The sequence below is a fragment of the Dreissena polymorpha genome, chromosome 6 (assembly GCF_020536995.1).
Source record: "Dreissena polymorpha isolate Duluth1 chromosome 6, UMN_Dpol_1.0, whole genome shotgun sequence".
Classification (NCBI taxonomy): Eukaryota; Metazoa; Mollusca; class Bivalvia; order Myida; family Dreissenidae; genus Dreissena; species Dreissena polymorpha.
This window is the reverse complement of record NC_068360.1, coordinates 65,308,120-65,380,208: the sequence shown is the minus strand read 5'-3', so window position 1 is coordinate 65,380,208 and position 72,089 is coordinate 65,308,120. Positions and strand designations below refer to the sequence as shown.

Sequence of the window (72,089 nt, the reverse complement as noted above, 5' to 3'; positions counted from 1 at the left end):
ATCTCGATTGAGCATGATATTGACATAGCCCACAGGCTTGGAAAATTCATTCCTTACAAAAATCGGCCTTTAAAGGGATCTTTTCACGGTTTGGTAAATTGACAAAATCGAAAAAAGTTGTTTCAGATTCGCAAATTTTCGTTTTAGTTATGATATTTGTGAGGAAACAGTATTACTAAACATTTACCATCGTCCAACATTATATGTATCTTTTGAAGATTTGAAAACCTAAAAATTATAAAGCGTTGCAACGCGAAACGATTGAATAATTTGGAGAGTTCTGTTGTTGTCGTTTAAATTTACGAAACTACGAAGATTGCTTATATAATGTATAAAATACTTAACTGATTAAACCTGGCGGAATAGCCGAGAGGGCTAATACGTTTTAACTTCAGACTAATTCCAGGACCCCGGGGGTCACTGGTTCGAGCCCTGGTACCGGCTACTTTTTTTTCCCTTTTTTTTAAATTTTATTCTTGATTTTTTACTGGAGCTTTTAAGATCCAATGTTTACATTTATCAATATAAAGTATTTAATGACAAACTTCAAAATATGCCAAAATCTGTGAAATGGCCCCTTTAATAGTGAGATTCGTTAGACGCCAAATAAAAATTGACATCCTTCGTAAAGCAAACTTATTCAAAGGGTCCGGCATTTTCGTGAACGAGGACCTCACGAGACTAAATGCCGAAGTGCTAGCGTCCGTGCGCTTAAAGCAGCCCAGTGCCGCTGAAAAGACATAGTCATTTGAAGGGAAAATTTTCGCTTTGTTCAAAGGAAATCAACATGCTACCCAAGTTAAATTCTCTGATTTCAAGAACTGGCTTGAAAAACCGTGACCCAAAAAATCGTACTCAAATTGTGTTGAAACCCTAGTGCAACAAACCGAGTATCAACAAACAAGTCATGAAGCGTTTGTTGCAACCTTTTGTCAGCTGTTATGAATAGATAAACTATGCCCTCTTTATTAATTGCAATCCATCAGGCTACGCACAAGCCTTTTAGTTCTTCTTTAGACAGTTATCTCCCTTGTTAACAAATATGTCATGAATATATGTGTAAACACGCAATCTCCCAATCTCCACGCAGAGTTGTCGTTCCTTGCTCTCACATACAACTCTGCGAAAGGCAATCTCCACGCAGAGTTGTCGTTCCTTGCTCTCACATACAACTCTGCATAAGGCTCAGCACGCCATTTTGTCTACCAAATAGCTAAAACCGAACAAACGCATGCAATGTATATTTGAGTGGATATTTAAGATCGCATGCATTTAATTAAGAAATATGACTTTTAAATGTACGATAAATCGTGAAAAAACTTGTGAGTTTCTTTGGAACTATTTTATTGTCCATTTACACAGATGTAATCATTCCACGCACTTCACAAATGTAAACAATTGTACATATTTTTTATTGAGTGACGTTAGGCATTGCTTCGACGTATTTATGTATGTTGGTTTCTTAACATAAGAAAAACATATCAAGTTTATAATAATTAATTAAGCCTGATATAAGATATCATGGTATGAGATGGTTTTCTTTAATGCAGTTAATGCAATGTAACCGTCGTGCAAGAGAGTGTTTAGTATACTGTAACCTCAATGATGAACGCTTGGAATGATCATGACATGAATGAGACGCTTTCATAACAATAGTCCGTTCTGAGCCCAACACAGAGGTGAATGTAATGTGACCGTCGTGCAAGAGATTGTGCGAAAGGCTCAGCACGCCATTTTGTCTATAAAATAGCTAAAACCGAACAAACGCATTCAATGTATATTTGATTGGATATTTACGATCGCATGCATTAAATTAAGAAATATGACTTTTAAATGTACGATAAATCGTGCAAATACTTGCGAGTTTTAATGCAACTCTTTGGAACTATTGTATTGCCCATTTATGCAGATGGGATCATTCCACGCACTTTACATATGTAAATAATTGAACATAATGTTTATTTAGTGACGTTAGGAATTGCTTCGACGTGTGTATGTATGTTGGTTTCTTAACAACAAAAAAACCATATCAATTTTATAATAATGAATTAAGACTGATATAAGATATCATGGTATGAGATGGTTTTCTTTAATGCAGTGAATGCAATGTAACCGTCGTGCAAGAGATTGTTTAGTATACTGTAACCTCAATGATGAATGCTTGGTATGATCATGACATGAATGAGACGCTTTCAAAACAATAGTCCGTTCTGAGCCCAACACAGAGGTGAGTGTAATGTAACCGTCGTGCAAGAGATTGGCAATCTCCACGCAGAGTTGTCGTTCCTTGCTCTCACATACAACTCTGCGAAATGCTCAGCTTGCCATTTTGTCTATGAAATAGATAAAACCAAACAAACGCATTCAATGTATATTTGATTAGATATTTAAGATCGCATGCATTAAATTAAGAAATATGACTTTTAAATGTACGATAAATCGTGCAAAAACTTGCGAGTTTTAATGCAACTCTTTGGAACTAATTTATTGCCCATTTACGCAGATGGAATCATTCCACGCACTTCACAAATGTAAACAATTGAACATTTTTTTTGAGTGACGTTAGGAATTGCTTCGACGTGTGTATGCATGTTGGTTTCTTAACATAAAACATATCAATTTTATAATAATGAATTAAGACTGATATAAAATATCATGGTATAAGATGGTTTTCTTTAATGCAGTGAATGCAATGTAACCGTCGTGCAAGAGATTGTTTAGTATTCTGCAACCTCAATGATGAACGCTTGGAATGATCATGACATAAATGAGACGCTTTCATAACAATAGTCCGTTCTGAGCCCAACACAGAGGTGAATGTAATGTAACCGTTGCGCAAGAGATTGGTAAACACGGTGTCATTCATAATGTAACGCTTAATACAACTCTTTTAGCGGAACGTTTTTTTGTATTTTTTAACAAAAACAAAAATGTTTTTTTTATTTCAGTAAAGATATATTCGCTCTAACAAAACCTTTTTTATTCACTTTTCAATAATTTGAACTCATAATTACAATTTCGTATAGGGTCTTTTCGTAATTAAGAAGTTGTCTCCCATTCGGGTAGGTATCACGAATATCCCGGGTAAAAAGCGGTTCGTCTAAAATGAGAATATGACTCATATCCGCGGATTGACCGAAAAGTGCGGTTATGGACGAATACAGGCAATATCGACACGTTTTCTGCAATGTTTAATAAAAAATACACAATATGTGTTTAATATGTTAGTATTGTCTCAAAATATAACAATTTAATAGACATTCTCATTTTTCCAACTCTAAATTCATATCCGCGAACATGACGAAGTGCCAGAAGATTGTTTTAGGGCTACACACCACAAACAATATAACCATGCCGACACCACATATGTGTTGTTGTATAAGTTAACCAATGTTTATAAAATATGCTGAATGTATTATTATTCTTGATGTCGTCTCAAAACTTTAGTATTTAGATATACAATATGCTTTAGAAAATAGTAAAGTATTTTGGGCCGATTATCGCCAGACCACAAGTATTTAATGATGTTACTTTTCCCTGGTTATATTTTTATTTGAAATCAAAATGTTTATTTAAATAAACTGAATGTTATGAATGCAGTAAATATTGTCTGAAATGTCACTGTTTCAAGTGGCATTTTTCATTTGAAAATAGCTCTAAATGATGATTTCAAATGCGCGAATATGATAAAATCGACGAATGTGGTTTATCCAAGAAAGGATCTATATTTGTAGTGCTATATTAACTTTATGCAAGGTAAAAATGTCTGATATTTGATTGTTACTATTTATTTTATGGTTTCCGGTGGTTTATTGAGAAATACTAGTGAATGAAAACTGATAATTTCAATGTTTCAAACAGTGAAAATTAACAGTGAAAATTATCGATAATTTTCACTTTTTACTGTGAAATGACGTCATTTTTTGACGAAATGACGTCATTATCCCACCGAAAATCTTTAGTTAAACTCTTAAACAATGTGTCACGATTTTCGTAATTCCGTCTTGACAGAATTGTCGTTCGTGCGGGTAGGTATAACTACTTCCGGTGTTAAGGAAAACAATGGGGAAATACTACTGTTCCATCGTTAAATGCCATAATTTAAGCGGTTTAATCGATACATTTTCAAAAAAATAACATTACATAAATTGCCTTAAGACTCATGTACAAGAAAAGCTTGGATGATAGCAATTAGCCGGAACAATTGGTTTCCAACGGCGTATACTTGCGTCTGTTCCGACCACTTTCGAGACGGAATCGGTCAGAACTATGTTTACCGAAACAGAATTCCTACTGAAAATTTACCTCAGCGCAAAGATAAAAACCAAAACATGAAAGAAAGTAGCGTATATTTAGACAGCCACTTCCAGAAAATATCCCTGTCACCTCTGCCCTACATTTTCATTCGTAAGTACCAGACAGGTAGCATGTTTTGTTGTCATAATCCAAATTGTCCTTATCATGCTCAAAGGGTTAATAAAAATATACGTTTCCCCTATAGTTTCATCCATTCCTATGAAATCAGCCACCAAATGTAAGACATCTTTGGATAAACATGAGGTATTTATCTTATTTTTGTCATACAAAGTTTAACATGATATTAAAAGGGTAAAATAAAACACAATAGATCTAGTCATATTTTGATAATGTATTTCTTTTATTCTATATAATTTTACATACAAAATACATTTAAGCATTATGCATATAAACCAACAAATTCATGAACATTTCAATACTTATAATGAATAATATGTCCGACACATTAAATGAACAAGAGCTGTCAGAGGACAGCGCGCTCGACTATTGGAGTGCTAAACAGTATAACGTAAGCCATCATGGAGAGGGGGTATAATTTGGGTGTGTGGTCATTTAATAGATGTTTTTTCAACAAAAAAATGAATTGTTTTTTTGGGGGGTCAGGGATTCTGGGGTTGAGCGTGGGGGATGGTTTGGGTGGAGTCCATAGTGGTATGTCAGGTAAGTTTTGTTTTGTCAAAGTATGATTCAAATGTGATCATAAATAAAGACGTTATGGCAATTTACGCAAAATTTATTAATTTGACCTTGCAAGTCAAGGTCATTCAAAGGTCAAGGTCAAAATCAACTTGCCAGGTACAGCAACATCATGATAGCAAGAAAGTATTTGGAGTTTGAAAGCAATAGCCTTGATATTTTAGAAGTAAAGTGGATCTAAACACAAAATTTAACAAATTATTCAAAGTTACAAAGACAAAAAAGGGCCACAATTCCGTTAAAAAGCCAACCAGAGTTATGCAACTTGCCCTGTACAGTCCCCTTACGATAGGTAGCGAGTTTTCTAAGCCTTAAAGCAATAGCCATGATACTTTAGGAGTAAAATGGGCCAAAACACAAAACTTAACCAAATGTTCAATTATCTAAGTATAGAAGGGGCCATAAGTCTGTCAAAATGCTTGATACAGTTGTCTGCTGTTGTTTATAGATTGGGGTCATGTTGGTAAAGAAGTATGCAAAATATGATAGCAATATGTCAAAGGGCATAGGAAAGAAAACGTTTTGACCTGTTAATTAAGTTTACCTCAATTTAACAGTAACAAATGCCCATAATATCACTTTAAAATCGATAATCCAACGAATCCAACAAATGTCCTCTATATATTATAGTTTATTAGTACACACAAATATGCACGTCATTTTATTTATTCAAATGAACAAAGGCTATCGTAGTGCTACATTTAAATGTTTCAAGAATGATAATAACCATTATAGTTGCGCTGTTATAGAAAAGCAATGCATGTCCCGCTAAAATTTTAGATTTTTCGTTAATATTATGTTTTATAAGTGAATGTAACAGCTGTAATATTAATCTTAAACATATAGGCTTTTAATTTTTCGGGATATTGGATATGAACTGTTGAAATATTAAGAAAAAATCTAAAAATTTTGCTGGACATGAATTGCTTTGCAATAACAGCGCAACTATAATGGTTATAATCAATCTTGAAACATTTAAATGTAGCACTACGATATTCTTTGTTCATTTGAATAAATAAAGTAACGTGCATATTTTTACGTACCAATAAACTATAATATATAGTTACAATAAAATATAAGATATTTTCCTTGCATATTTAATACATATTGTGTATTTTTCATTGAACATTGAAATTAACATTGCAGAAAAAGTGTCGATATTGCTTATATTCGTCCATATCCGCACTTTTCGGTCATATCCGCGGATATGAGTCATATACGCATTTTAGACGGACCGCTTTTTACCCGGGATACTCGTGATACCTACCCGAATGGGAGACAACTTCTTAATTACCAATTATCAAACGTTTAAATAATAATAATAATAACACTTTCTGCTGCCTGTATTGGCCTACTGTTGGAATAATTTTGTCAGAAAAAGCAACTTTAACCCTGGATATATCTTCTATATGCTTGTATCTATTACATGTCTGATTGAAACAGGTATGCTTGTTAATCCTCTTTGCTTTTCATGACCTATTTGACTAACTAATGTTCATGTACATGAATGTGTTTGTGTTCATATCTCATATTTTTGCTTGTATATATTGTCTGCTTATTTGTCAATATCTTATTTTTGCTCGTTTAGATCGTCTGTTTGTTTGTTAAATGTAGTGTGCTTATTAACCCACTTTGTCATCCCAGACACTATTGACAAAGATTACTTACTAGTTAATATCCATGTACTCAACTTGAGTGCGGAATCTGATCATGTTATTTTCAGCAGATTTAAGATAGGCTCATATATTTTAAAATGCACATAATGTGACAGGAGCTTCAACACTCATATTAATTTGTGTAAAATTGTGAACATTAATATGCACATAAAAAACAAGCTTTTGCCTTGTCAGTAATATGAACTTGAAAATAAAAAAAACTGATATGACAATACTGCATGTTACCAATATATAACGATCTCTCCATCCAATACAAGTTATGTTTACGTTCAAACGTTCTGTCTATGTTAATGCCTCTTCATGTTGATGGTATAAAATAGTGTTACCACTTGAGTACTATTGATCTTGTAAATAAACAATTCTTCTTCAGTGTGTGTTAAATATTGAGAATGGTATTTTGTATGCATAAACACAAATAAATACTTAAATTTATGAGGCATGGTTACTTTTGGATTGTACATCCAAACCTTTTCTAATGCATGTAACAAGCAATACAATTTAACTGCTTAAATAAAGACAAATAAACATAATTCTATAAACACATGCCTATGCAAATGTAATTTACTCTTTAATACAAATTTTATGTCTCTGTACAAGCTGAACAGTATAATACAAATTTGGTTATTGTTAATCTTTTTTCAAAATACTGATCTTTCAGTATTACCACTTACTTAAAAATTTATGCACTTAGGTACCTTCAATGCCAATTAGTACATTTACATTTTTACTCTGAAAATTAAACATGTTTTGAAGGTACAAGAAGTGATGAACATAACATCATCAGCTTTTTTTTCATTTAACACTTATAGTTAGGCCTTTCGTGCCATACATTTATAAACCTTGCTTCATTTTCGCTTTCATATGAAGCTTTTTTCAAGTGTTAAGTAAAATTAAGATGCTGAATACAATAATTCTATCTGATTCAATATCGTTGCCTCCTTAGTAATGATCTATTTTTCTGAATCTTATTAGTTACAACATAACATGCTTAACACATTGTAGTTTGTGTTTTTCTAATGCTTATTAGAAATAGCATTACGCGCTTGATAATGTTTGCTTGTTTAGACTGTCTGCTTATTTGTTTATACCTATTTCTGCTTGTTTAGATTATCTGTTTGTTTATTAAATGGTTTGTGCTTATTAACCCACTTGTGTAATCATGTACACTTGAAAAAAAATACTCACGTATATTTATGTACTTGAATTTAGAATCTTGTCAGCAGCTTTAAGATAAGTGCATATATTTTAAAATGCATATAATGTGACATGAGCATTAACACTCAAACAAAATTGTATAAAATTGTGAACTTAAATATGTACATTAAAAACGAGCTTTGGCCTTTCTAGTACATGTTGAACAGTATATTAAAAATATGGTTATTGTGAATCTTATTTGAATACTATATCTTTCAGTATTACCACTTACTTAAAAATGTATGCACTTAGGTATCTTCAATGCCAATTATTAGATTAAAATTTTTACTGTGAACATTTAAAATGTTTTGAAGGTACTAGAAGTGATGAACATAAGATCAACTGCCTGTTTTCATTTAACACTAAGAGTTTAGCCTTTCTTGCTCTACATTTGTAAACCTTGCTTCATTTTCGCTTTCTTATGAAGAATTTTTCTAGTGTTAAGTGAAATTAAGATGTTGAATGCAATAACACTATCTAAATCAATATAATTGCCTCCTTAGTAATGATCCTTATTCTTATTCTAATTAGTAACAACAAAACATGCTTAACACATTTTAGTTTATGTTTTCTAATGCTTATTAGAAATAGCATTACTTGCTTGACATTTTTAGTTTGTGTGTATTTGTTTTGGCTTCTCCTTATATATATATTCAAGTTAACAAGGAAAAATACCAATTGTATTTGTTTACATATACAAAATACAAAATATAAATCTTGTTTAATATATCTTTGAACTAAGACAACAAATAATATATACTAGAATAAATGCAGTTATTAAAGCTTCACATATTACTCAAAACTGATCAGTATTCTATCATATATACAGTTGTTTGCGTGAAATATCATCTAGAAATAGTAATTTACAAAAACATTTACTGATTTGTATATGTTATTTTACCCGTCTCGTTTTTTTAATCCAAAAAATACTCTAAAATGGTCTCTTATTTTTTCATTATATTTTTGTTGTTTCGTTTCGCGTTATTCTTTCCTTTTTTCCATTCTGTACCTCTGTGGTGATACTATGCATGCAATTGTTACTTTGTATTATGCTCATTGTATTGCTTATCTATGAGTGAGCCTAAAATCGTATCGGTTAACTGCAGAGGCATCCAGGGGAAAAAGAAACGGTTACAGGTTTTCCAATATCTGAAAGAAACAAAATGTGATATTTACTGCATTCAAGATACTCATTTGATTAATGATCAAATTAAATCAGTTTACTCCGAATGGGGATCAGAATGCTTCTTAAGTTATGGCTCTTCTAATTCGCGCGGTGTAGCAATACTGTTGTCAAAAAATCTTGATTATAAAATACATAATGTACAAGGTGACGAATTCGGTAACTATATCTTTTTGGACCTGAATATTGGAGAAACAAGGCTCAAACTGGCATCTATATACGGACCGAACTCCGACAGTCCCGATTTTTTTACAAATATTTTTGATATTATTGATAAGATGGGAAATGATTCTTACTTAATTTGCGGCGACTTTAATTTGGTGCTAGACCCGAAAATAGATTATCATAACTATAGAGCAATAAATAATAAAAAATGCCAGAGATTGTTTATTGAAAAATATGGATGATCGTGTTCTTACTGATCCCTTTAGGATTTTATATCCTAATTGTAGGCGATATACATGGAGAAGAACAAATCCAATACAACTCGCCAGGCTTGATTTTTATCAAGTATCTTCATTTTTGTTACCCTTTGTTCATGACGTTAATATAATGCCAAGTTACCAATCAGATCATTCAATTGTAATTTTGAAATTAAAATTTAACGATTTTAAACACGGAAAGGGTTTGTGGAAACATAATAACATGCTTCTAAGTGACATCAATTACATAAACACAATAAATGATACAATAAACGAAATAAAAACAATATATGTCACCTGTATACAATCAGGATAATATTGATACAATACCAGACCAAGAAATACAGTTTTTAATAAACGACCAACTTTTTTTAGATTCAGTTTTAATGGAAATAAGAGGTAAAGCTATTTCATATTGTTCTTATAAAACTAAATCACGTAACAATTGCGAAAAAGAAATAAAAGTAGAAATTGAACAATACGAGAAATTGTTAACAGAGAGTAACGTTCAAATTATTGATGAATTAAAAAACGAACTTACAAAAATCCAAGAAGAGAAATTAAAAGGAGCCATTATAAGATCGCGGGCTGAATGGATACAATTTGGAGAAAAAACATCAAAACTTTTTTGTAACCTTGAAAAATATAACTATACAACAAAAACTATCACTAGCTTAACAACTGATGACGGTCTTGTTTTAGATAAGCAGATTGATATATTGAATGAAACCGCTTTGTTCTATAAAAAAATGTATCAAAATACTGATAGCACCAATACTGATGCTGATTTTAATAGTTTAATAAAAGATATTGACATGCCGAAACTATCGAACGAAGAGTCAAAAGAATTAGAAGGGCCAATAACACTAAGTGAAGCTTCTTATGTCTTAAAAAACCTGGCGAACAACAAAAGCCCTGAGTCTTCGGATTTTACTATTGATTTCTACAAAGTATTTTTGCCAAAACTGGGCACATTTGTCTGTAGAGCGTTAAACCACACTTTTTAAAGCGGCACTTTGTCTATAACTCAACGTCAAGGAATAATTACGTGCATACCCAAGGGTGATAAACCCAGACAACTTTTAAAAAACTGGCGTCCAATAACCTTGTTAAACACTGTTTATAAAATTGGTTCTGGAAGAATTGCTAATAGATTAAAAAATATATCAACAAACTCATTGATAATGATCAAACTGGTTTTATTAAAGGCAGGTGCATAAGTGAAAATACTCGACTAATCTATGACATTTTGCATTAGACTGAGGAAAATAATATTCCCGGTTTACTCCTTCTAATAGATTTTGAAAAGGCATTCGATTCCTTGTCATGGACGTTCGTCAACAAAACACTCTCCTCATTTAATTTTGGTCCTGACACTGGAAAATGGTTTCATGTTTTATATAAGGATGGCATCTCAGCCGTAACGCAATGCGGGTCGTTATCTGAGTTTTTCCATATACAACGTGGCTGTCGTCAGGGTGATCCCCTCAGTTGCTATATTTTTATTTTATGTTCCGAAATCTTGTCTCTTAGAGTCAGGGCAAATCCGAAAATAAAAGGAATAAAAATCAATATTACTGAATATAAGCTATCGAAATTTGCTGATGACACCTCTATTCTCCTGGATGGCTCTGCAGAATCCCTTCATGAAACCTTAAAAGAATTGTCGCTTTTCACATTGTGCTCTGGTTGAAAGGTAAACTTCGACAAAACAAAAGTGGTTTGGATAGGAAAAAATAAATTTAGAAGTGAAAGTATCAAAACTTGATGGAAGTTAATATGGAACCAGCAGACTTTCGATATGCTTGGATAAACTTTTCATGTTGATCTCAACAAAATGACCAGCCTTAATTACATTGATAAAGTGTCTAGAGTTAAAGAACTTCTAAAAAGCTGGTCAAGGAGAATATTAACTCCAATTGGTAGGATACAAGTAATAAAAACCATTGTTTTGCCAGTCCTTACCCACTTGTTTGTTTCACTGCCCAATCCACCACATAGAATGTTGATAGAACTTAATGATCTTTTTTTTAACTTTGTGTGGAATGGGATTTCGAAAATTAACAAAAATATACTTAAAAAATATTCTGAAGGGGGGCTTAATATGATTGACATCTTTTCCTTAATAATTGCTCTGAAATGTTCCTGGATACGACGATTCATTACGGGAAATAGTAAATGGATAAACATTGCAAAACTGATAATAGATAACCAAAAACTTTACAATTGTGGTGTTCACTATCCGGAAAACCTAATACATAAAACAAGCAATACTTTTTGGAAAGACAATCTAAAATCATTTGCTGATTTTCGCAAAGCGAAATCATTAAATATAAAATTTATATTACAAACCCATTTTTTTTATAATCCAGATATAACGATAGGTAATAAAAGTGTTTTCTTCAAAACATGGTTTGAAAATGGTGTACATTTTATTTGAGATTTGATAAAACAAACAAGAAGGATTCGAATTGTACGGCTATGAAGATCTGTGTAAAAAATACAATTTCTATCCAAGCCACTTGCATTATATTGGTATTGCTAATGTAGTAATAAAGTACTTGAAGAAATACGGTTTGTTTGAGAAAACCCCCGCTCTAAATACGATTGAGGATTTAAACAATCGTGACCTCACTCTGGGCTTAACCCTTTACCAATCAGAAACGCACTTTAATTCAATTTAAGTCCCTTAGAAAATCAAATTAAATTGAAGTCCTTTCTTACTAAATTCAAGTTTTAAAAGGTTCATTTCCAACCCTAAGATACTGATGAGTAGCAAACAGCAAAAGATCTGAACAGACCGTAAGTTACAAAAGCTGTTTTGATTTAACTTTTGAGTGGGAAAGAGTTAATGTGTGTACATTAAGTGTCGTCCCAGATAAGCCAGTTAAGTCTGCAAAGGCTTATCACGCACGAAACTTTCCACCTACACTGAATGTTTGCTAGTAAGAGACTTCCTTAATTAAATTACACCATTACAAAGACCACAAAAAGGAGAGTGGTCATTCCATATTAGTCTGTGCGGCCTGCAATCATGCCCAGTCCTATTTGTCAAAATGAGGCTCTTATATACTATCATTCTGCATAAAGCAATGTGAATCGAAACAAGACTTTATATAGCTGGCTTGTTACACAGAGTCCATTATATAGTGTCACATCAATCTGAAACGACATGACGTCATTTAAAGTTGTTTAATGTCAAAAAGAACCATTTCGCGATTGTCAACAAAACAAAGCATACGTATATAAATAATAAGTTGCCTACCATGTCAAAACATGTGTGTAGAAACCGATAGTAAACGGCTCGAGATGATTTATGTCATCACAATAAGAAAATAATCATCTTTTTTAAATACTCAATTAAGGCGTGGATTAGATGATGTCAATAAAGAAATAAAAGCTAAGTGGTATCATTGGTTCATACGTTTAGACTCAGTACTCATCGCATAATACCATCCTATCCTCTTATATGAACATGTCATCCAGTTTATCAGTTGTGCCATTCGATGAACTGAATGAAGATGTATATTGAATGTAGAGCGCTACATGGCTATCGTGATATGACTTTAATTCGCAGAGTTTGACAAACTTTAAATATTACTTTTCAAAGTTAATCTTTATAAGATTGAAATCTTAAACAAACAATGTAACTGTGTGTGTCATACAATTCAATCATTTAGTAATCTCTTGCCGTATCAGTGTTATGCGATTGTTAGTTCCCTTCACAACTACGCTCCCGATAGCGGAAAACAACAAAATACAACAACGTACTTTTTGGTACTGACGAGCACATCGCTGATAAAAACTATGTGATATAGTCGAAATATTCGAGTAAGCAAATATTGCTCTGAGTTATGGAATTTATTGACTCAAATGATTAATCCAGAGCAAGAGAACAACCTTCATAATGCATTTTTTGGTAAGTCGTTGGTATGACCGACTGACTGATACCATGTATTACTATTCCATAGTAATCAAACATACATAAAAGCATGAATACAATAAAAACTTTGCCACCGTTGTAAAATCATACAATGTAGTCTACTACAACGCCAGGCATACTGCATGCTGGCACGAGTCCCTCCTCGTAGGCAACTATTAAGGCAGCCGTGCCTATCAACGTAGACTGCTACATCACCAGGCATACTGTATGCCTACACGAGTCCCTCCTCGTTAGCAACTGTTAACTCAGCCACGCATACCGTGTCTTCTGAAGACCGAATCCCACAGTGGGATAAATTATATGTTAATGGAATACATGTATATATTGAATTCGTTAAATACATACTCAATGTGAGTAAACGCATGACCTGTTGTAAAAAACACAATCCTAAATATTAGCTCGTTCCAGGGAAAAAAGCATGTAGATTAAACATTTAAACAACAACACTTGCAATGTTGCTCTTACGATTATTCAAATACAAATTAAAACAAGCAAATTTGTTGAATTGATATCCCCAGCCAATATTCTTCTCGACACAAAAGTGTTATATTTGACACTCAAAAAATATTTTTTTCAAGATACAAAGGGCCATAACTCCGCTATTAAAAGATGGTGTACAATGATATTTGGCGTGCATCATCCTCTTATCCATATATATACCCATGCCAAGTCCCAATGAAATCCACCAAAGCACTTCCAAGATATGGCTCCGGACGGACGGACGGAAAGACGGACGGACGGACTACGCCAAAACAATATCCCTCCGCCTATGACGGGGGTAATTAACGTGTGTATCGATCAGTCAATCCCAACGCTGAATGACAGAACAGAATAACTCGGCCACGAGGAAAACACTATCTTACAGAGCCACCTATCGAATCTACATTGACAAGGGAAAATCATCCGATGTACCGAGGATTAAATACAAATAACATTTGATTTAACATATCGACTATTTAGGCTCAAGCATTAGGCCACATTCTCACAGAACAAGGCTCGTATATACTATGTTATCACTCCATAATATACCCTCGAAGAATTGGCGTCTGGCAAGCTTGTTTTTATAAATATTATGTTACTGCTAAAGACTATATATATCAATTATATTATCTTATTGACTGAATCATTGAAGTTGACCCAATCCAATTAAATCAACACATTATATTATTGGACTTCATTTAATATGCATATCTCTTTATAATTATTTTGCAATCATCTACAGACACAATAATTAAAAGTCTTAATTTTTACATAAAATTCAGTTTCAAACTAAAACAATTGTTTTTTTTCCAACACCGTATATTATTTGTTTATGAAAGTAGAAAAAAATCAGTTTATTGCATCAATTTTTTCACCAACGTCAAAGAATTGTTATTATTTTCATACTTGTTTTGTTATTCTGAAATAAGTAAAATAATAACTATTAGTAAACAAGTATAAATATTGACTGGAAGAAAGACTGACAGCATTATTGCTGAATCAATGCATAGGCATAGTTTTCAATATTGTGATAACTATTTCAAGTCATTAAGATAACAACACTTTTTTTCCTTCTTTATAAACTACCGGAAAATGGCATTTTCCCAATAGGAAAAAAAACTAAAAATTTCCCTAATGCTCTCAAAAAAAAGTATTATCCATTATTATTATAATTTATATATATATAAATAAAATGCTCTATGGCTTCCAACTATAATATTGACAACTTAACTTAAGTATCAATTTTAAAGAATTTGTTGGCAACAGAATAAATACACCAATTTTCCCAATAATGACTAGAATTTTCCCAAATTCAGATATTTCGCGCTTTTTCTCCCATTGGGCTGGTACGGGTAGATTTTGGAAACTGGGCAACAAAAATGGCTGCATAATGAAGGGAAATAAGCAACAAGATAAACTTGAATTATATATAGTAAGTGTTCATGTGTATTGCAGTTTAAATATAAGAGCCATACTTATAAAAAACGAAGTTTAATACATGTGCCTAAAGTGTTGTCCCATATGAGCCTGTACAGTCATATCAGGCTTATAAGAGCCGACAACGTTTCCCCAAGATTGGATTTTCATTAAGAAGGGTCATCTTTGAACTAAAAATTTGATCAAAGCGGAAAGTGTCGTTACTGATAATTGATCCAAACTTACTTAGCATCTTCTCTTAGCTAAACTTAGAATCCCCTAATAAAAACTTAGTCTCTCCTAATTGAAACACATTATCTTTACAATTACAAATCCATGAACACTGCGCAAAACTATTTTGCTTTATGAAAACTTCCAACAACAAAAAGTGCCATTCAAAGGTCAATTACTACAGGAAACCTGAAAACAAGTAACATTGGTATAAACACGTTTAAATGCAAACATTCTGCAACTTTTAGCGTCTAAAAATCATTTCACGATGTCATCTTGTTTCGTTTTAGTGATGATCTTGAGTCATAATCGGATTCATTCGGTGTGTGTAAATTTGCCATTTTTATTTTTCATTCCAATTCGGGCCGTTATTCGGAAAAAAAAATATTTTTCCCAAATGGAACATTTCCAAATGAAGGTTTCAAAAAAAGTTTTTATTTTTGTCATGGTTCTAACATTTTAGTTCATCTTCCACATGGCACTATATGTTAAATCGTTGTAAATATAATATTGAAAAAACTTGTATTCTCAAATTTGAAGCATTTGTTATCAAAACAGCAACTCCAATTTCCTAATATTCTTTTTAATGTGCGATTTTTCCCAATCCAAAGAGACCCGGCTCCTTCCAAAAACAATGAAATAAACCTGTTTGCATAACTTGGAGCGCTCTTGCATGGGCTTTTTATTAGGTAGGCACACTTTGATAGATAGTTATTCTTGATTGCTCCGAGCTTTACGAGAACATACGTACAGCTCAGAGTTCTTCCTGTTAACCGAATTTTTAATGTAACAAAATTATGTCTAAAATATGTCTATGAAATCGGGTTAAATCAACCTACAATATCGTCACAAACACAATACCTGTCAGCATCGACATCAATTGGCAAGTAATTTGTGGAAAAAAACTCAAAACAAAAACTTTACACAAAAACCGTTATCAAACCGAAAGCCGAAGATTCGAATAAACGATTGGATCTGTCTTACGTAGGGTCCGGAGAAAGTTGGTGTGTTACGATAGGTTGATTAGACACGAGATCTTTCTCACGCAGGATTTCAGACAAAATCGATAGTGTACATGTGTATTTTCAAAGTAAGAACACTCCGCTTTTGAAATTTGCAAAATCTTACTGACGTGTTTGTAACTTTAGATAAATATCATTACTATGCGAGCACACCATATCATATAAGTTGTTTTAATTTGCGCATAAGTGATATATATATATATATAGTATGATCTTTAAGTGTTTATTTATGGCAGAAAATAGTTTATGTTGCTTATATCACAGATTAAAGTGCCGCCTGGATTCCGGGCGGAAGACTTGACATGAAATATGCCGTAACCAGTTGCAATTTCCAGCGACCCTCGGAGTTGCATTATTGCAACTATTATAATAGATAATAAAAATGGGAAAATCCCATTCTTTCCTTGACGCATTTCTTTTCAGTTATGTATTGCTTTACATAAACTTTCATTTTTGCACGTTATATTTTTTTTTGCTAATCCACTTAGATCAGGACGTCCTCTAAAATCATAACGATTATTCATGAGAACTATCAACTATGTCATGCTTCTGATGCTTTCAGATTTTGTATAAAGTTTTTGTTTTAAGTATTTCTCCACAAAGACTCGCAAACTGATGGCGGTGATAACAGAAATTATGTTTGTTACATGTATTAGGTTGTTTAAACTCGATTTTATAGACATACTTGAGACATAATTTCTTGATATGACAAAAGCGGTTAACAGGAAGAACTCCGAGCTGTACACATAAAATCTCACAGCATTCAAGTAGAACAAGTGCATTAGTATTAAAGGGATCTTTTAACGGTTTGGTAAATTGACAAAATTGAAAAAAGTTGTTTCAGATTCGCAAATTTTCGTGTTAGTTATGATATTTGTGAGGAAACAGTATTACTGAACATTTACCATAGTCCAATATAGCCATTATATGTATCTTTTGACGATTAGAAAACCTAAAAATTATAAAGCGTTGCAACGCGAAACAATTAAATAATTTGGAGACTTCTGTTGTTGTCGTTTAAATTTACGAAACTACGTAGATTGCTTATATAACGTATAAAATACTTACACTGTGTATACTCGGCGGAATAGCCGAGAGGGCTACTACGTTTTTACTTCAGACTAACTCCAGGACTCCGAGGGTCACTGGTTCGAGCCCTGGTACCGGCTACTTTTTTTTTTCATTTTATTCTTGATTTTTTACTGGAGCTTTTAAGATCCAATGTTTACATTCATCAATATAAATCATTTAATGACAGACTTCAAAATATGCCAAAATCTGTGAAAAAGGCCCCTTTAAACATATAGAGAATATTATGTGAGTTTTGGATAAAGATCAAGTTTATCATGCGAGGCTTAGAATCGATGTAGCGCGAGACTTGCCGAGCGCTAACATGGTTCGCACCGAGCATGATAAACTTGATCTTTATCAAAAACTCACATAATATTCTATTTATCCTATAAGTTCCTTACTGTTTTCCAATAATATCAAATATCGCATTAATTGACGATTTTGTTTATCCGTAATTGACAAAAACAGATCCTCCAATTTTTGGAAAACAAAAACAAATCTGATCTAAAAATAGTGATAGTATGAAGCTCAAGTTTATACGATCGTTGTTATACTATCGATTTTTATCTGTTAATAGGATAAAAATAATTATTCGACATCTGCCAATATAACAGCATTTATAAGTTGAAATAAACATACATTTTAAAAAGACAATTTTGAAAGCCATGACTCTCAAAGATTTATTTCCTCATTTTTTCTGTGAATTCTAGTGAATCTAATAAACACAGACGAACATAACTTTAAATTAGTTAAAAACAATAAAATAAAAATAATATTATCAATTTTTTTCTTAACTGCACTTATTTGTGTTATAAAAAGGGATGGTCGGTTAACGAATAATTCAACAGTAGCGATTGAATGAAATAACGATTCAAAAATTATTGCATCACTTGAATTATTGCACAATGTTATGACACATCATATGTTCATTTTCGAAAAAAAAAATGGGTGTGTTTACAGGTAAAACCTGTTAAAAAAAAACAAGATATCGCGGAAATCGTTATAAATACTTTTTTTCTAGGTAAGACATTCCCTTGAGTTAACCAATAGCTGACTCGAATAAAATATGTATTAACATAATTGTTATCACCTGTTTTATTTGGTATATTTTGCATTATACCCATTACCGAAATTGTTTCTGTAAATACTCCGTAAGATATTTAAAGCGTTTTCACTTGGCACTATGACTTAACATTGACATTTTGCTTTTTGGTATTCAAAGTGATCTTCAGCATGAATTTTTTGACATTATAAAAACAAATTGTTTCAGATTCGCAAATGTTCGTTGAAGTTATGATATGTGTGAACAAACAATATACTAGTACTGAATCTAAACCATGCTCTAAAAAATCCATCATTTGCATCTGTTGACGATTTAAAAACCTGAAAAGTGTAAAGCGTTGCGACGCGGTATGATATTATTATTTGGAGAGATTTGTTATTGTCGTTATTTTTTGTGACACTACGAGAATTGCTTATATAAAGTATATAATTAATCACTCATTGTATGAGCACGGATGGTCAGGTCAGCACATTAGGTAGCCGTGAAGAATGACCTGCAAATGAACTCTGACATACAAACACATGGGCACGGATGGCCGAGTGGTCTAAGCGATTGACTTTTACACCAGGGGTCAGTGGTTCGAGCCTAGTTGAGGGTTACTTTATTTTCTGTCTTTCATTTTATTATGTTTTTTTTACTGGAGCGTTTTAGATATAATGTTTACATTATCAATATAAAGCAATTAAAAACAAACTTCAATACATGCCAAAATCTGCGAAACTATATAATAATAGACTATGATCCAATAAATACTAGTATATTAGTTCTTCTTGAATGCTCTGAGCTTTTATGAGTACATACATACAACTCCGAGCGACCCGGAGGGTCAATAGCTGGGAGTTGTATTATTGCAACTAATAAATATATATACCAAGTTTTTACAGAACTAAGTAAGTACACGGGTCGGCTGGCTTAGTTGATGGGAGATCGTGAGTTGGAATTCCAGTCAGTTCATAACGGTGAATTGTTTGGGGATTGGTGACATAATTATTGTTAAGGCACATTTGAGTACGGCAGTTACTTGCAATAATATTTGCGCTCAGCACAGCCAAACCGCCTAGACTGGTAAACCGCTTATTTTGTTTAGTTAGGTAAAGCGCTTAGATAGATAGACCTTCCCAGGAAAAGAAACACTTGGGTAACGGGCCATTCTTATGTCTGAAATACTGGCTTCATGTTTACAAAACTTTTCATAGACACTGAAAATCAATGTTTTGGCAACAAAACAAAACTAATTTAAAGTGACATCGATTTTAACGCTGGCACTGAAAATTGATTAAAATGACATTACTTTAATATGATATGTGATTAAGGCGCCCGATACCGTTGCCAATTTGTTGACATCGATTTTCATTTTTCTGATTGATCGCACGCCACTGACATCTGATTTTTTTCCAGAACGCGATCAATAAAATTCGGTATGAAAGGATGATTGGTGTCAGATCCTTTTTTTAAACAATGTCCTCAAAATTGAGTAAATAAAATTTACGAATATTGTTCATTCGAACTGACGTCTTTTGTAGTCATGACGGCGTATTGACGTCGAATTTGACCGTCTCCAACGTCGAAGCTCGGGACACAGAGCTTGAGTTTATGTGCATCCTCTACTCTACACAGTACATCGAGGGTAGGTCAAAAGTGTTCACGTCAATCGACGTCGTAAATGGTAAGATAACTTGCAGTCCCTTTACTACAGAGTACATCGAGGGTCTAATGAATGTTTTAACAACGTCGTGAATGTTTAGTTAATGTGCATCCTCTTCTCTACACATTATCTTGAGTGCCACTCGAAAGTGTTCACATCACTCCCCGTTGTGAATGGTAAGTGTATATGTACCATCTACTCTACACCGTACTTTAAGGTACAGACCAAACATTTTCACATTGCTCGATGCTGTGAATAGTGAGTCTGTGCGCATACGTTTTCACATTGCCTCAATTGTCAGTAGACAATAATTTATCAGTTGATGCATATAATGACAGAACTGCGAGGCTTGTTAAGTCGTTGTTTTATAAAGTGCGGCGCTATATCGGGCATCTATCTAAGTAGTGGTATAAAGAAAAATATATTTAAACAATAGCTTGACTGTATCATTTTCAGAGGCGGGCAGCAGCCTCAATGCTGCTACCAGTAATTATCATAGCTACAACAGCAGCGTCAGTTGTCGCGGTTACGTTACTAGCAATGTGTTTATGTCACCTCAGAGCGAGGCAGAAGTTGAAATCTGCGTCAGACGTAAACGTTAATGAAGTCACACGGTTCATAAACAGATGGAACGTCAACAATGACGCAGTTAAGCCGAGTCTTGTTTGATAAGTGACTGTTCCACCTGTTTTTATATAAAAAAAAATGTAGGACAATTTTAAGTTACTACGTAACTGTGCAGTGTAGATCATAGTCGCTTAATATGATCTGGATGAACCTTATTTGCATTTATTGAACGGATTTGTGTTGTCTCATTGTGATTTTAATCTGTAAGCGAGTGCTAAATTTTAAGGCTTAAAAACGTAATATATTAATAACAAAATGATATAAATGTAATTAAATGTGTTCCTATTCTTGTATTTTTCATTTGTTATAAAATCCTAGTTTTGAAAAAAAACCGGGCGTAATGCATGCGCGTAAAGTGTCATTCCTGAATTGCCTGTGCGAACCAAACAGGCTTAAGTAGTACTTTACGCACATGCATTAAGCCCAGTTTTCCAAGAGCGTGGCTTACATGAGGATGTATTGATGTACATGTATGTATTTGTCGTTGTTTGTTTAATTGTTTCAACATTGATGGTCCGAATTTCTGTTCATAAACATTTTGCCTATGTTTATGGATAGTTATATATGTTAAAATATAACGGTACATGCGACTATTCTTCGTCCATAATATGTCGAATGTTTCTTTGAAGATATGTTTACAAGTTTATCCATTTTATACAATAAAACATAACCCAGTAAAATAATAGAATTTTAAATTTGTTGAATTGTATCATGCATTAACCATAGTGTTTGGACGTCCTGTCAGATATTTTGATGCGATTCATCCTTTAACGTTAGTCATTAATATACAGGTGAACGAATAAAAATGAGAGTAATTTAATAAAATATTAATAATAGCGTCTTTGAATTATATTTTTACTAGGGAATGCAAACCAAAACAACAGCAGGATTTAAACAAAATATTTAATGTATACTTTTATTTGCCGGCAATAAAATTATGTATACAATATGAACAAAACTATTTACAAGATAAATATACATTTTATAACAACAATGTATAATTGAGCGGATTTTTCAAATCACAATCACATCATTTCAAAATGGAATTTCTACATAATAGTTTTACCTATGCAAGCAATTAACAGACAAGTCAATAATGGAGACTCGGCCTGGGAAAAAACTGGTATTAACCCTTTCAGTGCTGGAACCGAATTTTGAAGGCCTTTGCAAACAGTTTGGATCCAGATGAGACGCCACAGAACGTGGCGTCTCATCAGGATCCAAATTGTTTGCTCTTCTGATAGTATTATTTTTAAAAAAAATCGAAAAAAATGCTAATTTTTAGAAATTCAGCAAACGACATTTTAGCAGACAACAAATTTCCCAGCATGCAAAGGGTTAATGCATGTGAGTAACGTCTCGTCCTGTGAAACTTAACGCACCTGCATTTAGCCCACTCTTCCCAGACCGAGATGCAATATAACACAAACACTAATATTTCTAATGTTTTGATTGTATCAGGAAACTTCTGAGCTCCCCATAAGTTGGAGCTATATCGTCATTAAACGTCAACGACTTGACGTGATGTAAGTGTGAAAGAGAAGTCTCCGTCACGTTAAAAACTGACTGGTTCACACCTAAGGCACGTATGTAATCCGAAAGTAATACTTTTTCACTCGACATCGAACACAGTACCTTTCCCACCGGAAATCCGCAATGCGGAGACTTCCGGTGAAGAACGAGGCTCGTACCTCGTGATTCCAGATCATTCGAAACTAATTGCCGAAGTCCCGCAAACGTGAGATCACACGGGAATGATTTCAGTTGAACTATCTGTAACTTCGGGCTGAATGTTTCGGCCGTTTGTTCTAAGGAGAAGGTAAGCAACTTGTTTTGAAGATGCTCGTTAACGACTATGCTATTTAGCGTTGCGTGTGTAAAACGCGGCTCTACTACGGGACCCGTGGCCTCCTTGTACTCCACCTGTGAAATACGTACATGATTTATGAAACCTTTTCCACTCAAAAGCAAAGCAAATGGTTATTTGCAACCAGCATATAACCAGACAAACCTGCGGGCAACTCGCAAGCTGTTCAGGTTTAATTATTTTTGCTGCCCTTCAGTATTGTCAATGATGTATTAAAAACTGTATGAAGTAAGAAAGATCTCTAATTTTATTTTAAGTTCTATTTTAAGTGTTAAAGGGGCCTTTTCACGTTTTGGTAAATTGACAAAATTTAAAAAAAAGTTGTTTCAGAATCGCAAATTTTCGTTTTAGTTATGATATTTGTGAGGAAACAGTAATACTTAACATTTACCATGCTCTAACATTGCCAATATATGCATCTTTTGACGATGTAAAAGCCTGAAAGTCATAAAGCGTTGCAACGCGAAACGATTGAATAATTTGGAGAGTTCTGTTGTTGTCTTTATATTTTGTGAAACTACGAGGATTGCATATATATAGTATACAATACTTTCTATCTTGCGTGAGCGCGGATGGCCGAGTGGTCTAAATGTTTTATACTTTTACTCCAGGACTAAAGGGGTCAGTGGTTCGAGCCCAGTTTAGGGTTACTTTTTGTTTCTTTTTATTAATTTTATTCACGATATTTCACTGGAGCTTTTTATTTCCAATGTTTACAATTATCAATATAAAGCATATAATGACAAACTTCAAAAAATGCAAAAATCTGTGAAAAGGCCCCTTTAAAGTGACTCATGCAGAGGAATTAAAAGCTAATAGACGTAAACTGTATTTAGAAACATATGCGCTCCCCAAATTCAACATGACATGTATATTATACTGTAGTCCGTATTTATAAAACAGTTAGACGGTGCGTTGTAATAAAGGGAAGAAAATGCCAAGTTATACTTAACATTAAAGCACTTTAAAGAACATAACACTTTTAATGTGCTTTCTTCATGATTGAGTCTTCATTCGAGAGGTGAATATAGGCCCAAGAAGTTATTCCAGAAACAAAGAAGATTAAAACTTAAAAATATATGTTATTTGTAGCCTATCCACGGCATTTGCTCAAAGTATACATACTTGTATTATAACGATCTTTACTCCATCGTTTAACGTATTTATTTATCGAGCAAAGCACATGATACATTATTTCATTCGCGTTTTGAAAAAATTATATGAAGTATGAACGAAAAGCATTCAGTAAAAAGCGGACAAAAACATGAGTTGATAAGAAAGAAAATATCTAAACAAAGTATGTATTTAAGAAAAACGGCAATTTTATAACATCAAGATAATATTTTTTTTATAAGATGTTTCTGAAACACGACCCCGTATGTATAAATACCTGTATGGCGAACTCGGTTCGCGTTAGCACACGCTCGGTGACCCCCTGCCCCAGCCCTTTCCGATCGTCCCTAAACACGTTCCTGTCGAGCATTACCTCGAGCCAGCCGTCCTCAAGGGCGGCAACTCCGTGTGGCTGAGCGGAATGCAAAGTAAGCCGCTTGCCCTTGTCCTCTAGAATCGCCATTGTTGTCATGGGGTAGTAGTTGGTTTCAATCGGACGCTGTCTGTTATTTCGCCTGCCCATCAGCGTGAATCCGTTCTGGTCGGTGAAGAAAAGGTCCTCGTTATCAACGTCCGTTTGCAGTCGCATGATTATTTCTGTATTCACCAGCGACGGCTCTATATTCAGGTCGATTTCGTTAGTGATGAACACCGACGTCGCCTTGACGTCATCAACGTTGTATATGGTGAATTTCTGTGAAAATCCGGATTTGTAGGTCAAACTGACTTCGGAGAAAACCATCCCACTAGTGACCTTGATATTCGGCGTTGAATCGTACAGAATATTGATCTCTTGGGCCGGACCATTTGGCTCAAACAAATAGGCGCCGCTCTTTCCCGGGATGTATTTGTAGAACTTGGATCTCACCACCGTAGATTTGCCAGTCTTTTTGTCGTTTATGCTCTCTAGACTGCCCGATCTTGAGTCAAACTGAACTTCAATAAAATCGTTTTCGATTGATATGTATTTCGTTGAGCTTTTGCTCTTTTCGTCGAAAATTAAAACGCTCGATTCAACGGCGTGTTTCGGGCTTGTTGCAGTCCGTGAGATTGTGAATGTCCGGACCTCATACGGTAACAGTTTCACAGGAAACGACAAAATACTCAGCCCACTATGTGTGGGATGGGTGGATTCAGACGCCTGGTACTGCTTTGTGTTTCCTTCCTCTTCCGTCACCACTACATGACCCTGAGCGATGCATACACTTACAACGTCCTCGCGCGCATGCTCAACCGGATTCGCGACTACGATTTTCAGTTGTTCGCCCTGAAATTTCAATTCGTTCAACAACAGCAGCGATCTCGGGCTATCCTTGTTGACGCTGTTTTTCAGTGCCGTCGTCGAGCTTATTGATCCATTCGTGAGCAAGAGAGAAAGAGTGGACGCCAGCGCCTCCCGCGCCTGTCGGAACGCGTTGGTAAGCCGCTCCTCGTAGTCAGAAACAACGAACGGAAGTGACGTACCAGTGATCCCGTCGTGATGCTGAAACATTCCAACGTCCCGTCTGGCGTTTCGCAGCTTACCCATGATATCTTTATAGGCTTTGGATATTTCGGCGCAGCCTGCTTTGAATTTCGTGCATTGGTGGAAGGCCGAGACGCTGAACATGTCGGCGGCGCGGATTAGCGGCTCAATTTCGCGCGTAAACCGTTTCATCCAGATGCGCGTTGTAAAATATCCCGTCCACGTGTCGTTTTCAAAATCTGAGTAAGGAAAAAAGTCACCGCTTAAAACTGGAAATGACTTGTCCGGGCTTTTTGTATTCCGTAACTTAGACTCGACCTTACGAATACTTTCAAAATAGTCCTTGACCGTCCCAAACTTGATATTCATCTTCCAGTCCGATTTTGCGTTTATATATTGCATAATTTTGCCGTAATTGGAATGCGTGTCTCGAAACGCGTTTGCTAGATCGTAAGAAGCGTCTTCGCCTATGAAAATCACGAGATTATCGTAACCATACAATCTAGAAGTAAATCTGTATGCCTTGTACAATTTCTCCGCCAAATCCTTGACGTTAGCGTCCGTAACTGGCACGGCTTCTGATGACGTCATCATGTGCAAAAAATTGAACTGTTTGCATACGTTCTGGTCCGGACCGCACACATCCCCGTTCCAGTACCCGGGATACGGCATAAGATTTGTCAGAATATCATTTGCGTCATCGGAACTCCAATATGGCCGCCACATGAAATCCATCGCGCGTTTGCGCATGAGCGTCGCCTTAATCGCTTGATGAATTCGCAAAATCACCATGTTTTCGATCCCGGACTTTTTCCAAAGGTACGGCATCGTGGATGAATACCCAAAAGGGTCGTTTATCCAGGCGTTGACGGGCTTGATTCCCAGGTTTTCCTCGATCCACTGGTGTCCCTCGATGAGTTGGTCGATGACAATTTGGTAGTGTGTAACCGCCTCGTCAGGCATTACCCAGCCGCCCAGAACCACCTCCAGCTGACCTCGGCGTATCAGCTCCCGCACCTGAACAAGACGACAGGTTACATTCAATACTTTCATACATAAAGCATAATTATGTTAATTAATTACAAAATATCATGTATTAGAAAACAATGGATATTTCTCGTCTTATTTAAAAGGATGAATATATAAAACATGTTTACTATATTTTATCAAACCAATATAATACATCATTAAATCTAAATCAACAAATAACATTCAATATGATGTTCTTTATTAAATACATACTTAGTATACTTTTAGTCAGGCTAGTAGTTATAGCGTGTCAAGAGAACGCGGGTTCGATCTTACTCATGGTTATTTTAACTACCTTAGTTATTCTTTCTGGATACAGAGGACATGGGTTTGCGAGAGGCCTTGGAATTAATTTAAACTTAAGACATTGCAATATAAACATTTGGTACAATTCCAACCTCACCAGACCTCTACCCGAACATCGCAGCATTTATGCCAAAATGAACGTGCGTTAAACACCCGACGCTTTATCACTTGTAAGTACCTGTTGCTTGGTGGTGTCGGGGATATCGCGGAACCAGCGTTCCAGAAAAACTACTTCCGCCCACTGGAACGTCATGTTCCGGTTCTCCGTCAGGAAGCTTACCATGTTCCGGAACACCTCTGTCGGGTAAAATTATGAAAGGATTAAATTGATTATTAAAGTCACTAAAATTAATAATTGAATTAATCGTTACTGTCGGTCTTTTAAAATGAGCCTACACTATTTGACGTTTGTTCATTATGTTGTTTATTACAAATATATGGTCATGAATAATAATGTATGTTATGTTTGCCTATTCGTGGACCCTGGTTGTTTCCTCTTATAAATATTTAAATATCCGTTAATCAAATTTTAAATCATCTTCGACATCAGAGAAGTGTAGGAACAAAATATTAAATATTAACAAGCGCTTTCAAAGGACAGAGCGTACGACAGTTCTCGTTCAAGTCAGAGTTTCTATCTGTATTTCTGAACCCAACTATTGCACACACAATCGTAAGCAAGTTATGTTAGCTCAAATAATTGAACACTTGTCTAATTTGAAAATCATTAAAAGTGACAGTAATCTTGATTTTTAGCGAAAACCACTTTGTTCATATAATATAAGATACACTGACATTTTATTTAGAACGAATTAGCCTATAATGCAAGCATGCATTGTTTTTTATACACTTGCATCCCAAATCGCTCTTATGATCTTGCGCCGAAATCATTGTTCGATATTTAGGTACAGGGAGTCTGAGGAACCTCGCCCTTTATCATATCCATACCGTCGCAATCCCTGGACAAAATGATTATGTTTATCAACTTCAAGTGGTATTTGAAATTGTTATCGATGCTTTCAAAATATCTACTATCACTGACCTTGACTAAACACCCCATGTTCAATTCAAAGCAAGATCTTGACATTTGCATTTTTTGTGATCAGTTTCAATACAATAGCTAAACTTGTTATTGAGTTATTTTTAGCTAACCATTTAAACTGAATGCGTTATCGAAAGATTCGGGTGAATTTTTTTGGTATTTCTAGTAACATTGGCCTTGACCTTGACAATGACCCGGCGTATCCCATACGTTTTCCCATGAGAAGGTGATGTAGTCTTGGTACAAGTTTATGTTTGATTAGCAGTAAGCGGTCAACATAGCTTAAATGTATATCTAAAATTTCAAATCGTTAAATACCCTTCATTAATACACATTTCCAAATCGCCCCATTGGTGAAAACAGTACCATGTGCTTTCTAATTTCAATGTCACATAATATCTTTTTGCACCAAGGGGGCGAAATAAACTTATAAAACTTGGCCTATGTGATCATATCAATATGTCTGAATAGGGAATAAACTTACCGAAAACTGTAACGCCCTTTTTGTATTAATGCACATTTCTAAGTATAAAAGGCCATTTGACAACTTTTTCAGCAAGAGTTTCAACACTTAGCCTATGGGGTCGATGAATGTTACATTTTTAACGAAATCCGCCAAGCCATTCTTAAGTTGAAAATCGCCCCTTTTTGACAATTCAAATAAAAGTACCGAACTTGGGCTATGAGTTACTTTTAAAAGGGGGAAAACGTGTTCTAAGTTTGAATAAAAACCATCAAGCCGTATCTGAGAAATTAACCAAAAATGCAAAACTAACTTGGACGCCAACGTCGCGGCGAGAAAATTAGCTTTCCCTTTCACATTCGTTCATGTGTTTCGTGGTAGGTTTTCATTGCTATTGAACACAACAACCTGCAAGTCCTTTGACATGAAAGCACATTATCGTTCATTGATCAATACCAGGCTCAACTTACATGCGTGGGTATTCCATTAATATTTGATGCTGTTGACGATATGATGACAAGTGTGCGATGGTCTACAGCGGAAGATATAACGGCTCACGTTGACATTTAGTAACATGTAAGATATAATGGCTCACGTTGACATTTAGTAACATGTAAGATATACTAGTGCCATGTTATATCATACGATCATTTTTTTTTCTCATTTATTTTTCACATTTCTTTACATTGTAGTTTACATCCATAATTACTAGAATACGGAAAAACATAAGAAAGTGTATGATAATAATGTACATTTTGAACTATAACATATCAAATATTTAGCGTATGCGTGATTATATTTTAAAAATTGTTTACATTGCCAATGTTATATAAAGAGCTTTGTGATTTATAGCAAAAACTTAAAACTAATAATTTATATTTACTAAACATAAAGTTTTGTATCTAGAAAAAGTAAAGAAAATATTTTACAACAAGATTTGTTTCAATGGAATTGTTGTAAGTATTTGTTTTTGTTTTTAGAAGGATTTTTTCTTTAATTAAATTGTTTTGCCATAAAATTTGTCTGGGTAGCATTATTTGTGGTTTGTAGAATGTATGATTCACCTAAATTGAATCCATTTTTTTTTGGTATTGTTCATATTTATTTTTTACGAGGGCAATCTCAGATTCAATTTTTTTCTCGTATTTAGGTATTCAATAAAGTGAGGAAAGGTTGGTATGCATTTTTGTATTTCATTTTAAATATAAAAGATTTTAATAGTATCACAATAAAGTTAAATACATCAGAGTGTAGTTTTTTCTCAGTGCATCCAAAGAAATACGATCATGAGTTCCAAAAAATAGCGACCTTTTATTAGTAGTAGTTATAGTGGTTATTTATTGAAAACAGGAAGTTGAATGGGTATTCTTTATGCAAGCTGACATCCAAAAACTAACACATTGAGACAATTAATGTTCAAGAGATCTTGAAGTTTAAATTCGGTGCTATTACTATTCATTCGGTTCCAATATTCACTCGGTTCGAATACTATTTATTCGGTTCAAATACTCGTATTCGGTTCCAATACTATTCATAGTTATGTTACAGTGGCTATATAAGCCTCGTTCTGTGAAAACTGGACTAAATGCAAAAGCGGTTGTATCAGATAAGCCTGTGCAGTCCGCACAGGCTAACTAGGGGCGACACTTTCCGCTTTTATGGTAATTTTCGTTTAAAAGAAATCTCGTTTTCGCGAAAGTCCAGTTAAGGTGGAAAATGCACAGGCGGACTGCTCATACTGATCTGGAAACCGCTTCAATAAACATTTTAGTACACATTTACGATACGATACATTTTTCGAAGATGCATAATTGATAAAGTCCATATCATATGATTATACATTTTCAGTACTTAATTAATTGTATTGGTACCTCTAGCGCCGTATATATTCGATGAGCATGGCGAGCTAGTTCCTGTGCTTATAAAGATTACAAAATTCTCTCGTAAGTTTTATATTGCCGTTTGATCGTTTATGAAACGGCCCCCTGGGACGACACATACACACATGCATTAAGCACAGTTTTCCTAGAACGCGGCTTATATGACGACAGCGTTTTTCCTAACTGTCATGTCATATATGTTATCGTACCATGTAAAATTTTTATTTTATTTTTCAATTTAATTTGAAATAGCAAAATATTGAATAAATCTATAACATCTTACACTGTAAGTTAGTTTCAGACTCCGAAGCCTACCAGTTTAACCAACACAATCTTAAAGAATTACAAAATTAGAATATTTTTATCAAATATGTCTACCTTTAATCCGAAAATAGTAATGTGTCGTTATTTTATTTCATTAGGTTTTTAGTAGCGCCTACTTCCTATCTTTTTTAACTATACCAGTATAGTAATATCTGTTTGGTTTCCTACTCTTACATGTGACCATTTATTGGTGAAAAACATGTAAACAATCACTACAGACCTACCCTATACGTTGGTATATGTAACCGAACTGATCGACCTACCCTATACGTTGGTATATCCAACCGAACTTATGTGCAATATTATGTACGCATGAGTAACAATCACAACCGACATACCCTATACGTTGGTATATGTAAACGAACTGATGTGCAATATTATGTACCCTATACGTTGGTATATGTAACCGAACTTATGTGCAATATTATGTACGCATGAGTTCATGTGGAACATGTGCCCTTTAATTAAAACAATTTCATAATTACATGAGCCTCGCTCTTGGAAAACGGGGCTTAATGAATCTGCGTAGCGTCTTCCCAGGTTAGCCTGAGCAGTCCACACGGGCAAATTAGGGACGACAGTTTCCGCCTTGACTGGATTTTCGCAACTGAATAAGACTTCCTATACACGAAACATACCATACAAGATGAAAGTGTCGTCTATAATTAGAGTGTGAGAACTGCACAAGCTAGTATGTGACGCCACTAAACGCACAGGCTCAAGACTTACGACTAAACCGCTGCGTGTAGTAGCCTTCAAAGGTCATTCCATAACCTGGATCAGCGTGAGAAAACGGCACGAGAACCACGTTAACTTTGTCGTCACGTGTCGCCGTATTCTCGTCTGCATCGTAGAATTCGGGGGGAATTTTGTATCGACCGTTTGCATCTAAAGTGTAGTCTGTCTCAGCAGGTAGATCAAACGTAGAGAGCTTGCCGGTCCATGGCTTTATTTTATGACAAACGTTCTTCGTCCGGACTACTTTCACTTTTTCAAAATGCGGCAAAATATGCCCATGCGCTTTGAGAATATAGTCCCCGTTTTGCGGCGGCGCAGTTTTGTAAATTCCGGTCATCATCCATAAGCTGTGTGCAATCAGCGCCGCAACCAATATGAACACCGCCACCTTCAACTTCCGCCATGGAATTTGGCGCCGCATGTTTATGTCGTCTGAAACAAAAAAGGTGAATGAAAACACGTGTAATCCTGTTGATATATAAATGTTCCCATGGCTACCTCTGTCTTCACGTGTAATGTTTTTCAGGTTTATAAACAACAAGAAATGTGTTTGTCAGAAACACTATGTCCCCTTTTGCGACGCTTTGATTTTTTTTTTACTTTTGACCTTGAAGGATGACCTTAACCTTGAGCTTTCGCCACTCAAAATGTGCGGCATGTGTTTGTCAGAAACACTATGTTCTTTTCTGCGCCGCTTTGAACCTTTTGGACCTTTGACCTTGAAGGATGACCTTGACCTTTCACCACTTAAAATGTGCGGCTCTATGAGATACACATGCATGCCAATTATCAAGTTGCTATCTTCGATATTGCAAAAGTAATCATAAAATGAGCGATTTTGGCCATATATATTTGACCTCTGACCTTGAAGGATGACCTTGACCTTTCACCACTCAAAATGTGCAGCTCCATGAGATACACATGCATACCAAATATCAAGTTGCTATCTTGAATATTGAAAAGGTTATTGCAAATGTTAAAGTTGGAGCAAACTGACCAACAGACCAACAGACAGACAGTGCAAAAACAATATGTCCCCCACTATAGTGGGTGGGGGACATAAAAAGGAGCGCACTGATGTTTTGTTCTATGATCCACCATTTAACAAGTTTGTTATTTTTAACACCACAGCATTATTGCGTGTGTTTTTTACAAGGTTTCCATAAAACAATACATAAACACTTGAACAACATTCTTATCCGAAATGCACATTAAAACAAGACAAATCCTAACCGATAATCGACTGATACATGAAGATATGATTGATGAAATAAATCTTTGAGTCGCGCTTAAGGAAAACCGGTCTTAATGCATGTGCGTAAAGTGTCGTCCTAGATTATCTCGTGCAGTCCGCACAGATACGACACAGTCCGCGTTTTTGGATTTTTCGTTAAAAGGCAGCCTTTTCTAAACGAAAATCAAGTCTAGGCGGAAAGTGTCGTCCAAGAATAAGCCTGTGCGGACTGCATAGCGTAGCTAGTTGTACGAAACACAAGTTAACGACTTCAAGCGTAATCCGCGCAAACGTTTATCAAAAAATGTTTAGCGAAGACGAGTGCATGAAAGACGTGTACCGTAATTCCCGACTAAAGTATATTATACAGTTGATTTCTCTAAAATAGTGCCAATTCATCCGTATATAAACGTTTTATGGTTATTAAAACAATGGCATTTAGTAAAACAACTTTTTTCAGTGAATAAAATGTTCAACATAAAATAATTGCAAATTCACTTGTCCAGCAGTGAGAAAAACTGTTCAAATCAAATAACCAGGGATTTGATCCAGCTATGCTGGTTACCGTCAAATCTCTGCGCGGAGGTTGAGATTGTTCAAATCAAATAACAGCATTATTGTTATGCACAAAATATCTTCGTGCAATTATGTTGAATGATAACATAAATAACTGTTATGTATACAAACATCTATATGTAATTATGTTGCATAATTATTAATAAGCAATTATTGGTTTACACAAATCTATCTATCAGATTATACAGTGTGTACGTGCATAGCGGCAGCGTCCAGGTAAGTTAGTCAGATACTAACGTCCAGGTAAGTTAGTTAGATTAGTATTAGCCACCATAAATCTTGTTGTACTCTATGTTGTTTTTCTTGAACTTTTCCGCACGTTAATAAATATGACAACTTCGTCAATGAAAAGCATTGGGGGTTTAAACCGGTTTTAGAGCGCTCAGCCTCACTTTTTGACCAATCAATATTCATGATACATATAAGTGTAAATAAAATTTAACCTCATAGCATTGCAATTCAAATTAAACAAGAGTACAAGGGAATTAAAACGCATTCACTTTAATTACCATTTAATTACTCAATGGTAGAAAAGTGACCAGGGCAACAGAGTTACAACATTTCGAGGAACGATGAATGAAATTACGAACAAGTGTAAACTGCATCCCTTCTTTTTAGAAAAGATTTAAGAATATAGCATCATAAAGTTAATAATTCAGATCATCATCGTGCAAATACAGGAAAAAGCAGCAATAATGGGTGTAAAAGATCCATATTACATAGCTTGGTTGTTTATGTGACTGCTAAAAAATAAAATAAAAATTAAATCAAACAAGAAACGCCTGTCAGAAAGAAAATATTATTAAAGTTTAACGCTATAAACAAAATGACCTACCCGGTATGCAAGTAGCCTAAAACAGCGAAAGTGTGTCGTTATATAGAAGCAATGACACGATGACGTCTAAAAATCAATGTAGTTCTGAACAGTGAAAGTGTGTAGTAGACGGAATTTAGAAGCGATGCCGTGACAAATTTCGATATAATTAAAGAGGCAGTACTGTAAAAAAAATATATATATTAAAGGCGCAGTACTGTAAAATCGAATTACCAATAACACCAGCTTTGGTGACTGAATATTTAAGAATCAAACATATAAAATGGTAATTCCATTAATAATTCCAAATTTTATGATACAAAAAACATTGTTTTAGCAATTGTTTTGTTAATATACTATCATTAAAATCTTTAATGCATGAACATTCTCTGGCGTAACGTACCAACTGCGAAATATAAATACAATAGGATGGACCTTTAGGAATGGTACCATCTTGGAACGAAAAATTCACAATTTCAAAGTTAAAGTCGTATATGAGTACAGTGCCGCCCCGGATGTCCCTATGAGTTCTGCACTGGCTTATCAGGGACGACATTTATTCGCCCAGAACTTGGATTTTCGTTTAGAAGATACTTCTGTAAAACGAAAAGGTCCATAAAAGCGGAAAGTGTCGTCCTTGATAATCCTGGGCGGTACTGCACGGACTTGTCTTTGACGAAACTTAAAGCACATAATATTACTTTCTTAAACCGGATAAGGATGAAATCTTAAGTTTCAATTTGTGATCAAATTCAAAATGTATATAATACAATTTTGTTATACATACGTTTTAATGTTTAAATCTCATTTCGATGTTGCCGTAACAAAGGTAGTTACTAACAGCTTCACACTCGGTTAAACCTGCTAAAACACGTTAGGATTAAATCAACGTACGTACGAAATTGATTTATATTTTCCCAATACGCAGTCGGTAAAACTAACTTATTCGTATTCATAGCCGATGTGGCTTGAAAATATTAAACATTTCATACCCAGAGGCAACTTTTCATAGCGAAAACTTCTTTACAGTGACATTATCATTTTACATCTATACATAACGTATATGTGCATACATGAGGGCTTTAAATTGTAAACAAAGTAGTAGTTTTAACACTTTTATTTAAATATTGATAATCTCCTTTGCAGGAGTTTATTGACTCTGGGAGTTCTATTATGTATTTTTGTTTTTAATTTCATGGTTTTCAAATCTGGTTCTCACGCTTGAAAAACACACAACAGCAACAACAAAAACTAGGACGAAGCCAAACAATTATTAAAAGTTTCATATGCATTCGTATTCAATGAAGGAAATATTTTAAAAAGTGAATTGTGACATTTTCCATTTCTCAAGATAATCAATCATGTTGTATTATCTAATAGTCAACTATAATTGTAAGAAGAAGTGTCAGCTTTTTGAGCACATGCGGGAAAATGTGTAAAGACAAGCACATAACTTTATTGGTAGTTTTTAAGCCCCCTGAAAATAAGACTAAATGCAAAATACTTTATATTTCACCCATTTAGCGAACACATATTCATCCGTTGAACTTGTTTTTGGTCGTTGCTTTAATTATTAAACCCGGGCTGATGTTTACTGATTAAAAAGTTACACAAAAAACACGAACAGCGATATTTCTCTGCAGCCAGTGTCTACAGGTATTAATATAAGCTGTTACTTTCGGGTATAAATATAATTAATATATGAAAATGATAAATCATGTTGGGAAAAAAACGACTTCACGTTCCCGCATGCGCTCTTTCTAACTCCCTCCCTCCTTTGCTTTTGGAAAATTTCCGATTCCAACTTCAAGCATGCACTATCCTGTCATATCTTATAAGTAAATTATCAATACTAAATTGTCAACGCGTTATATTGATTAGTAATCATATTAACTGCTTGGTGCGTGGACTTCACATGTTATATTGGGACGACACGTTAGGCACACACGTTAGGATAGTTGATTTATAATACCAAAGAAAACAATTAAGAATCAAATTGCACAATTTATAGTACTGTATACATCAGATCGTATGTCAAGACACATATGCAGTTGCTGTAACATACATTTGACGCATACTTTAGGTTTATAAATGTTTACGTGAGTATAATAATACACCGAAAAAGAACTATGCACGAAGAATGTTATATAATATAATTCGCATACTGAAAATCATCACAAACGTCACAAAAGTGCTGAAATAAAACGGTTCTGTGTGAATGTGCATATAGTGTCATTCCAGATTAACTTGTGCAGTTCACACAGGGAAATAAGGGACGACACTTTCGGCTTAAACCTTGTTTTTCATTTTGACAGATTTACGTTAAACGACAATTTCCGTAAAAAGCGGAAAGTGTCGTCCCTGATGAGCCTGTGCAAACTGCATTGAACATTAAGTCCGATTTTCCCTGATCAAGGCTCATAAATTTCTTGTTTAAGCTAAGTTGTTAAGTTATAATATGTGATCATATTCAAATGTAAATACTAAAATATTATATAAAAACATCCAACTATTTAAATCCCAAGTCGGTGTAATGCTTACCGTAATACAGGAAGGTTTTGACATACAAGTCATTGATATTATCTGCAAACGCATTAAATAGCACAGTATGATTTCATTAACCTAATTACGAAATAGGTTTGTAGTTTTCCTGTGCATGATTGCTAAATTAACAAGGAGAACAAATCAATCAACATTACTTGAATATGTATGGTTTGATATTGTTTGAATTCATAGTTTAGTATTAATATAATATTGTTCTTAACCTTGTTTTGGTGACATAAGGTCCATAGCGAAGAGTAAATTTAAACCCCTATTATATGCAGCTCGTATTTTCTAATTATTATATACACATGTAAAGCGAATAAACAATCATACTTTAAACAATCATACTTTAAACGAATTTCATGAAATAAATTCACAACATTACGGTACCGTAGTCAGGATATCACGTCCTTTTGTTAGAGCTAAACTAAAACAATTCCGCATGTTGTAAACGAAATGCTGATACAAGATAACCTTTCCGCATACTAGACATGTTCAACTTATCAGTTGAAACATCGCTTAACTAAACGTACGCAACAACAGTTTAAATGTTAAAGGGACCGTCAACCACGAATGACGAAAAAAGAAAACTTCTAAAATACCACATTTTTGTACAATAATTAGTTTATATTGATTAAAATATCACGACTGGTAGAGTACATTACTTGTAAAAAAAAGTTGTTAAATTTCACATTTTAAGTATATTCGGTATAACATTTAACTGGGTACATGTACCAGGTAAATACCAGTAAGCTATAAATAACGCAAGTAGATTGATCATCATCGTCACGTGGTAAACCCAGGAATGCAAATTGTGCCTGCGTAGTGGATTGTATATATTTTATATACAAAATAATCAATCTACTTGCGCTATGTTTAGTGTGTATATCGTTATGCCACTTATTTTCGCGATGTACTTTCGATTTCACATCGCGAAATTTTATTACCGAACATCCTTAAAATATGAACTTTTATCAAGCAATGTAATATACCAGTCGTTATATTTTAATCAATATAAAGTAACTAATAATTGTAAAAAAATACTGTATTTTATAACTTTTTTTTTCGTCATTCGTGGTTGACGGACCCTTTAACAATTCACAATAAGTCAATTATCGAGTAATGGAGTGAACACATACTATACGACTATACTTATTTACAAGATGCATCACTCTTCTTTAAGCACTCTGCAATCAACGATTCTGATTTCTGTAAATATAAACACTGTTTAACCTCAATGATCCATTTCAACTTCAAATATGCACGATCCTGTCATTCTTAATAGGCCAATAATCAATTTTCATCGGGAGATATTGACCCAATTAATGGCCTTTCACTATTACCACTTGAAGTAACAATACCACTCTCCTGTGTATTAATTCCTAAGTTCGCTTCTTATGTTTACTGCTATCACGTGCACGTCATTTTCCATTGATCCTTTTAATATTTAATACGTATTGTTAACTTTATACAAACATAAAGATCATTTATTTATATAAGACGTATTGCAACCCTTTTTCATCCGATGGAATCATTGAAATCTTTACAAAAAATAGTGCACAGTTGAGTATTCTCATTTTGTCATTGAATGCTTGAATAAAACTTAAATTTAAACTATATACTCACTTCTTTAGCATTTACTTTCTTTCTCGTTCATTGCAAGTAATGTCCAATACCAATTCATGTTAGAGATCTATTAATTAAATGGACGCGTCAATTGAACATACGAGCATGCATGCCGATTTCGTTAATGAACCACCATTATTTCCATATTTCCATCAGAAGTTAAGCTACCACAAATAAATATCACTCCAAAAGAAACACGCGCGCAATTGCATTTATTTCCATAGTTACGTGTAATCAAAGAAACGCAAACACGCGAGTGCTGAATCAATTTCCGCTCGTTAGTTATCAATAGGCTTCATTGAGTACCTGCTAGTTGTCCGTGTCACTTTATCAATGTCCGCAAATATGGCCACTCGCAGCATCATTAACTATCGATCTCAATGACATTTATTAAGCATCGTTCTGCGTAAACTTGGCTTTATACATGTGTGTTAAGTGTCGTCGTAGATAAGACTGTGCTGTCTGCAAAGGCCAATCCGGAACGATACTTTCCACTTAGACTGCATGCTCGTTTAGAGGAGACTACCTTAAAACGAACAAGTCCATAGAAGCGGGAACTCTACTCAATTTTTAGATAAATAATGAGTGTATATATATATAATTCGAGTAGATTTTCACTACAATGCGTTTTTATCGAACAATGAAATATTCACACAGTATCACCATCCGCCTTATGGAATAAGGGGATCTAATAACGTCCTGTTATGTAATTGTATGTATCGAACAGGATGTTTTATATATAAGCTTCCGGCTAATATTATCTATCCGGTCGAGTGCTGAAGCGTTATTACGAAAGTTTTGTTAGCGAATAAGTTTAAAGTCATGTGTTCAATAGGAGCGAAACAGTTCAATAACAACATAAAAATAAAAATAAAGTAGAAAAGCAAATGTTATCATACACCTGACACTGCGGTTCGAACATGGGACCTATGTTTTGCGAATTCGTAGCATACATTAATTAAAATGTTAAATCTGTTGTTTATTCATGTTTTTGCTGGTGTAAACGCCCTCTGATTATGTCATTGTGCTTTTGAGTGCGAAAGAGAAAACTGTAAAATGTAACGTCCAATCATTTAGTCCATACTGCCCCGGGATAGTTTGCGTGCAGATGTTGTTATTGCAACACTACAATTGGTTTTATGGCAGCCTAACAACTAATCGGGCAACAATAAAAGCGAAATATGGGACACTTTGAGCAATTAAGGTCTGTACTTGGTCAGACAAAACGCGATCTTGCAACTTGTCATCTGAGAGTGGTTTTGAAAAAATATTATTCTATACAAATTGGCAAGAGTTGCATATCGTATGAGAAATTGTCTTAAACTTTTTAAACACATATTAACAAAAACATCAGACAATTTATATAGTAGAAGTCAATATATAAAGTTTGTCTTAGTTTCTAACAGGACGAGCGCAGAATGGTCTTGCGCCTCTCCGTCTCTTCCAATCAGAATTAGCCTATGATAATCTATTATAAAGACGGTCATGTAAATGTGAATTTAAAATAAAGTCGCGTTCTGAGAAAACCGGGCTAAATACAAGTGCATTAAGTGTCGGCCAAGAATAGACTGTAAAGTCTACACATGCCTCTAAGGGACAACACTTTCCGACTTTTTCTTTGGAAAAATCGTCCTTAAAACGAAAAATTCCGTAAGCGCGTCAAGTGTCGTCCCGGTGCGAACTGCACAGGATAATCTGGCACGACATTTTACGAACATGCATTAAGCCCGGTTTGCCTAGAGCACGGCTGATTTATGTATGCGTTGTTTATAGGACAATAAACACAGAACGATTTGGAGTTCTAATGTTGAGTATTTAACTACCAAAGCGTTTTTCGAGTGTAATGAGACCTTCTCTTTACGACGCATTATTTTTTGCAATGTGTTTAACAGGGTGCAGGATCACGTGACTTTGTGGGAACCATAGGTGGTGCTTTTTTTCGATTACTTTTTAACAAATTTGTTATTAAGAATTTCAACTAGTGCATAAAGACATATTTTATCGCTTCTTATTGCAATGTGAAATACTAGTACATCAGCATTACTTTATTTAATAAGTATGCGTTCTTGTTCAAACATTCTATGTGTAGTGCATTCATTTGTACGGTTTTGCTTCACGCAACGTGAAATTTTGTCACCGATTTTTAGACGTATTCAAGGCATTTATTCTTATACCTTAATATGTCGGCACAAACTGCAAGAAAAACTGTCTGTTATGCACAAAAGATTTGTGCAGATGAATTTCAATAACTTATTATTGCAAAAATAAAGTTCTTAACGGTTTGTTTACATTCTGTCCAGCCCGTGCGTAAACCCATAAAAACCCGTTGATTCTGCACCCTGTTAACAGTGTTAACAGCAAAAACAATGTGACTGTAATGTAATTTCATTTTTTTTTATCATGAAGTGATTGTCTAAATGTCTGTTGTTTGTCGTTGAAGAAAATGGAATATTCTATAATATATGAAGACTAGGACCGCACAGAATTGTTTATTTAAATGTTAACAACACTAAAGAGAAAATAGTTCAAACAAACAGGTCTATATACTGCAGATAACCATTTTTTTAATCTAATACAGGGAACATTATATTCATGAAGGTTTAAAACTAGTTTTCGACGTTGTTCATTGCGCATTTACATACCAAACGATGCGCGTGTGATGCAAGGCTATGAGATCATCAGCATTCCATCAGCTTGGTAATTCCGATTTAAACAATCAACAATAAACCGATGCAAGTTACTATTGCATTTCACTTTCATTATACTAAAAGCTGTCAGTGTAGCTCAGCCAACGTGTAAGATCTACGCTTAGATTGACTTTGCACGTGTTTACTTAGGGATCAATATATAAGGAACGACTGAAAAGGCTTACACATTCATCTTCACGCTATGTTTGTCAAGTGTCACTTTCTATACGCAGTAACTGCAATGTTTAACAAGAGCACCGCCTTGCGGGTGCAGACCGCTCATCTATTTTCTTTTTAAAGGTGAAGGGACTCTCATTTTCAATCACAAAGGAGGGAGGGATGGAGTGAAGAGCGGTGCATTGTGTGGGGGTGTGGACATTTATTACATTTTCTTCCAAAAATGCGAAAAAAAGGAAAAAAAAAACCGGGGGGTAGGGGGGGGGGGGGTGGGGGGGGGGATTCTTGGGTGCGATGGTTGGACGGTATTTCAAACATAAAATAATAAAAATAAATATTTGTGTTTTTTAACCGTTTAATAAAAAAAAATTGGGGGGGGGGGTGAGGTGGGGGGGTATAGTGTGAGGGTGTGGTGGTAATTTGTGAGATGATCTTAAAAAAAAAAATAGGGGGGGGGGGATTCGGGTGGGGGGAGGGGGGGTGGGGGGGATTCTTGGGTGCGATGGTTTGGACGGTATTTCAAACATAAAATAATCAAAATAAATAGTTTTGTTTTTTAACCGTTTTAAAAAAAAATTGGGGAGGGGGTGGGGTGGGGGGGGGGTATAGTGTGAGGGTGTGGTGGTCATTTGTGAGATGATCTCAAAAAAAAAAAAATAGGGGGGGGGTTGGGGGGGGGCACGGGCGATGGTTTGGGTGGAGTCTATTGTGGTATGTCAGGTAAGAATAGTTTTGTCAAAGTATCAATCAAATCTAATCATAAATAAAGAAGTTATGGCAATTTTAGAGAAATTTAATAATTTGACCTTGAGAGTCAAGGTCATTCAAAGGTCAAGGTAAAATTCAACTTGCCAGGTACAGTAACCTCATGATAGCATGAAAGTATTTGAAGTTTGAAAGCAATAGCCTTGATACTTAAGAAGTAAAGTGGATCGAAACACAAAATTTAACCATATATTCAAAGTTACTAAGTCAAAAAAGGGCCATAATTCCGTAAAAATGACATCCAGAGTTATGCGACTTGTCCTTTTACTGTACCCTTATGATAGTTTGCGAGTGTTCCACGTATGAAAGCAATATCTATGATACTTTAGGGGTAAAGTGGACCAAAACACAAAACTTAACCAAACTTTCAATTTTCTAAGTATAAAGGGCCCATAATTCCGTCCAAATGCCAGTCAGAGTTACATAACTTTGACTGCACAGTCCCCTTACGGTAGTTAGTAAGTGTTGCAAGTATGAAAGCAATAGCTTTGATACTTAAGGAATAAAATGGACCTTAACACAAAACTTAACCAAAATTTTCAATTTTCTAAGTATAAAAAGGGCACATAATTCTGTCAAAATGCACGCCAGAGTTATCTAACTTTGCCTGCCCAGTCCCCTCATGATAGTAAGTAAGTGTACCAAGTTTGAATGCAATAGCATTGATACTTTCTGAAAAAAGTGGACCTAAACGCAAAACTTAACCAAAATTTTCAATTTTCTAAGTATAAAAAGGGCACATAATTCAGTCAAAATGCACGCCAGAGTTATCTAACTTTGCCTGCCCAGTCCCCTCATGATAGTTAGTAAGTGTACCAAGTTTGAATGCAATAGCATTGATACTTTCTGAGAAAAGTGGACCTAAACGCAAAACTTAACCGGACGCCGACGCCGACGCAGACGCCGACGCCGACGCCAAGGTGATGACAATAGCTCATAATTTTTTTCAAAAAATAGATGAGCTAATAAAGCGTTAAACAATGTTTCGCGAGATTTGATTTGATTATTTAACAGTTTATGTTTGTACAGTGCTACCTCAATTGAATAAAAACATGGTCATAATGTCGATACACTAACACACGGCAAAACGTGTGTAACGCGAAACTGTTCACGGTTCAGTTTGACGACTAATGTTCCCAATTCGGAACATAATTTCACATTCAAATATTTTTACAAAGATTGGTCCTTAATTATAGTCTGTATTTTTAGATAAAGAACATGTTGTCAATCTGAACAAGCATTTACACAAAATGATTAAATTGCTATATGGAATTTACCCTTGTATAACTTTATACAATATTAAAAAACGTTTACGCAAGTTTGCCTTTTATTATTTCCAATGTGCTTTTGGTAAACTCCTGAAATGTCAGCGCACATTTAAGACACCGAATGCGATGTTTGCAATGGTGAGCTTCGTAAATAAACACCATGATCAGTTCGTTAAAGATATTCAAAAATTAAATACATATCAATACAATAATTCAACGTTAAAAAGATAATAAGTGCTGCTTTAAAACACTATTTCAATCCTATTAGGATAATACAGTGCTGCATTAATACACTATTCAATCTTTATAAGATAATACAGTGCTGCATTAATACACTATTCAATCTTTATAAGATAATACAGTGCTGCATTAATACACTATTCTATCTTTATAAGATAATACAGTGCTGCATTAATACACTATTCTATCTTTATAAGATAATACAGTGCTGCATTAATACACTATTCTATCTTTATAAGATAATACAGTGCTGCATTAATACACTATTCTATCTTTATAAGATAATACAGTGCTGCATTAATACACTATTCTATCTTTATAAGATAATACAGTGCTGCATTATTACACTATTCTATCTTTATAAGATAATACAGTGCTGCATTAATACACTATTCTATCTTTATAAGATAATACAGTGCTGCATTAATACACTATTCTATCTTTATAAGATAATACAGTGCTGCATTAAAACAATATTTCAACCTTAATCAATTAATACAGTGCTGCATTAATACAATATTTCAACCTTTATAAGTTAATACAGTGCTGCATTAATACAATAAATCAACCGTAATAAGATAATGCTACGTCGAATTTATGCATTAATTCAACCTAAATAAGATAATACAAAGCTGCATTAATATAATCCTTTAACTTATAATTTGACGGATAAAGCAATAAGTACCTTAAGGCATCAATTACACGAATGTAATTTAAAACAGTTTTAAACCACGCACACAAACTGTAAAAATAGATAACATACCCTGTGACACGTATCGCAAGTTCTATCACATTCGTCCTCTGTACATGTTAAGCGTACCTGTGTTTGCAAACGCCTTATTGACATTCTACCCATGTTCTGTTTACATTCAGGTACTATGGCCTATACAAAATATTTAAACTTGCCCTCATGAATATTCCGTCGAAATCCGTGGATAACCGTAATTCTAAAAATAGGTAATAAATACCGTACGCGAGTGAAATGGGTATATGGACGTGGTCAAATGCAAGTGAAATGTCTTCATCGTATATTCGATATTTGTCGTTTGTCCTTACGGATAATGTCGGACGATGATTAGGTTAAATATAGCGTGTAATTGTGAATGTATTTAAGTGCGGCCGCGTTGTAAACGTATTTGCGGTTTATATGGTATTATCTCGTAGACGATCATGAAGTTCATAAATATCGACACGAAGCATAAAGAGATAATACATATGCGTATCATTGTATTGTCTATGCTCGTTTGTCTCATGTTTATTCAAATCTCAAGCGACACAGCCGCGAGGGTACATTTTACGCTCTATGTTGTTGTAATCGAATATATTGACGACCACACAGTATTATAAACGGATATAAATACCCCTCTACTTAGGAAAATAAATAACAGTAAAAAACACATAAATAAAAAACACGTGAATACTAATTCGCACTATTGATGACAGTAACACGTGCGTTAAAGATTTACAAATCACATTGACGTGCGCGATTTGTGTAGGCTTTCATTCGAAATCCATTGGAGGCATTATCAAAGCTATTATAGCGCTGCATTTTAAGCAATTTCAGAAGAATAACACTGTTTAAATATTTTATATGCATGGAAAGAGGGACAGGTTTTTTGTTTTTAAAAGCGTCTTTATTTAGAAGAAATTTAGTCGAGATGACAGGTTAATTGAATAACGAAACAAACAAACTTGATTTTGACAAATCTACATTTTGCATGTATTTTAGCTCCGCTCTGTGAAAACTGGGCTTAATGTTTGTGCGAAAGTGTCATAGCAGATTAGCGTGTGCATGCTCATTAGGGACAACACTTACCGCATAAAATAGATTTTTCGCATAGAAGAGCGGAATGTGTCGTCCTTGATAAGTTCTGATAAGACTGTTCGAACTGCATAGGCTAATCTGGGTAGACTCTTTACGCATTTGCATTAAGTTTGGTTGTTCCAGAGAGTGGCTCATTTGCTTTATTACAAAATATTACTTGTGTAGACATATCTATTTAAAAGCAAAAAAATCGTCGCATCGATTGTTTACTCGTGTGCCGCAAATGGCGAATTTACAAAAAATGAAGCTAGTTACATCACGCTTCCTGAATGAAATCGGTCGTGTTCTGTTAAAACTTCGCTTAATTTATGAGCGTAAAGTTCCGTCTCAGATAAGCATTTGTAGTTCGAACATGCTACTGGTAATAAAAGGCGACGTTTTTCGTCTGCTTAGTTGTTTCTATTCGTAGTTGTGTTTGCAATCAAACGGTAATATACTGATCAATTTATCACTGAAATAATACTTGAACATACCACTAGTTCTTAACATTCGTATTACACAGGTAGAATACTAAGTCATGTAGCACTCCGTTACTGATTAAAACCATAACACAAGATGGGGGGGGGGGGGGGGAAAGACAGATGGGGAAAACAATAACAACATAACATGTGAGCTTGCTACTTACATATACGTCCCATTTGTATGCGCATAAAATGTAATAATTGTTCATGAATCCAATTTTTAACTGCTATGGCACCTGCATTAGTTCCTATTGCACATGTACTGATAGTAAACGTAATCCACAGTGACCCAGAATACCAGATAACGGAGCAAATAGACCTGGCATTTAAAGTCACATATCCTAGTAAACTCACCATTAACGTCTTGCGATCACAATATTGACATATAATTTATGAATTGTCTTCAGTCAATGATGAACAATTTACTAAAAACTTTTAATAATTCTTCTCCATAGATGTTCATAGTACGTTTAAGTTTTAAGCAAGTCTAACCAGTTCAAGCAATAACCAATTGGAGGCGAATGATACAACTTTAAACATGAAAGTGTGCGTGAAGTGATAACACGCATATTACGATGTTAAGATAAAGGCATAGTAGTAGTATGTAAAGTGTCGGTATCAATTATCTCATGAGGTTGAGCAGGAATACAGTAAGACTGAGTGGGAAGAAGAATAACAGTTACGGAATTCAAGAAGGACACGTGACAACGTAACATATGGCGGGCTTTTGCCATATATTATGAGATACTCGACACCTCTGTGCTGACAATTTGCAAGAAAAATGAAAAGTTTAAATTTCTTCTAAGTATCCAAGAGTACTGTCTACTTGGGATTTTCGGAATGGGAACCTGCACGTGGTGATCATATGTAAAGGATTTTACTAGCCCTTGTACAAATACCATTATTACCGAAAAATGAGATACGAACAATATTCAAAAATACTGTTATGTTTGTTTGTCAATTAAGATATTTATATTAAAGCAATTAATCAATGTGCAATAATTTTATTGTGTCGCACTCTTCTTTCTCTACTTTAATATAAATATAACTTAATATCTTGGAAATCTCTCACGTGAAATGTTATAAAAAGAAAGAAAAACAAAACAAACAAAGCATGTTTGGTTAAAACATTGTTTTTAACAGGTATACATAATAATTTACCCAATAACGCAAATGTAATGGTCCACTGCCCTCAGGCATTCATCTGCCAGGTGTTATGACCTTAATCCGGTTGTTATACACATGATCGAAAAGTCAGCAGATAAGAGAAACAGAGCACGCAATCTGGTAAAATCAAAGAGCTTTCAATAAACAAAGATTAGATAATTCCATTCAGACCTATATACGTAGAAAGTAAATTCAATGTATTACGTGTATACATAATGTGTTCGGCATTTCCGAAATAAATATAATCAACGGAATGCTCAACACATGTGCTTTGAACGTTTTTACGCATAGCTTACCACCTAGCTGTTGCGACATATTGACATATGAAGTCTTCAATTAGTCTGTTTTGTTCTACAATAATTAAGACATAAGCCTTAGCAACACATGTTTGTTACAGAATAATGCCGTAATTTAAGACTTGTAATGAGTGAGGCAGATGGGGAATTATGGGCTTAAAACAGAAATCCGATCAATTTGTCATCGATTAGCCAACAGATGGCACAAGTTGTTGGGATTGAAAGTCGATGACGTTGTTGATATTCGTGATTGTGACATTGCGTCTATTTATAAACGAATTAACATACTGTTGTTGGAATACGAATATTGAGCGAAAGTCAGCGAAGGAATCGTTGTGAAGGAATACAAATATTGAGCGAAAAAGTCAGTAAAATAACATGATATTGTCTTCCCGCCATAAAACGTGTAAGCAGTGACGAACCATACTGAAACTATGGCATATTATGTTTATAAAAAAGGAGAATGTTTGCATTGACCCAAGATCGGTACCGAACACCATAATAAACTACATGTATTACTTGTAATTATTCAATTTACACCTTATTAAATCGTCAACTGATGTTGCATGCTTTTGCCTTCACCTCTTAAAAGGTCTTTCTTACTATACACCCAACATATTAACGTATTTCTTCCATGAACAAATTTGATAAAAGAAGATATGGCAACCTCGACGTCAAAAGTCAATCTTCATGTCTTCATGTGTCGCCAAGCCAACTTGTCCAGTCAAAATACCCTTAAAATAGCCATCAAAAATTGCAACAGAAACGAAACCTTTTAATTTACCATCTAGGATCTATTACATATTAAATATAAAAAATCTAGAAAAATCTAAGCAGGGGAAATGTTGTAAAAAAATGAAACAATTTACTATGTAAACACTTAATTTTTTAGATATAAATCGTCTGCTACAGCTTAGTAGTGTTCAGAAGAGCAGTTTAATTTCAATATTGGAACATAAGCCGACACACAGAAAGTAGCAAATAATAGAGATATATATTATTTAGCTATCTGTACATTTATTTAAAGCGAGTTACTTATTAATTAAACATAAAACAATATTGAAAAAGTGGGTGGGGCAAACATCAATGCAATACGAACATAACCTCAATAGGATATATGATTGCCACTTTACGTTCATGTTTGATCACAAGTATCAGGCGCATGTAAGAAAGTCTTATACAAATGTTAAACCAAGTTCTTATAATTAAAAGTCTGAGTCAGAATCGTCTGATTCCCGTCTACTTGTTGTGTTAGTGCAACGAACAACCTGGCACTCTGAACATCCAGTCGTACATTCAAGTCCATCTTGTCTACATGTGCATTTTTAAAAATCACAATTTAGTTTGCATCTGCATTTAATCATGTTAAGAAGGTTCTCTGGGGCAGGGGGTAAATCTGTTTTCACGGGTAGAAGTCTGTTGTTATTAAGATCCCAACCCTATTCAGTTGGCAGCAGTCGTGGGTCAGCTTCTATCCACTCCTGGACTTGAAAATATGAGCGCAGGCTGTGATACTTAGCCGCCCTTGAGGTAGGTGGTAATGTTTGGACCTGCACATGGGTTGTACTTTCCATTATCTTCCTCGTAAATTTCCTGAAGCGTAACCCTAACCCTTCTTCAACCAATCCACCATGATACAGACTAACAAGTATCTTTTCTCCATTTTTTACTATGCTTTCTTCAGTGGACTGTTCTGTGAATGCCTCCGCAAGTGTAACAAGATCTGCCAGAAACTTGTTCAGTGCCGCTCCTTTGCTTGTGCCATACATCTGTGAGGTAGTATCACATCCAGTGAGAGCATGTATTACAGGCAGGATATGGGAACAGCTGAGACCTTATACCCGTTTTGTCTTCTGAATATTCCACACTCGCAATCTCTTGGAGGCTGTAGCACTGGTAGCTGACTTGAAGAAGACCGATTTGCTGGGCGAATTGTAATGTAACAGAAATACAAGTAAATCCGTATCTTCACCAATAATGGTTACATTTGATGTTTCCGCTAATTTTAAAGAAGTTTCTACAATCAACCGATCAGCATCATGGACAGCGTGAACACAACGATATCCGTTTCCTTCTAATTCTGTTCCCAACATGGAAATGAAATTCTTTTTATTCTCTGGGTTTGACAAGAACTTCTCTTTTCTTGTAGCCAATTGAGTGCATTTTGTAAAGTATAATTTTCTTCGCCTTCTTGTCACTGGTTTATAACCAAAGTTTCTCGGTGTAACACAGGCAATCATACCCATACCATGAAAGGTATTGTGTCCATCCAAAGTCCGTAGATTATGGTAAACATTGTCACCCACATATTGAATGAAAATGTCTCCATGCTAGTTTTCAATATTTGTTTTGTTTGTCAAAAATGCCCTTGACTCGAACATCTGCACTTCAGAGTAAGACAAACAAAATCCAAGGCTATTCAACACTTCAATGAGATACCTTGACGCAAAATGATGATGGAGTTGAACAGCCAACCCCAACTGTAATGGAGCTATGATAGTTCTAGGTCGACAAGCTTGCATAATGGCTTGACCTATTGATGACAATTTTACATCCGACTCCCCGAAAATATTTCTCTTAAAAAGAGTAATAAGCTTTCATGCACAAACTGCTTATTGGCGATATCATCCGAATTTGGATAAACTGATTTGTCACTTTTAAGATCCTTGATATCATTTGAATTAACTTAGCTGCTGTTCTTAAAACATTCACTTTTTGGGCCTCAGCATTATCTAACTTTCCTTGTGAATAGAAGTTATGTAATATTGAAGCTGCAGTTCTTCCAAATGTGACCACACCTAATTTTCCATTAATGTCTGTGATTATTACTGACTCAGCAAAATGTTCCTCTAGTTTCTGCTATGTGTATTGTACACCATATGCAGTTTCTCCACATATATTTTCATTTGGTCAACTAAATCTGTAACTGTTATTTGCTCATCGTCACTTTCTTTTAATGATGAGATCACTTGTTAAAAAGCTGGATGTGCTGCTTCGTTCGTGGGTCTGCCTCGTATTGGTGATGTCATCGTTTTGGGATCGGTAAGACTGCTGAAGTTTGTCGGTATGTCTTTAAATGTTCTAAAATTGGTGCTGCAGGACTGGTGGTAAACTGCATCAACTGCTGGTAGGTCATTTACATATTCTATCCTGCCCCGGGCCTTATCAGCCCAGTCATCTCCTCTAGCTGAACACAACTCTATTATAGTTTTTTGAAACTCTAATGGCCTTACTGTAAATACATCGAAACCACGTTTTCTGTCATTGTATTAAGCAGAATAACCACAAAATATACAATGTTCTTGATAATTCAATACATCAGCTTTAGACCTCTCATATCGGGTGTTTGGAATAAGGTTTTTTTTGGTATGCCGGGCAATAACATTAGCGTTTGTGTAGGTCTTTCGACATGCAATGTGGACAAAATTTCCTGGAACAGCATTAACATTATCCTGTCTGTTTTCATGCTAGCATCATTTATTCCAGTGCATCCTATTACTGTAAATTTAGAGCGTTCGCTGTTTTCAACTGCATGGTGACATATACAGCAAATCTGGATATCCATTCTGTAATATAAAGAGGAGACAACTGTTAGGTTTATGTTACACACTTACTGAATACAATATTTTTGTTGCATTACTGCATTTATTTTTAATAATATATAAACGTTGAACCTGTACACTTGTATTACACCATATTTATAAGTAAAATGTTGGTCTGGTTGTAGTTTCAAAATAGAGCATGCTTGGTGCTTATAAGAAGTTATAGCAGATTTCATCAGATTGTTGAAAGATACAATATATTAAATTCATTATTTTTGACACAATAATACTCACATGTCAGGATTTCTAACTTTAACCGCAAGACATCAGGTGAATCATTTCCATGTTATTGTCTGAAATACATAATAAAAAAATATAATGTTTGTTATGGGGGCAATTTTGTTTGAAATCATTTCTGGTAATGGTCACTATATAAATAAGTGAATCCGACAGATGCAAGTATTCATGAAGCGTCCAACTAGAAAGCCTAAAAGAGGATGACAACAGAAGGCCAAATAACCTTAATTAACATGAGCTTAAACAATGATCCATTGATGACATTGTTATGTATGTATTTAACATTGCATAGATAACTAGGTTAGCAAAAATATATTGGATTTACTAATTTTCTGTCTTTTTCAAAACGCATGAAATACTTACAAAAACAGACTGGTCACCAAATGCTTTGTCAAATGTCTGAACATCTGTCACACATCTGCTGGATTAAACTGAAACATGCAAGCAAAGGAAAATATAAGCATTTTATGTCTGTTTGGTAGCTTTAGACTTTTTAAGTGATTAGTATATAAGTAAGTCAAAATTGAAATTTTGACAGAAACGCGCTTCCGTACTTGAGTATTAATGCAGTATCTGCATTCCCGCGGAAAGTGTTTCAACCCAAAAATGTGTGTTTAATGGTGATTATGATTGATAATTTTATAAATGCAACTTATATTTTGTGTTTTTGAAAGAAGAACGCCACTCAAAGCGAGAAAATATTACTAAATAATGTTGCTCAATCTTAAACCGCGAAAACATGTAACATTTGTATTTTGGCACTTTAAATGGCTTACATACTTGTGGCACAAGAGATATGGCCTGTAAATAACGAAAACTCACCTATAAATGTTGTTTTTTTCTCAAAAACTGAAGCAGGAATCCCATTGAAATCACCAACGACCTTCATCGACGCCGATGTCATCGTTTACAAATACTAAAAAATCCTCCGAGTTGAAGAGTAGCTTAGGTACGGTGGGGTATTTGTGACAATTCTTTAATATTTATAATAGGAAAAATAAAATTCATTATTTTAATAAAGTCCCTTGATTATTCTAGATTTTTCATATTTTTTCAATAACTATATAAGATAAATAAAAAATGTAAAACATTTTCTGTTGCAATTTTTTTAAGGTCAAACTGTAGAATGACTGGACTAAACACTTACGAGAAACGATTACGTCCATTTTGACAGACGGACATTGGTCACTATAAATAACACCAACTGATCACTGGATAAGCTATTGTGTTTTTATATATTCCTCCAATATATAACATATAAGATATATATAAGGCTTTAAATTAAAGAACGACGAGGCGTGTCGTGCCAGATATAACACACACCAATAGGACAGTAACCTGTTTTCTGTTAATCAAACATTGACGTCCCCATTCAAAAATTAAAGTACTGACAGTACTGGTGTGAGGAGGATTTGAAAAGGATGGATATAAAAGCATCAATTTAAGTTTATCTACATCACCACAATTGTGTAATTTGTATTGCTTGTCATTTATCTGCATCCTTAATTTAAGATTTGGCATAGCTGCAGTGTACATTGACTTTTAGACAATCCACAGTTCTTTGTAAAACTTTATTAACAACAAGAGGCTTTTTGGCATATTGTTTTCGTACCCAAAATTTTCGTACCCAATTGTTTGTTTGTTTTTGTTTTTTTTTAAATGTGGGTACGACAATTTTGGATACGAAAAAAAAATTTGGATACGAACATTTTGGGTACGAACAAATTATGCCAAAAAATTTTTTTTGGGTACGAACACAAATTTGTGTGCGAAAAAAAAATGGGTAAAAAAATATGTGGGTACTAAAAAAATGGGTACGAACAAAATTGGGTACGAAAAATTTTGGGTAAGAAAAACAATTTGGGTACGAATTTTGTTATTAGGAAAGATGGGGTAAGTATACTGGGGTACCCAAAAGTATCATTTGAAAATCGGTGTACGGTGAAGTCTACTTCAAAGTACCCGGGGTACGGGGAAGTATTACCTGTGGGAAACTTGACCCATTCAGCTTAAATACCGGTACATAGATTTTTAGAGATACAAATTTTGGGTACGAAAAAAATGTGGGTACAAACAAAATTTGGGTATGTAAAGTATTTGAGTACGAAAAAAATGGGTACGAAAACAAATTGGGTACAACAAAATTTGGGTAAGAAAAAATATGGGTTTGTTCCTGTCCCGAACCTCTCGATAAATTTGAAAAAGAACGGGAACCAAGCTGCCTTTACCTTTTTCAATGATATTTTTTATCAGTTAGGTATGTATTGTCAATTGAGAAAATTTAGCTAACTCAATCGGGCTGGCTCGGTCTTTTACATAGGTCGACATTGTGAAGAATTAGTTCACGGTATGATAACTTAGACGAGCTGATTCGCTGAAGCAGCATCGTCAATAATGAAATATTATCGTCAACACGCTGCATATTATTATTATTATTATCTTATTATTATTATTATTATTATTATTGTTGTTATTATTATATACTGCTATGACCTATGACAGAGCGTATTATTAATGTTGTTAGAATGTACATTGCCATTGGCCTGAGTAGGAATGTCAATGTCATCAATTAATCATTGTTTATTTTTTTTATAATTAAATGTCATATTATCATAATAAACATATAACTATATTGATAAGTTTAATGCATATTATTAATTAATTCATCATATTATAATGATTACCTTTGTTATAAATTACATTTTAACTCACACGTATTTCTCGGTATTTTCTCTTTCCGCCATATTATTATATGACGTCATTCATTTAAATTTGTCTTAGTCATATGATGTCATTCATTGAATCGTGCGTATGACGTCATCTTACTAAGAGCATAAATAGGGCCAAACTGTTGTTTGGCTTCAGTACCTTTTGGCCACTCGAAGAGAACGATTCGTTTTGGACAAATGGATTTACAGGCAAATAACTTGTGATTGTGAGACAAGCGATTAGATAAATAATAATTAAAGAAAGAAATATAGAATGACTTAAAATGTAAATTAAATAAATATTTAAATTATTCGATGTTGTTACTTTACTTTGCTTCAACTAGTTATTTGTGGTGCTGGCACCGTCTGACGGACCGGCATTACAATGCCAGATTTATAAAGCGCCCTTTTCATGTAATAATACACGTTCAAAGGCGCTGTACAATTAATGTATACATATCATAATCTTGTAAAAGCATAAAATATCCATAACATAGTAAAACAACAATTTAAGATCTTACTAAGCATATGGTAAGAAAAAAACTCGTCGCCCGTTAAAAACATTAGTACCAATAAAAATCGTCACATGAAATATTACTATTATAAATGGGATTAAAAAAAGAACAACATTTGTGAACAATGCAAGTGCATTAGCAGTTTATTGCAGCTGAATGGCACATATTGATTTAATCAGTTTCCGTAGACCTGCGCGAAATAGTAGGTCTTTAATTGTCTTTTGAAGTGTTTGACAGTCCCTAACCTATTATGGCGGTGAGTTCCACAATTTAGGAGCAGCTGATTTGAAGCTCCTTTTACCGTACTTCACTTGTTTGCTTTTTGAGGGTACCAGTGTCATCGATTGGTGTGCTGAACGTAGATTACGCGTTGGTCTATAGACATCTATCATGTCCTTGATATGTGTTGGAGATGTTCATCTTGGAGTACAGGAAAGCACCCAGGTTTCTTACAATGGATGACTGTATTTTAAACGTGAATTAATAATGAAGGTTTACGCGTTAATTATCACGTCATAAACACTTGCACACAGAATAGTCTCCGAGATATTAATTAGCGAATCTGTATAACAGTTCCCGTCGATGCGAATCATCGTATTGAAAAATACATATCCGCTTTTGCCCTTAACCTTACTATTTCTAAATTAACATTTCATCCAGCAGCTGGAGTTTCACTTCTTTATATTGAATATCAATATAGAGGTTATAAAATAAGCTATAGCCGAAACTAAATTAAGTGATTTCAACTACAATAGTTCCAAATGATATTCAGTAGAGAAACTTTCAAAGATTTTATGCCGTGACTTACTTTTTTATAGAAAAAAATGCAAAACCTTGCCTTAAACGTTAAAAGTATTTGTGTTTCTTAATCATGTATCATATTGAAATTAATTAAAACAATAAAGGCTGAAATATATTTGATGTCTTTATATTAAACTTTTCCGGCGATGCTCTATTTATTCAAAAACTGATCTATTCTTTATTAAAATTTAAAAAAAAGTTAAAAGTTAAAAGTTTAATTTTAGATTAAACTGTAAAACAGGATACAAATATATTGTCTTAAATTTTTACTGATAAATAATATTAAAAGACAATAAACATTTTGAGTACACATCGCGATAGAGGCGCAAACGCTTTCTCTTTAATGATACCATGTCCCCATTTTACTGTTATGCTTGTGACACCACATGCCTTCACATGTGTAGATAAGATTATAACAATAAGATAACGCGCGTCACTGTCTCACTTAATTAAACTATCTCTCGTCGCGAGAATCGCCGGGAACTCGCTTTGGGTCGAATCTTTTTTTTAAATTATAGATCTTTGGGTAAAATAGCGCTGTAAAAGGTACTGCCCGAAAATCTAGAGCCATTTATAATGGATAAAAAACCTTGATGTCCGAACAATTAAAATAACGATGAATAATTAACTGTGTTCAATAACGGGATGTCCGAAAAATTAAAGTGTCCGAAAACTTAGAGTAATAACGGTATTGAATAATTCAGACGAGGTCATGAGTTTTGCGCCAAGAGAGGCTTTGAAAAAGGACAAAGTTGGAGTTAAGTGCAAGTCAGGCAAAGGACATTGTACGCTCGTATAGCTGTTGGAAGAAATGTCCATCGATATGATTCAGTTCTGAAAAGAGGTACTGATTCGTTGTTTTCATGGTCAAAACTGTTTTGTTGGTGGAGAAATATTCACGACATAAGTTGGATATTACTTTGTTAAAGAGAATATGTCTGAGATTCTGCATTATTATGTTTTCGTTAAAAATCGTTTTTATAGAGAATTAATATTGCAAACTTTCGTTGCGCCGGTACATATTTTAGCTTTCGCATTTTATTCTACTCTTCATTCAATACAGCAAATACCCCAAATGCGTCTCAACAAAGAACTATACATACACAAAGATCTATAAATAATGTTTATTTATAGATCTTTGGCCTCCATAATAAAGAAGCGGTCGGATAAAATGAACATACATGGTTTCCAAATAAGACTTGGGCCGTGCATGTATCAGAGATCTCAGAATGCCGATACGTCGCTAGAATTTGTTTACAGCTGCATATATATGTTCAGACCATCGGGCGTCTTAAGATACAATAAAGCCAACATTTGTTTCTTTTGTTCAACTGTCGTTACTGGTAAAAAATAAAAAAGAGAGTTGGGTAAAATGGTATATTTAGTTTCAAACACCAAAAAAATAAGATCAGTATCTGAGAGCGTGTCGGGAAAAAATCCGAATTTTTTTTATTTCAGAGAAAATTGGAGAAGTCCATGAAACTTCTCTCAAAATTAATGGACCGAAATAGAACTTGATCTATAAGTCATGAAGGTAGACTTATACACCACAAATCAGGTCAATAACTGAAAGCGGTTAGATAAAATGTCCGCAAAACTGTTATTCTAGAGAAAATGTCCAAATACAAGGTCCATAACTTGGCAAATAAATTCATTAACAGAAACGAAACTCGATCTTAAAGTCATTCATGTAGACTCACATACCGAAAATCAGGTAAATATCTGGACACGTTTAGAAAAAAATCTCTAAACGGTGTCCGGACAGAAGGACGGGCAGTGTGACTGCTACATGCCACCCTACCAGTGGCATTAAAACATTTGTCACCGTAAAGGCGATACATAAAAACAGCGGCATACACTTTACCGCACATTGTGTTCCAGTGGATTTATAAATGGCTCGGCTTAAAAAACCTAATGTCAACTTTTTCCTCAGTGTTTCTCTTTTTGACTTTTTTCTTTAAACTACATCTTGAATAATGTCAAATGAATAAAACTAATGTATGCGTATATATCTATATAAGTTTCACTATAATATACACATCGTATACAATAGCAGTACAAGTAACAAAATGAACCATTTGCAGTAACTCCAAATAAAAGTCGTATCCGTATACCAACGGTTATCTGTATGCTGCAGAATTTATCAATGCGATTTTTTCTCATAATTTGCACAAAAATGGGCACTAAAATTACAAATTAGTTTCGAATATCAATACAAAATATTATCCGGACAAGATGACAACCACTTAGCGACTTTTAGCAGTAATCTTCAGGCTATTGGTCCAAAGTCAAATTGCGGTTGGTCTATACATGAACATAATATAAGGTTCATGTAGAGTTAGAGAATGATCGTGACAGGTCGTCTTTAACACTTTTAACAATACATAATACAATTTAACAATAACACACTTGTATTGATTTTGTTGTGTATGTTTTATAGTGATACATATTAAACTTAAAATGCATGAAAATGTACACGTATTTCACAATACAACTACATAATTGGGACAAAACATATTTATGTGTAATATATTCTGTATGAAAATACCTTAAAAATATGGACAACTAATGTAGAAACTATTAAACACACAATGAAATCAGTAAACAAACAAGGCAAATTAAAAACGGATACATGTATATCAATATATCATTATATGACACCTTGTTATTATTATATTTCTTTTGTTGAAAGCACGATAATATATATATATATATATATATATATATGTGAAAATAAAATTGGATAATTCCACTTCAATTCGTTGTATAAATGCACACAAACAACAAATAAGGTTTGGCATGGATGCACGTAAAATACGTAATTCAACAGTTAAGTAAAAATTACAGTACACTTATAAGTATGTCCCAAATGACAAGTTCAATTAAACAATACGGTACCTCTATTTTTAGAGAAACACACGTCCAAACAACCAATATCTATTACAATTCTAATGAGGTTATTTCCAATTTTTTTTTTGTTATTTGGACAAGCGCTTATATATAAGGGTACTAACAAATCAAATTAAGCGAAACTGGCAAACAACGTCGTCACTTAATAACCCTTTACCACTTAGATACGTAGTTTTACGCATTTGTAGTCCCTCCGAAAGTTGAATTCCACTTAAGACCGTTCTTACTAGATTCAAGTTTAAAAGACTTTATTTCCAATGCTTAGATATTGATGAGCAGCAAACAGCATAAAACCTGATCAGACAGCGAGTTACTCGCAGGTTTTTCTTGTTTTATGCTGTTTGCACATAGCCATTTTCACTTTGCCTTTAAGTGGGAAAGGATTAAAATATTCCAACGAGATCTTAGAAGCACAGGAAACAGTCTCTTACCAAACATGAATCGGCTTTACTGCGTGAGTGGTAACGTTCTGTTTATGAATGAAACGCGTGAAGTCACTAACGTACCTGTCTGATGCAGATTTAAAGTTGCGCCTAGCTTTAAGGTGAAATGGAACACAATGTTGGTACTATGGTTGCCACGACTATGCTGCTGCTATAATAATAACAGGAAGCAGCAATAACGCGTCCGCCCCTGACTCCTAATCTGAAAATGACAAAGACTGTATTATTATTTTTTTAAATGTCATCATTCCACTCCAAGGAAATGCGTAGAACGGTTCGCCATAGGTGATTGGCACTCACAATTAAACTGTAAGCAAGGTTTCTATTGACTTGATAGAACATTACATTTGTATTATCGTTTTATACAAAGACTCAAAAACATAATACAACCATTCACTGTATTTTTTTTCATAATACAACCATCTGTTGATTGCGTAGCGTGTAAACTCAAAATATGGGGCGAATATTAATATAAAATAAACGCTTGTAACTTTTTTACTGATATGGAAAGTGAGCGGCTTCTAACAAAAAAAAACATGTCATAAAGCATATTAAGTGCTAGTGAATTAGCTCAGAATTTTAGTGACTTTTTTATAAACAAGATCGTAGACATTCGAAATGACATCAGCTCAAAACCAAAAGAAAATCTAAGCGCTGTAATCGCGGTCGAGAGTCTGTCTGAAAACAAACTTACAGAGTTCAAACTCGCATCCAATGAAGAAGTTGAAAAAATCATAAATAAATCTGCTAACAAATCATGTGAACTCGATCCACTTCCAACATGGCTACTCACATTATGCCTACCTGAGCTTTTACCAATCATAACCAAGATTATAAATCTGTCCTTAGAAACTGAAACTGTCCCAGTATCTTTCAAAAGCTCACACATAAGACCTCTATTGAAGAAGCCAAATCTAGACCACAACACTCTGCAAAATTATAGACCTGTTTCAAATTTGCCTTTCATATCAAAAGTGTTGGAAAAGGTAGTCGAAAATCGCATCGAAGAACACTTGAAATCAAATAACCTTCATGGAGTTCACCAGTCTGCATATAGGAAGTTCCATTCGACTGAAACTGCTTTAATCACAATTTAAAATGATATTCAACTTTCGCTAGACCAGAAAAATGCCACTGTCCTAGTTCTCTTAGATCTATCAGCTGCGTTCGACACCATAGACCATTCAACATTAATTCATCAACTTGAAATTGACTTTGGCATCACAGCAAAGCCTCTGAAATGGATCACATCTTACTTTGAAAATCGATATCAGACAGTCTGCATTGATGGGAAACTCTCAAATCCTGTTTTAATGAACTTTAGTGTACCCCAGGGATCAGTCCTCGGGCCCAAATTCTATTCAATGTACACGAAGCCAGTAGGGGCAATCTGCAGAAATCACGGACTTAAAAATCATTTTTACGCTGACGACTCCCAGCTATATATGTCCTTCAAACCAAAAGATAAACTTTCACAATCTGAAACAATACACCGCGTAGAACAATGCTTGAAAGACATAACTTTTTGGATGAATGCAAACATGCTTAAATTGAACGCTGAAAAAACAGAAGTCATCGTGTTCTCCTCAAAACACAATTCTCAACATGTGAGTGATGTTTCCATTATTGTAGGTGACACAAATATTAAACCATCCAACTGTGTCAGAAATTTAGGGGCCACGTTTGATTCCCGAATGAGCATGGATGCGCATATAAACTCTATCAGTAAATCGTGTTACACACAGTTACGTCAAATTGGTCATATTAGACAATACATTACACAGGATGCCACAAAATCACTTGTCAACTCACTGGTGACATCCAAGCTGGACTATTGCAATGGGCTGTTATACGGTGTCCCACAGAACAGACTGGATAAACTTGAGAAGGTTCAGAATTGTGCAGCTAGAGTTATCTCAAGGACTTCTCGATATGAACACGTCACACCTGTTCTCAAAGATCTACACTGGCTACCCATACAACACAGAGTAAAATATAAGATTATGACTCATCTTTTTAAAACACTCAACGACCAATCACCCATTTACATTAAAAACTTGCTTAGCATCTATAAACCAAGAAGATCACTTAGATCACAAAACAAATCGACAATATTAGAAATACCATTAAATATAAAAGGCTCCTATGGTGACAACAGCTTCGCAGTAGTAGCTTCAACTCTTTGGAATTCATTTCCTGGTGGAATCAGGGATGCGAAATCATATTGTTCTTTTAAAAGGTCACTAAAAACACACTATTTCATTGAGGTGTACGGGAAGTAAATCTCCGGGGGCAGTGTGCTCAGTTATGTGAACTTGTGATTGAGGATTGCCTCGCACACCTGTCATGTCTCGACACCCCTTCCCTGCCAATTACACATTTTTATATTCTTTTATAGCTGTTTTCATGTTTTACCAGTCAGAACATATTGTTTTTCTCTTAATCTTGTAACATTACACTGTTGAATTAATGTCACCTTAGGTCTGATCTCAGCACGGCCTCCTTCGGCGGCGTGGCGCGCAATGTCCTCGACCTAACAGGGAGAATTGTTCTATGTCTGAAAGCATGTTTTAGCTCTCTGTGTAGGACCCGCTTTGCTACCGTAGGGGTTGCGTCTTTGCTTTTACAACTATCTGAGTGTATCATGCTCTGTTTAAGGGTCCGTTTTTTATCTATTGAATGTTCATTTAATCAATTGATTTTTAATACTAGTACCTTTAGATAAATTCCTTCAATCGTGGTGTATTACCTATATTGTTATACATCTTGTGATATGCTTGTGTTGTATTTTATACTGAATTATGTCATGTAATTTCATGTGAAGCGCTTTTGAACGCACAACTATGTGTGAAAAGAGCGCTATACAAATCAGGTATAATAATAATAATAATAATATTATTAAACGGCGAAAAATACCTGTCTCTGCACGGACGTCTCCATATTGACTATCACATAATTACCCGCTCTGTTTTCGAATACTTCTGATTTACGTATCAGTAGTTAAGAAGATTTTCATTAAAGAAACTTTCAACGATTTTAGGCCTTGGCACATTTTTTTCTATTGAAAAGTTTATATCTGTCTTTGCTTTAAAATGAAATTGTATTTATATTTCTTAAACAAGAATAATTTAAAAATTAATACAAAAACTAAACGCCGCATTTGAATTGATGATTTTATATTTAACTGTTCCGACGATGTTCCATATATTTCCTAAACTGGTATATTTCCTTATTTTTTTCAAATAATGTGCTAATTTTAGATATAACTTTAGAACAGGAAACACATATATTGATTTCGGATTCACTTATTACCGGTATGTTTAAATAATATTAGCAATATTATTCTGCGAAACCATGTCCCCATTGTGGATAAAGAGCGTTTATTGGTATGCCTGTGACACCACATGTCTGCACATGTGTTAATAAGATTATCACGATAAGATGACGCGCGTTTTATTCAATGGTTTGCACACATTTTGACACTCTTTGTTGAGCATTTTTATTGTAGAGTCCAATCATCGATCGATCAAGAATATTGTTTATTGATAGATCTGTGGTTGTATTGCCACTGTGTTTTGCACAATGCTATTATCTTGTTGTGATCAGATACTGTGTCGCTAAATTCTTAAAAACTACACGTTGTCATGAACCACAGGTAGCTTATGTCTGGTCATTAAACACAATTAATGTTACATATAGATGTCTTCACCTGGTAGTAGTAGTGCGTGGTCATTTCTATGACACATATAACGCCAAATACTCAACTTGAAATTAATTTTTCCTTAGAGATTACCAGAAGCTAAATGCTGTATACATATTAGCCAGTTGAACTATAATTATTAAGTTAATGAAGAACATTCGTTCCTTCGCTAAATTTGACACTGGTGGACGTTTGTTCCTACGTTAATTTGAAATTCCGGACAATGGTGGCTATATTTTTCTGACAGCCCGGACTTTGGTTCTTTAATTAAAACTATCCTGAACATTATTATCACATTTTATCCAAATTGATATGACACTCTGGGCTATTTCAATCGGTATGTTTATGTGTCATTATTAATATAGTGTGTTATATTCATATCATTTATCGTATTTTGTTATACAGTTTTAAGAATTTTTCGTGAGCATGATAACGTTAAAAATTATTCAAATATATCGACTTACATTGAGATTTGTAATTAGCGGAACCTTGTGGAAAACGGGGCGACTTTAATTGCTTTGTCATCGTATTGTAGACTAAGACGTGTGTTTCTTGGCGTACGCGTGGCCCTCGAAACATAGCACAGGCTGGCCGCGTTGGTAATTTGAAGATTTGATGGAGTGACCCATTACTATATATACAAAAAAGTCATATAGATATTGTTTTAACAGTTTGGGTATTGCCTATAATTTTGAGAAGAAAATACAAAAGTTTTTTTGATTAAAAAGGCCAACGACCCATAATACAAAATATATAAGTATCAACTCACAATTTATGAGTTGTGATAGTCATACATGAATGTGTAACATAAATTTTGATCTACATCTTATTTTTCATTATTTCGTTTACAAAAGGCTATGCTTTTTAGTTATCTTTTATTAGAAAGATGCATCCGATTGCAAATTTGCCTTTATTGGTTAAATTTTGGACATTTAAAAATACATCAAAATCATTTTCAATATATATACATTACAATAGACTGAACAATATATTCATAATCGGTGTTTTTTTTTAGAAATTCCTAAAAGTCGAACAGTTTCAATGGCTAATTAATGACTTGAACATCGGAATCTAGCAACTGACTTCCGAACATAAAAGTGTTAATCGATAAACAAATATTTTTCGGGGTTAAGTATAGATTTGAATTGTTTGTAGGTATCAAATCTTGTTGAATTTCCTAGAGTTTCAAGCCAGTTCTGTGTTTTACAATCAATGAATCTTTGTTTAAATGACATTAAGAATAATTCCACATTTCATATCTCTTGACTTATCCAAACAAAAGCAAATCCATAACAGTACAACGGTACAAAATATTTAAATATTTATTACAGATGTCACCCAATTAGTTCTTCCGATTTAGTTGTGTCGCTTTAACATAATATAACAATTTCTAGGATATCGATTCTCTGTCATACTAATCAATTTATAATAATATTTAACGCATTTTACATGATGTCCTATAAAAAGCGGATATCAGATTTACATATTTATTTACACAAGAAAAATATTTACAATACTCGATTTGTATTTTTTCAAGAATGTCTGATAATTCTATTCCGTATAGTCTATATCGGAACCATATTTAAGTATAGGGTTGATCATTGAATCAAACAATTCAATGTTTTTCCGTAAAAAAATTTCCGTATATGAAAAATATCCAAAGTTTCTTTGGTAGGATTTAATAGCAAAATTGATGTTTGTGCCTGAGCTGCAAGTTTTTCTTTCGCTTTCCTCCATGATAGTTTAGGTTTTAAAAAAGACCCATATATTTATATACAGATTTGACATTTAGCGGATTACTTTTATAGACGTTCGTATGATCTTAGTGCACCTCAGTTTCTAAAAAAATAATTTCCGTCTTTTGTCCATTAATTGTCATACCAGTATGTTCACCAAATTCCGATATAGAGTTCAATTGTGATTGCAGCTCGATCGCAGTATCAGCGCAGCTCGCAAGGTCGTCAGCAAAAAGAATGCAACTTATGCATGAGATGTCTTCAGTGATAAAAATCCCCTTATGACCGTCAGATTTTAGAAAGATAAATAACTCGTTTATGTACAAATTATTATGTACAAACATTATTGTGCTGGTTACGTCCCCTTGCATAGTGCCAATGTTTTGCGTAACGTTATTATCGTTTTACCGTACCAGGGGCCTATATATGTGTTTGTATAGATCCATGCTCGTACACATCCGCGTGGATTTGAAAACATGAATTTTAATACATGAACAGGTTCCCTCTGACACCATTTTTACACATATTTGTGAATAGATTATGAAGAATCAAACTATCAAATGTTTTTAAGAAGTCCACGTACAGAACATAAAACTTACCACCAGGTCTACACGTATATTTTTGAACCATACTTTGAAGAGTAAATAAATTTTCTGCTATTTTATTATTTGAATCTGACCATTTGAATAATCTGTTGTATACAATATTGGAAAATATTTTATACTTTACATTAATTTGTATATATCTCTATAATTAGAAGGGTCGTCTGTAGCGCCTGACTTATATATCGGCACAATTATTCTATACGGCCAAGTATTTGGAAAACGCCCAGTATTCAGAATCCGATTAAATAAATCTCGAAGTATAGGTTTTATCATATGCATCGTACTTGTATAAAATTCCGCCCAAGGCAATCGGTCCCTTGCGATTTACCATCTTTTAGTTTTGAAATATTTTGCATTTTTTCTTCGTTCGTGATTTCTGAGTTTAAAATTTGATCTTGATCATTTTCAGTTTCGTTTACATCTAAGTTTAAATCAATTAGACTTGGTTGATTGTCTTTAAAAAGAAGGCGTTTAAAATTGTGCACATGGATCAGTATTACACAAATCTTTGTTATGCGTCTTTAGACGACCTTTTATAAATTTCCAGAACAACTTTGGTTCAGTACGCGATTAAACCAATGTGTTCCGTATCTTCGTTTGATATACTTGTTTTCTGACCGAGCACATATTTTTAAACCCTCTATGGAGTGTAATATAGTGTTGATAATCCGATACATGATTTCTTAACCGGATCTTCGTAATGCCGCGTACTTCGTTTGTTTAGCCGCGTTACATTCTCTTACCGAACTGGTTTACTGAAGTGTCATTATAATTAAGTTTTATAATAAACCTTCATATCGGATGCAGCGTATTTGTAAAAATTTAATTTTGTATCGATCTCTTCGTCAATATCCGTACACGCGACTCTAAATATATTTCGAAAACATCGCCTAGTGCCGGTAAATACATGATGAAACCGAGTTTCGAACTTGATTTAAACCAATATCTAATACATGCAGATGGCCCTAAATACGCTACAAACACTATGTTGTTCTTTGTTCACTTTGCCCCACAATAATGGATGCTTTTTATTGTTGTAATAGATTAACAGTTGATTGCTCATTCCATCCTTACGTTTAGTCAGAGAAGACACCTTCTTCTTGCGCTTACTGTCCACCTTAATTATATGGTACCGGTAAGACTAGAACTCGATCAAGTAAACACCGTTTCGTTCTTGTAGTTACGGCTCTGTAAAACTGTACAGCACAGCTCCATCACTAAACTGGGTGAGGAGCTTTGTGGTCGAGGCTGGCGCCATATGTGGCTGCGGGTATAACAATATCCGAAGGTGCAGATTTAATCGATAAATTGAATCAATATTTACTTTCAAACAATATTTCTGATACAAAAAGTAAACATTATTACATGCAGCGTAAAATATTGAAGAAACAAAAACACACACTAGAAATTAATAAAGGTAACAAGAAAATTGTCCAAAGGACGCGGATGCCCCCTCAATTTTACACTGGACACAAGAGTGTTCGCTTTGACCTTAGACATTTAAGCGACCGACATAGTCATTTCACGCGATATATCGTCCAAATACTATGATATGTGAACATGTATATTAAAATCCCAGAATTCACGACAAAGTTATAGGCAATATAAGAAATATGAAAAAACTTCATTTGTAAACAGTGACCTTGACTTTGAAGCGTGCGACATTGCTGTTCATGATACTTTGTGTTATTTTGTTTTGAAATTCCATCATATACAACAAAAATATTAGCCGGACACGAAATTTCCCACACAAAAACACAAAAAACATTCGACAACATGGGTATCACTATATTTTATTCCGCCATTATCTTTTTTCTTCATAGCGAAGGGCGTAAAATGTCCGAAAGATGAGACGAGAAACAGTGTACGTGTTATGCATTTTATTGGAAAGCTAAATCTATCAAGTTATTTGAAAAATATATCCGATTTACATACATGTGTTTATTTTTTATGTCCAATAGTATACTTAGCTACAGTCAGACATATCAAACATGTGTGTTTTTAAATCTGTTCACTTAATATTTATCGGTGTATAAATGAAGTGGACTTAAATGACTGACACACATGCTAAATAATGGGGCTAGGGCCCATTCCCCCACGTTTACTAGTAAAATAGTATATAATTAAAAAACTCTGTACTATTTAAAACCTTGCCATCGAGATTACATTAAATTCAGTTTGATAAAATATCATAATGTAATATCAACTTACTTTACAAATTATGAACAATTTTACAATAGTTACCATATGGATATTGATATAGATGTAAACCATACTTTGTACGCAGTTTTCTATGGTAGTATTTATTAATGTTGACTTATTCAAATACAAATAGTCACGTAAATATATACTTGCATCATTTAAATTTGACTTTAAAACTGAAGATGTATAGAATTAAGAAAAATATATATGTTAAATGTTCAATTCCATCTTAACATATAACAATGTTCAAAATACATGTTTAGTTTGGTTTGACATCTTCTTTACTAAATATCCTACTCCCCGCCATCCCGCTTTTACAAAAATTCCACACAAAAAGGGCACTTTTTAGGCGTTCTAATTTTATATAGGGATTTATTCACTAAAACATGCTTAAAAAAGCACAGCCATAGAATAATGTGATGGATATAATTAGGGTGGGACACCGGTACCGGTATTGTAGCATCATACCATTTTATGTCCTAAACTAAGTAAGGAACGCAACAAACACACTGTTCGTTTATAACCCTTGTTCAAAATGCAAATTAGAATTCAATGATGCGTCCCTTATATGGTAAACTATTTGTTTACACAAACTTTGAATTACTGTTAAATCAATCATCCGTTCACATTTACATGCAAATATTGCTTACAATAATGAATTACACATTATGAAACTTTTATTCTAGATGAAATCAGTACAGTCAATGTTACTCGTTTAAATATATAAATATTCTGTTTTTTTTTTAAATTTATATATATATATATATATATATATATATATATATATATATATATATATATATATATATATATATATATATATATATATATATATATATATATGTAAATAATCGATTAAAAATGCATTACCAGGACAGAAACTTCTGTGATTTGTGTAACACAATTCTTTCGCTGCTGTTTGAGAGCTTCAAGTAAATACTCATGGATATGCATGTTACAGGCTGATCATTCAATAGCAATTATTTGCCATGGAAATTTGATCCAATAAACAATATTTAATTCAACATGAACCACCATTCCTTTTTACACTATCATGTAAATACAATTATAAGTAGGCTTCACCTATGTGTATGAACTTTTCATTACATAAGAACAACAATTAACGTTCACAGATTGTGTCGGCCTGTTGAATTTAAGATCAGCCATGTTTCTTTAATGTAAGTTTATGTCTTTATAATTAGATACTTGCATTGAAATGTAGTTTAGTCTCTGTTGAAGAGTTTTTATATGTATGTGCCTATTTTATCTCGCATTAAATTTCCGAACAGACAGAAGACGCAGTGGACCATGCGGTTATTCAGATGACGTCAAAGGCTGGTAGCATATACAGACCACCAAAAATTCAGTTCACGTTGATTAGACACAGCACTATTCAACCATACTCGAACTCGACTTTAACCTACGTCAGAAATGCAGTGGCGACAAAAGATAATATTTGATTGTAAATCCATGTTAATCTTTGATATTGCAATGAATGTAAGATGTCCGTGATTTACTGGACAATCGTATCAACAAAACAAACAACTCCCTTTAATTGAAAGAATGAGTATAGTAGTTCATGAACAACCGTACCGGCTTGTGATAAACATTTCGCTTCTTAATGAAAAAGTATATTGTAATTAATATAATATAGGCACATGTGTGGCAAGTACACAATTCATAGAATGCAAAACAATGCAATTGATACAAAAGCACAATTGTATGTGAGAAATATATCAGTTATCAATTGGAATAATTTATAAGCTTACCAAAAAACAACTCATTGAAGTTAAAAATGGGGAAGCTATATTATAAGAAGCAAACGTTCATGTTTAACATTTAAGCATTGCGAAATGTGGGGGGGGGGGGGTTCTACTCACTTATATGTCTTGAGGCAATAGCAAATATACGCTGAACCTAAACATTCCAATACATAGACATGTACCGTCATCATACACGATAAAAATGATCAAGTAAAAGCATATTAACACAATTATTACAATTGCATTTATTATAACACATGTGTGGATCATTTACGAATAGCCGCTTTTGCAGACTGGATGTTGGTATAATAAAAATTAGCCATTTATACAATCAAACGGGATCCCGAACAATTTAGATTTAAAGAAAATACAACAACAATCAGCCACTCGGTAGATAGACATGTTGTGTTGAAAGATCTGCTTACAATGCTACCCCGTTGTTAGAACGCGTCAATCAAGAACCCAGAAAAGTGTGAATGATAATCATGTTCCATTCCAGAATTTCCGCCCGTGATGTTGCTTGGCATTGAGCATGCTAACCAAACGTCATCACCAGCATCAAGCTTAACAACAATGGTTGTCGACCGCTCGTTCCATCCGGAGTGCCCGTTGTCCGAAAATATGTAACCAATTTCGTCCGACAGTGAATTTCTTACAAATTTAACGTGAAAACCTTGATTTGGTTGAGCAGCAAGTGTTGCAGTAAACATGTATGTTCCGTTCCTGTAACAATTTGTCTAAAATCGGGTAACATAATACAACGCAATAAGGAAAATAATCAAGATATTGTCATTAAACGAAATGGTAGAAAATATATTGACATGTAATTAAACGATATCTGTTTACTAGATAAGTGATATGGTTGAAGATATGGAGCGTACAGTGTTGAATTTTTTTGCGCCTTCAATTGTTTGTCAAACTGTCGGCGTTCTTACGGCAAGTTTTATCGAGCATCGGTACATATATTACGAGCACAGTGTCAACACATGCGGTAAATATTGGATACATTGTAATGGATTTAAACGAAAGTGTACTTTCGGTACTTATGACATTTTTTCATAGAATGCATTAACGTAATTAATTGAGTGGATTGAGCAGAAAAATATTTTTATCCAAACAATATTCAACCACACGTTACCTCCCCCACCCACGCACACATTGGGATTTTAACTGGAGTCGTTTGGATTTATTGACATCGGAATTGCGTTCTTTTTATTTGCGTGCGCTTGTTTTAGTTTAAAATTAGTTAATTACTAGACGCGTGCGTGCTTACTATAAGAAAACAACAGAAAGTCTCCATTTTATTCATTTGCTTTACAATTGTATTAAATGAATTCAAATTAGGTATTGCTACGATTCATAATAAACACGTAGGTGGGCCTCTTTGTTTATTGTTAGGTACGTGTATTTATAAATTTTCACAAAGTTTTGCTTTTTGTTCGTTCGGATAAATGTTTTGGCATTAACCCGTAAATTTTAATTACAAATTGTCGCGGCAAAAATTGCGACTATAACTACTTCAATAGCCATGGCTTAAATATCCATAGGCCACTTGCTTTATAAGACACTTTACCTTAGATAATCGGCTGACAAATAATGTCTAATGTTAATTGTTCAATTTACATAATGTCCGGCCTGCGCACAGACCAACTAAGCAATGACCGACCGCCAAAACTGAGGGTCATTGGCGTACCAATTTACTTCGACATCGTAAATGTGGCATGTATTAAATTCAATATATTTGAAATCATAAAGTTCTTTGTAATCCTGCACACCTAGAGTTATGCCAAACATACATTACATTATAGAATAAAAGTTATTTACGCCTATTATCTTTTTCAAATACGTATTGATTAAGAAGCAAAAACATCTTACACTGGTGCGCGAAACAGTCCATGTCGAGTATCGTATGCCTGGCGCGTGTCGAGCTGTTCTCGATCGAATACGAGCGGAGCGTCAACATTACATGTCACGAACATGCTCAACGATGCCATAAATGCTGGAGATGACTGTTTCGTTGAAACGGCACCTGCAATTTTAAAATGCTTGTCGCAATGTGTTTGATACGCACCTTTTATAAACAATAGCTTACATGGAGCTAAATAAAAACAAAATATTACGCACCGCAGAAACAACGGTATACTTGTTTTTTTAGATTCAATCAATACCGTTTACATAAGTGCACTAAACATGTGATGATAAATTAAAACCCAAACATTTACTTACATGAAGGACATGTTTCCTGTAATTCTTGAATCATTTCTTTTAGTGCCGCCACCTCGGACTGAAGTTTACCAAGCTCGTTTGCTATTTCCTGTATGTTTTCTGGTTGTCCATCCAGCATAAACGAAAACGACAGAGGTATACAAGATGCCAAAACAGCGCAAATTAGTAAGAAACTCATTCCTGCGTAGAAGTACTGTTGAAAGTGTGTATTGTGACAGGACTTCTTGTGATTAGTGTAAGAGAAATGCCGTCGAAGAGATCTTCCACCTGCTTTTTATCGTTGCAGTTTATCCAAGTACAATAGATTAACTGACACTATTGTATTTGTTATCGGAGAAAATATTTTACAAATTAGCTTGTTAGACGATTTAGAGGTACATATTAAATGCTTAAATTAAAATTTAATAAAACACTAAACTTAGATTATTTGAAATGAAAAATAGCGACTCAAAGGCGTATGAAGAATCATATTTGCAAAATACATCTAACATATATATAACGGGATTTTCCGTTTTCCGTTTTCGATCTTTAACATAGTTAACATGCTTTGTTTGTAAATACAAGTGGTAAATAGTGTGTGTATGATTATGAAACAAATTCCTCGCATTACAGTTCATGCAAGGAGGAAAAATGGTCGTTACAGTACAATAGTATATTAAAAGTATGTAATGTCTATGCGAACCCTTGATACCACATCAACTATATTTCAATGTGACGCGCTGTTTTTGTAGGTTTGATCTCGAACCAACAGTTGTTTAAACATGTTTCATTGTACGAGCATTCTTTCTTAACAACTGCACAATAAATGGAATGCAAGTAAATTGTGTGAAAAATAAAAGTGCGACCATTTTATGTTTTTTTACTGTAGATAAAACTTACTAGCGAGGAAACCTTGTTATAAATCCCTAAACACCATACATAATTTAAGTGAAGTGTGTTTAAGTATTTAAAATAATTATTATTACTTAGTAAGGGTTCTCAATTGTTATACATATAAGCGTATAAGAAAATTCATATCATTGTTTATTGTGTATAATTATGTTTTTTGATTTTTTTGCATATTGCAAGACGTCAAAACATGAATATCCTACATGGGTGATAAGTTGGTTCCTTTTTCCTAGTTCCTTATTCCTTTTTCGAATAAAGAATAAGGAACTGTTTCTTATTCCTTATTCACGCGTAACATATTTGTTATAAGGTTTAAAAGAACAATAATGCAAACATTTTTGAAGTAAATCAAAACAAATAACTCGAATACATTTACTTTATGTATTACGTTACATATTCATGTTTTTTTCTACGCGCTTGTATAGGATTTCTTATTTAAACCGATTCGATATTTTCTAATTTGAATACTTAATTCACATCAACAAAACCTAAAACATATACTATCATTTTACATGTATGTGATAAAATCAATCTTGTACATTTAAACATGTTTGTTTTAATTTATAATCCAGTTCCTTATTCGGGGCTGAATAAGGAAAAAGGAACCAGTTCCTTATTCCTTATTCAAGCCGAATAAGGAACTGGCATTTTCTTGCTTAAATACAATGACATTGATCCAAAATTAACCACATATACATGAACATATTATTTATATATGGTTATTTATGTATAATTCTAATTGCAATACCTTTTTACTAAGTTTTAAGTGATAATTATCCAGTTCCTTATTCAGTGTGAATAAGGAAAAAGGAACTGGTTCCTTTTTCCTTATTTAAATCGAATAAGGAACTGTAATTTTC

General features: G+C 34.2%; 2 protein-coding genes across 10 annotated transcripts; both read right to left on the bottom strand.

Moving 5' to 3' along the window:
• Nucleotides 1-21,875: 21,875 nt before the first annotated feature.
• Nucleotides 21,876-53,479, bottom strand: LOC127834601 (alpha-mannosidase 2-like). Of its 9 annotated transcripts, none has more exons than XM_052360609.1 (5): nt 53,417-53,479; nt 31,205-31,645; nt 26,945-27,063; nt 24,244-26,448; nt 21,876-22,909 (listed from the first exon to the last, which is right to left on the bottom strand). In XM_052360609.1, exons 2-5 carry the CDS (start codon nt 31,632-31,634, stop codon nt 22,427-22,429), a joined length of 3,237 nt encoding a protein of 1,078 aa, XP_052216569.1. In that variant the 5' UTR covers nt 31,635-31,645; nt 53,417-53,479; the 3' UTR covers nt 21,876-22,426. The 9 variants fall into 9 exon arrangements, with proteins under 9 accessions (XP_052216569.1, XP_052216573.1, XP_052216564.1 ...); XM_052360613.1 differs by lacking the exon at nt 53,417-53,479 and adding an exon at nt 45,785-45,808; XM_052360604.1 differs by lacking the exon at nt 53,417-53,479 and adding an exon at nt 45,595-45,760.
• Nucleotides 53,480-68,345: 14,866 nt separating this feature from the next.
• Nucleotides 68,346-70,593, bottom strand: LOC127836191 (complement C1q tumor necrosis factor-related protein 4-like). The gene is made up of 3 exons (XM_052362670.1): nt 70,342-70,593; nt 69,991-70,144; nt 68,346-68,838 (listed from the first exon to the last, which is right to left on the bottom strand). The coding sequence occupies exons 1-3, from the start codon at nt 70,517-70,519 to the stop codon at nt 68,556-68,558; spliced, it is 615 nt and encodes a 204-aa protein (XP_052218630.1). The 5' UTR covers nt 70,520-70,593; the 3' UTR covers nt 68,346-68,555.
• Nucleotides 70,594-72,089: the final 1,496 nt, after the last annotated feature.

Bases quoted from the DNA above. Each gene is read 5' to 3' on its own strand.
- LOC127836191 (XM_052362670.1), bottom strand. From the start codon at position 70,519: ATGAGTTTCTTACTAATTTGCGCTGTTTTGGCATCTTGTATACCTCTG. The intron at 70,145-70,341 runs GTAAGTAAATGT...TTAAAATTGCAG, and splicing joins ACAGGAAACATGTCCTTCAT to GTGCCGTTTCAACGAAACAG. The intron at 68,839-69,990 runs GTAAGATGTTTT...AAATTGTTACAG, and splicing joins GGACTGTTTCGCGCACCAGT to GAACGGAACATACATGTTTA.
- LOC127834601 (XM_052360604.1), bottom strand. From the start codon at position 45,619: ATGCGCATACAAATGGGACGTATAT. The intron at 26,449-26,944 runs GTACTTACAAGT...CGTCTTGTTCAG, and splicing joins CCGACACCACCAAGCAACAG to GTGCGGGAGCTGATACGCCG. The intron at 22,910-24,243 runs GTATTTATACAT...CGTATTTCACAG, and splicing joins GAACCGAGTTCGCCATACAG to GTGGAGTACAAGGAGGCCAC.